This window comes from Rhinolophus sinicus, chromosome 14 (assembly GCF_057876585.1).
Source record: "Rhinolophus sinicus isolate RSI-liver-muscle chromosome 14, RSI-T2T, whole genome shotgun sequence".
Taxonomy (NCBI): domain Eukaryota; kingdom Metazoa; phylum Chordata; class Mammalia; order Chiroptera; family Rhinolophidae; genus Rhinolophus; species Rhinolophus sinicus.
Genome location: NC_142514.1, coordinates 184,998,148 through 185,050,226, shown reverse-complemented (window position 1 = coordinate 185,050,226; position 52,079 = coordinate 184,998,148). Strand labels below are relative to the sequence as shown.

Here is a 52,079-nt window from a genome sequence, read left to right as displayed (position 1 = left end):
CACTGAGCCTAACCTTCTGTGGCACGTCCAAGAACGTGACTGACCATATGTGCTGTCAACAGAAGCACTGCCCGGGCAACCGCAGGATGGACTGAGAACGAATCGCGGAAACCAGGACGTCACATTGCTCAACTACCGACACGAGTGGAAGAGCCGCTGACTGTTGACTCAGAGCAGGACGGGGGCTACAGCTGTCACTTTAATTCGATATAAACAGAGCTGGAAACCCACCAGGGCTCTGTAACCACTTGGCCGCCTCCCTGCGGCCGGGGCTGTGTGTGGTGGTGATGGTTGCTCAGTGATGAGTCACTAGTTCTGTATTTATAAAAGGGTGTGTCCCTTTGGGTCTTGATTTCTATTTCTCCAGCAGGGCTTACCTGCTGTGCCCTGTACCCAGAGCACAGCTGAGGGGACAGATGGCTCTTGCAGTTGGGATAACATCCAGCTTCTCAGGTGGAAGGTGTGCATTGGGGGCATTTTCCCAGGTCAGGTGGCAGGACTCTGGCCTTTGCTGGAACTTCGGCTGGAAGCAGGGGGTTCATTGCTCCCTACAACTCAGGTCACTTGACTCAACCCCTTGAACTGAAACCCTGGGCAAGAAGGACCTCTCTCTGCAGTTTCATTATCCCTGTTTTCAGATGATTCAGCTTCCAGGGGCAGGACCTTACTGAAGACCCCCCGGAGCCTCTGAAATGCTGACCTTTTTATTCATTCTTCTAAGGCTCTGTTATTGGCTGAACCAGCCCCCCCCCCCCCCAAAGTCCTATGTTGAAGCCCTAGTCCCCAGCACTTCAGAATGTGACTATATTTGGAGACAGGTCCTTCTAAAAGGTGACTAAGGTAAAACGAAGTCATTAGGGTGGGGCCCTCATCCACTGTGACTGCGGTCCTTATAACAAGAGATCAGGACACGACTGTGTGGGGACACAGGGAGGAGACGGCCGTCTACACGCTGAGGAGAGAGGCCTCAGAGCCGGCCCTGCCGACACCTGGCTCTCGGAGCCCAGCCTCCAGAGCTGGGGAGAATCAATCCTGCAGCCCCCACGCTGTGGCATTTGTTATGGCCGCCGGAGCCAAGTCATGCAGGCACTTTCCTCAGTAAACACACAGTATGAGAGTAACACTCAAATAGTTTGTGCAAAATAGTTTGCACAGTGACTCACTGCCTTGCAGCCAGGACGGCTGATGTCTGCTGGGCGCTGGGAGAGCTCCCTGCCCACGCCCCACGCAAACCCCTCTCCAACCCCACACACTAGGTCTGCCACAGGCAGCATCCATACCCAGGGGGCAGTTTCCGCATCAGCTAGGAACCTCTCAGTCGCAAGCAACAGAAAACACGGAAACCAGAGGAAGCACAGTCCTTCCCAGAGGCTTACTGACGCCCTCGATTAAAACGTGCAAGGCAGGTCTTGCTTCAGGCACAGCTAAATCGGGGTGTGGTCTGGGATCCTTTCTCCTCCGCTCTCATCTTTGACTTCCTTCGTCAACTACTTTTCAGGCTGACTCCAGGCCCCTGAGGACAAGCGTGCCACCAGCACCTCTAGTCCTTTAATATCTGGCGGAAAATCGAACACTTGCCAATGTCCCAGAAAAAGATGGGCCAGGATTGACACAAGGCTGCCTAGAGCCACATGCCCTTTCCTGAAGCAATGACCTTGGGCAGGAGGCGGAATGTTCTGTGGCTGGCCTGGAACAAACATCAACCCATGAACCCACCTAAAGCACAGAGATAAGGGGAATCCCAGGTGGTCTTCTGGGAAGAAGAGGAAAGTAGTGCTGAGCTGGGAAAAGAAACAGATTTCCCTACAGTGACTGGGGTTAACTGGAGCACCTCCCAGGATCCTCTGGGTCCCCAGGATCCATATTACTGGTACCTCATTATCTGCAGTCCTGGCTTCTCCAGCTCCACACACATTCTCTTTAACGCTCACCACTAGCCTTTACTGACACCTGACGGGACTGCCAGGAGCACCAGGAGGCCCCACCCCCACCCCCAAGCTGGCCCTGCCCAGGGGGAAGCAGCAGTGGGCAAGGGCCACGGCTGGGACCCTCCCCCAGAGGACAGGACGCGGCGGCCAGCAGCAGTGAGAGGACTCGCAGTGTGGGCGGCAGGAGTGTGCAGTAGTTAGGAACATGCCCCAGGCCTGGGTTTGAGTCCTGCACTCGGCCACTCACTCACCACCGGGGGACACTCGGATGCTCCTCTGACCTTTGTCAGTGTCCCCTTTCTCTTCTGCCCACGCAGACAACCAGACACCGACCGCGCCCCTGGGGACCAGATGACAGGCCCACCGCTGCCTTACGAAGGCCTCTTCCACCTGTCTGTGTCCATCCTGGGGACACAACAATCTTCTATTCATTCAAAAAATAAAAAGAAAGAAAGCAAAATTGAAAGAGTGGAATATTTTTCTTCATCTGCTTTAATGGGGAAAAAGTAAGTGGGAAAAAAATACTGATTTGTGAATAATGAAAACCAAAGGCTGATTTTGGGCAATTTTTGTTCCCCTTCCAGCTGGTACTACTTCACCAGCACAAACAACAGACACAAAATTCCTTCCATGCCTCGGGCTTTCCTGAGGTGGTTGTTTATGTTGGAAAGCAAGGGAGAGGCCTGAAGCCAGCTTCCTGGGTCCCCGCCTGGGTGGGGGGCTGAGAACATTCCTTCAAAGCCAATGGTGAGGCCCAGAGCAGGAGGGGGTTCTCCTGGCAGGTGACCCACAATCTGTGCTCCTCTAGTTCCTTCACTGCACACCCACCGTGAGCCTGTGCGTGAGGCGCTGTGCCATGCTGACAACGCTCTCGCAGGGGCGGCAGCCACCGCACGACACATTACACGGTTAATTACTGGGCCATCGTTGTGGAAAGTACAGGGGTGAGGACAGCACATAGGGTCTGAGTGGGGCCTGGACTATGACTCCGCCAGCAGTGGGGTCTGCTACCAGCAGGAGGTGCCTCTGCCCCATCCGCCCTCACATCATGGGTCAGAGGTAACCACGGCCCCTACTTCATCAGGGCTGAGGCTCAATGTAGTCGACTGGATGGTGGCCCCACAGAAATATGTCCACGTTCCAACCCCCAGTACCTGTGAACACAACCTATTCAGAAAAAGGGTTGTTGCAAGAGGCAATCAAATGAATCACGATGAGGTCATCCCGGGTTACCTGGATGGGTCCTAAATCCAATGACAGGTACCCTTTTAAGAGACACACAGAGGAGACACAGGCAAGAGAGGCAAAGGTCATGGGACCATAAAGGCAGATGTTGCAGTGATGCGGCCACAAACCAAGGAAGGCCTGGACCCCCAGAGCTGGTGAGAGGGATCCGCCCGGAGAGCCTTGCGAGCGGGCATGACCCTGCTGACACGTTGATTTTAGACTTATAGCCCCCAGAACCAAGAGAGAATCAATTTCTCTCCAGTGTGTGGTTTGTTACGGAAGCTACAGGACACTCACGCACTTCATCTCCATCTCATTTCTATTTCATTCCACATGTTGTTTGTCCGTGGTTTTCAAAGGAGGCAGCAGTGGGATGGAGATAGGAGATGGAGATGGAGACAGTGACGGAGATGGAGATGGAGACGGAGGCAGAGAGGGAGACGGGGAGATAGAGACGGAGATGGAGACAGTGACGGAGATGGAGATGGAGATGGGGACGGAGGCGGAGAGGGAGACGGGGAGATAGAGATGGAGATGGAGACAGTGACGGAGATGATGGAGATGGGGACGGAGGCGGAGAGGGAGATGGGGAGATAGAGATGGAGATGGAGACAGTGACGGAGATGATGGAGCTGGAGACAGGAAGATGGAGACATGGAGATGGGAGACGGAGATGGGGAGCATGGAGAAGGCTTTCAAGGAGTTCGCTGGAATGGAAGACATGGAAAAGAGATGAGGTAACGAACGAAGGTCAGGGTGAAGTGAGGACTGTTTTGCCCCCAGTTACTGCGTCCTGCCTTCTGCATCAGACGGGAAACGGGGGGGGGGGGGGGGCTGACGGCAGGAGCACTGTCGGGGGTGGGGGGCAGTGCTCATTGGGCAGGTGGGGTTGGCAGGGGTTGGTCCACTTCTGGAACAAGTGGAAAATGGCTCAGGGCTCCAGGGGCAGGACAGTGAGTAGATTTCAGGTGGGAAGAGGCTCTAGTGCAATCGTCACTGTCACATCTTCAGTGACATTTCTCGGTGGTAACTGGGGTGTCAGAAGGGGGTGGGGTGGTGAAGGTTTGAAACAAGAGGAGCGGTGTGAAACAGCACACAGGAGAAAACTGACAGGGAATGTGGGCCTGCTGGGTGGGCAGGGGGCACACCTGAGAGACAGTGGCCAGGGCTGGCTTTGGGGCTCCCACACAGAAGGGCGCAGGCTTGGTTAGCGTCCCGCTGGCTCAGTCTTGACCTTCCTAATCCCTCTGAACAAGCGCATCTTTCATCATCACAGGGCTCTACAAGCTACGTCGCTATTCCTGTCTGTGAATCTCACCGCAGCAGGACGAGATGTTCACACATCTCTCCTCCCTCTCCAGCTGCCGGGGCAGGTGGGGATGAGTTGGGCTTCACCGGGGTTGGGTTTCACCAAACCCCGAAAACAGACAAGGTGGAGCTGGCCCGGGGAACACAGGCCAGTGGGCTACGGTGGGCCTGGTGGGGGTGGGGGGACAGCAAGCAGCAGGAGCCTGGTTGAAATCCATGGATTGGCAGTTCTGAGAGCAAAGAGTTTCTAGAGTGGGGGGTGCTGGGTGAAATGAGCTGGTAGGATGCCCGCCTGGAAAGGGGGGCTCCATCCTTCAAGCCGCCCCACACCCCCCTCACCTGAGGCCAGCAGAAATCCCTGGGCCCCTTGTGTGGTCGGCTGAATAATGGTCCCCGGAGACGTCCCGAAGCCCGGCCTCCAGCCGAGGCAGGTGTGTGTCACCCTGGGGCTGGGCCAAGGGGCACATGCCAACTGCCTCCGAGACTTTCCTAAGTGGACGACCACTGTCCAGGACTCCTTCCTCACCTCCAGCCGCCTTCTGCTGAGGTGGCCCTACTGGATGGAGCCAAGGAGACCCCACACTGGCCACTTCCCCTGCCACGGCCACATCTGGGCGACAGGAGACACTAGCCCAAGGCAGCAGCCTCCCCTGACGCACTGCCAAAACAGCGGGCAGCCTTTTTCTCGACTTCTGGCTTCCCCAGCTGAGTCACACCCAGGCCACGGTCCCTCTGGATTCCATGGTGTGAGGCACACCCCGGGCCTCTTCTGGGACCACATTCCAAAACCCTTCCAACCTCTCCCCTCGAGCCCCTCACCAGCTTAGGAGCAGGCTTGTCCCTCAAAGGGGGACATATCCCCAAAGGGGCCAGGTACGAATGAGCACAGGTGAGATGCCATGACCAGCACATCACACAACCATGCCCACCGAGTCTTCCCCCAATGAACATGTACCGCCACCTCCCGCGAGACAGACCCTGGGTGAGCCACAGGAAGAGCTGGGGCCCTGCCCAGGGACTGGGGAAGGGCTGGCTAGCTTCCACCTCTCTCCGTGAGGACAAAGGGCTCCCGGGAAGCCCCACTGCCACCTGGGGGGCCGCCGCCTTCCCCACTTCTGCCCCCAAGCCCACGCTGCCCCTGGCGAGGGTCCCAAGGACGTTTGGTGTCACCGGCAGATGCCAATCGGCCTGACAGGGCCGGAAAGTCCCGAATCCTCATGCACATACATTTCCAGGCTGCAGAGCTTCTGGGCAGCGTGTGTAAATTAAAACTGAGCCGAGCACAATTATTACTAGGAACATCTGGGGGGGACTTCCTGAGCTGTAAGTCTCCCGTCACCCACCCTGTCACTCACCCCCCCCACCACTGGGCCAGGCAACAAGTTAAGCCGTGAGCAGACAGCACATGTGCCTGTCCACTGCCCTCCACCTGGTCACGTCCCCAGACTATTGGGGACGCCCCCCACTCCCCCGTGGCCCTTCCTACAGGATTGCTATCCACCTCAGACACCTTCTCTGACCATCAGCTCTTCTAGAACACAGGTCGGGCCTATCTCCCCCTCCTCCCACTTGTGTGAGACCCAGGCTCACCCCACAGGCATCCGGGACCACACGAGGCCGAAGGTGGAGCAGGGCATGGAAGACCCCAGACCCAACGGGATCTGGCCTTTCTTGGCTGTGACCCACTCTACTGACCAACCAGAAACCCAGCCAACAGGAATTGTTCTGTTCTGATTACAAAACCAATGATCACAGAGGACTTCCGGGTAAGATGGCGGATTGAATACACACACAGATTGAAGCTCACTAAAGAGTCTCACACCATAGAATCGCCAAAGACTCCAAAACTGGCCCTGGGTGCTCAGGAAGTAGTGCAAGGGGGGCTAAAATAGGAGCACGGATTAGTGTTTCAGAGAAGGAACCGGTCATAGAGACAGGAAGCAGACGGTGGGTGCCAGGGGCTGGGGAGGGGGAGGTGGGTTAGGGTTTAATGGGGACGGTTTCCATCTGGGAAGATGAAAAGCTCTGCAGCTGGATGGTGGGGGCTGGACAACACTGTGAATGCACCTATTGCCAGCCACTGAGCTGAATGCTTAAAAACGCTTACATGGTAAATTTTTATGTTACGTGTATTTTACCGCAGTTTATAAAAATAAAAAAGCACATCCTTAAAGCCCACCTGCTACTCAGTGGAGTCTCCTTTCAGGTCTGGGAGACTAAACACAGGACTAGTCTGTGCCGTGGATGAAACAGGCAACTCTGCCCTGGGGTCCAAGGGAACAGCAGGGCAGCAGGTGAGGGGGGTCCCCACAGAGACGAAGCAGTAAGTGGGGGGTCCCCACAGAGAAAAGGCCATAAGTGGGGGGAGGCACAGAGAAAAGGCAGTAAGTGGAGGTATGAACGGCGGATGCTGAGACACTGCCCCACCCCACTCAGCTCCCAGAGCCCCGGGGAGCTGACAAGTCCAAGAGAAAAGACAGACTCCGACCTCTGACCTTCCCGAGTTCCACAGTTGGAGCCAACTCTCCAGCAGAGCCCACAGTGGACAAGGCCCGTGCATGGCTGAGAGTCAGCCCCTCACTGGATATGAGCAGACGACGGCCAGCAATCTGAAGACAGCTTAATGCACAAGGCAGGCAAAAGCAGTTAGGGATAAAAATGCTGCAGAAAGAAGAAAAGAGGGAAAAAGACACCAACCACAGCCTGAGAGGGAGAGAAGATGAGAGCCGCAGACAGTGCAATCCAAACGACACAACGACTTCTTACACAGTAAAATGTGATTGCGTGGATTTCTAAATAGAATGGTTGGAAAATAGGGTGAGACACAGCTCATAAAAAGAAAGCAAAAGATCCAGAGAGGGAAAACGGGAGAGAAGGTAAGATTAGCAAATGCATCCGGATTGGCCCTGCAAATGACAGGAGCTGCAGGAGAAAGGGAGAGAAACCCCCGGGGAGAAAATAACCAACAGTGTGATTTAAGAAAGTTCCCCTGGACAGAATCACGCAAGAGCAGTGTAGGGGGATGGACCCTAGACAGGCACTCAACACATGTGGACCAGACAGCTCCGCGACAGGCCAGGGGTCGGGGGTGAGAGGCAGACCTAGCCCCCTGCAGCTTACAAACAATTTTAACTAGACTCACAGAAAGAAATGCGTTTACATCACATCCAGCACACATGCAGACGGGGAACAAGAGTCACCAAACAGCGCTCGCTTTGACTGCATTTGTGGCACTGCAGTGGTTCCTATTCTAGCTTGTTGTTTCATTTCACTTTTGTTAAAACACTGGTCACAGTTCAGCATACAGATGTCACAGCCCACCACCAGGACAGGACCTGCAGTTACAATAAAACGCTCAAGCTAGAGGGGCAGGCAGGCAAGGTAACAGTGGTTAAAATGAAGTTTCCCCACTTTGCTAACCTTGGTGATCTCCCTATCTCCCTCTGGAGCCTGCCGCTGGCACAGCAGGAGTGTGAGGCTGTGCTTTGCTAAGCACAGCACAGCACAGACAGGGGCTTGGGAGCAGAAAGTTGCGATGTCAACAGCCAGCGATCCCGAGGTCCGAGCAGGGTGACCAGTGGGGACCCGGGGGAGACCACCGCTGTCTGGACCAGCCAGCTGAGCAGGATGAAGAGACACAGTCAGATTCCGAGTGTGTCTTAAAGGCAGGGCTGAGAGGGGTTGCCAGCAGATGGTGTGAGGTGTGAGGGGGGTGAGAAGCGGGCACAGGATGATGGTAAGCATGTCGGGATGGGCCGCCCGGAAGGTGTGTCAGTGTCCTGGGGCGGCTGTAACAAATGACCACCAACTGGGCTGCTTCAAACAACAGAGACTTATTCTCTCATGTTCTGGAGCCTGGAAGTCGGAAATCAAGGTGTCGCAGGGCTGAGCGCCCTCCAGAGGCCCCAGGGGAGGCTCCTTCCTGCCTCTTATGGCTTCTGGGGGCCCCAGGCGCCCTTTGGCTTCTGGCTCCATCGCTCCTATCTCTGCCTCATGGTCACATGGCCTTTTCTCATGTGTGTGTCCTCTTCTGTCTAAGGACACCTGTCATGGGACTGAGGACCCACCTGGATAACTCAGGATGATCTCATCTCGAGATCCTTAATTATATCTGCAAAGACCCTTTACCCAAACAAGGTCATGTTCACAGGTTCTGGGTTGTAGGACACAGACCTATGCTTGGGGGCCACCACACAGCCCACCACCAAGGGGCAGACCAGGCGCTCAGACTTGGACATGAAAAGTCTGAGATGCCTCTTAGATCCAAGTGGAGGTGTGAGTAGGCTTTCATTGGAGTGGGGGTTGGGGGGAGCGGAAGACGGCAATTTAAAGCCATGAGGCTGGGGAAGTAGCAGGGCCCGGTTTCCCGAAAGCAGACCCCAGCGGGGACCCAGCTGCATGGTTCATGGGGAGAGGCCACTGAGGGGGAAAGTGAGGGAAGGAGGGCAGGCTCAGTGAGACAAGCGATGGGGTCAGCGCTAGGGGACACATGTCACCAGGGTCATCCGCCTCAAGGCAAGGGGCCACCTTTTGAACTTCTGAGTCCCGCTGTGCTCTGTCCCAATTCCTGAGCGCCAGAACCCATGAGCAAACCAGAGTTTTGGGTAAATCTGTTATGCAGCCATAGAAACGGGAACAGCCGTTTTTTCCTCTGATGAATCGGAAAGCGGGCCCGGCCCGCGTCTCGTGTCAGAGTGTGAACCTGGCTCCAATCCCACCGCTGAACCGCCCTCCTCACCCATTACCCACGGGAAAAGCAGCCCCATGTCGTGCCAGACCAGGGGCCTCGCAGCCCACAGCTTCCCCGCCTCTGACCGCCCCATCCCTGTCTGTTTTCTGGAATATGGGGGTGTTTACCTTCTTTCTAGTGAGGTTCTAAGCTTTTAAACCTCTTTCCCTATTTCTCATATTGCTGTGCAGTGGTGGGCAAGGCAGAGATGGGGGTGCTGTGCCTCTAAGCAAAACTCGCAGTGTCTGTCCTGTGCCTCCTGCAACAAGGGCTGCCCTCCCTGATGGGGGCGGGGGCTTCCCAGTGGGGCCTGCACCTCCCGCTGTTCTCAAGCCAGCTGTGGGGGCAGCAGACAGGCCCACTCCCGGCCCAGCCCCCTATCATCGACCTGCTGTCTCCCCATGAAGGCGTGTCCCCGTGCATTCAGAGCCAGCACTCTGGGTGGGATCCGCTAGGGGACAGGGAGGAGGCAACACCAGCAAGCTCAAGCTCTGTCCTCTCGACTCAAGAACAGGTTGTCCACGGGACCAGGGCAGCAAGCCACGCCTTCATTCACTAAACGGGATGGATCAGAAAGTTCCAGCACTGGCTGGGCAGTGTGACTACCCGTCACCCCACCCTCCATCCAGGGCCACCGCAGCCTCCACCGCATCTCAGTGCAAATTAGGAGCTGCTCGCCCTCCCTGAGTGGCCGCAGCCCGTGTGTGTGACTCCACGGGCAGAGCACACGGCGGCCTGCAGCCCCGACTCACCACCAAAAAGCCCAACTGCACAGCCTTACGCAGGGGCCTGCTTCCGTCCACCCCGAGGTCAGGCCCACCTGCGGCTGAAGTTTTCCGCCTCGGGGCTGAGACTAAAAGAAGTGGCATTTCAGTCTCAGAATGGTGCTGCATTGTGTTTAATAGGAAATAAAGGGGTGTGAGAAATCCTTTGGGGCGGGTCTGTTTCTCTGGGACCTGAAACCTGTACCTCACCTCATGAAAAGAATCCAAGCATGGCTGCCCCATAAAGAGACTCACTTTGGATTTGGAGCAGACCCCAAAAGAGTGGTGCGCAGATGTTTCTGATCATATACCCCATCAGCAGCATCTGTAAAGATGATACACAGAAACCACGTGAGATTTATCCCAGGAATTCAAGGTTGGTTTAACATTCAAAACTCAATTAATACAATTGAGACACGTGGTCATCCCAACGGGCACAGGGAAAGCATTTGACAAAGTCCAAAACCTAGTCATGATTTAAAGAAATAAAAGCTCTAATAAAAAATGTATACATACTCTCAACAAAAAAAAGGATGGAAGGGCATTTCCTCAACCTCGTGCTGCAAATGGGCAGGGAGGGCTTTGTGGGGTGAAGGGCTGCACAACCCTACGCCTTCAGTACAGTTCCCTGAGAGGTACGTACACTGGCCGCGGCTGCATGTTATGGCAGGATAACCACACTCAGTGAAGCTGCACGAGACAACTCATTGGCAGCTGAGGGTGGAGGAGAGCGTGCTGAGCAGCGGCTCCGGTGGGAAAGGCAGGACCACTGCTGAAAAGGGCAGGCAGCCAGTCACAAAAGGGAAGTGACAGGTCAAAACAATTCACGGACTCGACGATCCATCCTGGCATAATTAAAACTCTGCCCGCCCCGATGAGAAGTCTGCTTACTCCCTCCGCTTGTTCCCCAAGCAAAAAGAAGTTTCCAGACCAAATAAGGCTGCAGCCTTTGCAATGCTCCTGGCACACAACTCCTTTTAAGTGCCAGGTTATAACTCGGGCCCAAAACATCCCAGAGCAGCACGATGCCCATCAGCCCCGATCCCTCTGGGTAACGCTCCAAACAAACCCAGGTAAACAGAGCAGGGCTGGCCCAGCGGGTCCTCCGCCCACTGGCGGGCGGCAAGGGTCAGCCTGCTGCTCAGAAGGCAGCCCGGTGCCCACGTGGAGGAGCAGGGCTCTACATCCAGCAACTTGCGCTCGCAGCCAACTGGCTCCTGGGGCCCTGGGCAGCGTGGCCTTGGCTTCAAGCAGCAAAGACCATCTGCTGAACTTGCGCGAGGAGCCACATGTACGTCTTTATTACGTTGCTGCAGCTTCGCATGATGACAAGGACAGCAGACGCTTCTGAGCACTGAAGGGCCAGGCTCTGTTTCAATGGCCTTGCGATGTTGAACACATTCCATGTTTATAGCAACCCTGTGAGATAGGACCTATTACTTCCCCATTTGAGGGGAAATCAATTTTAGAGGAAACCAAGGCACGAGGCCACGCAGCCCGCACACGATAAATCGGGGGATGAACACGCTGCAAAGCCAGGGCTTGTCCCGTGCTGCATGCCGCCCACCCCCCCCCCCCGGCCCGAAAGAAGAACTGGCAGGGCTCCCTCCCTGGCGCCTCCACTGCAAAAAGGAGGCACGCCCACCCGGACAGGGCTGCCCCACTCCCGGCTGCTCCTGCAGGGAGGGCTGCAGCCTGGCTCGGCATGTTCCTTTTTTTGGCTCCCCAGCCAGGCCAAACTGGAGGACATTTTTCAAGCGCCCAGCTACAAACATTTTCCTAACAAGGCCTCTCTGGATGAGAAATGGAAACTTCTGGTGTTGCAGTGGTCAGCGCTGACATTTTAATAATGCATCAAAACTGGCTGAAGCAGAGGTCAGAGATGGAGGGCTGGACGCTCCCGTGCGGGGGCAGGTGGGCAACACGGCGCCCGGCATTGCCTGGAGCCCCCAACCCGGACCCAGGCCTTGCCGACACACGATGCTCACCCCCTTGACGTCTCAGCACAGCTGGCCGGGTGGACGACAGGTTCAGAGGGGAAGGGACTTGCTGAAGTCACATTCAGTGCAGCCGGCATTCAGACCCAGGGCCCTCCAGCTCTGGGTGCTTCCACCGCCCCAGCCAGGCTGTCGCCTTCCTTCCTCTCTTCAAGCCCTTCCGGTCAGAATGGCCCAGGGAAGAGCACGTGGATAAAGTGACAGGGCCCACTTGCTCCATCGAGGAGGGGTGTACTGACTGGGCACTGCCTTCCTGCTGGGACTATACACACGGAGACACACAGACATGGGCACAAGTGGACCAGCAAAGACTCTTCTAGTTCCAAGTGACAGAAACCCCAGGCAGACTGTCCTCAGCTAACAAAAGGGGATTAGCTCAGGACACTGGGACCGCGGTAGGGGTCAGGTGTGGCTGGATCCAGGTGCTCAGACAATGTGATCAGCTGATCCCCCCAGGCCCATTTCTGGCTGTTTCTGTGCTGGCCTCCTCCTCTCCTGCAGACAGGCGGGGAGGCTGGCTATTGTCCCCCCACGCCCCCCACCCCAGGTGGAAGAGTCAACATTCTTCTTTCAGCATCTACATGTGGACCCCAGGTGGAACCGACGGGCCATTTGGGTTCTGGCCCATCCCTGAACCTGACCTTGCTGTGCCCAGGCGAGTGAGGTTCTCTGACTGACCCAGCCGAGGACACACAGCCTCCCAGTGGCCAGGGGGTCGGGGCTCGTTACCACAAAGACAGGGAGATAAAGAAAGTACCCTCAGCAGGTTAACAGCTGCCACTGTGCCCACAACAACCGTGAAACAATGTCTCACACACAGACAGGTCACTGCCCTGCTATCATCTGTCTACACGCTGCCCACCAGCCATGGGTCCCTGGGAGCAGAACGGCAGCTGACCGACCACCGGCGACACTCTGACCACTCCTGCACGTGCTTCCACACCTCACTGGACGGTGGCACTTACAGACACGATGAGATGGGGTCCCCACCCCTCCCCCTGAGCAATTCAGTCCTAAGTCACTTGATAAAACCAAGCCAGGAAGGCGTCCAGGCAAGAGGAAGGAGGAGGGTCCACGGTGGCACACGTGGGCATCAGGCCTGGGCAGGGGGAACGTGTGTCCCCACGAGAGGGTAGCGCGGCACTGGCAAAGCGGGGCGGTCAACACACGCGGCCTTGCATGGCGAGCACGAGTGTGCTGACTACACGGCATTTGGGGGCCAGTGGCTGAACGACAGAACAAACACACGGACACCCACCCTGAATGCCCGGTCAGGGAGCACGAGCTTCCTTCTGAGGCCACGGGGACACGAGTGGCATTTAAGGAGAGTGGGCACAGGGCCACGTGAGGAGGGTCTGCAGGGGTGATGGCAGACGAAGCACGTCTGCCAAGAGCGGCTGGGTCAGACCTCAGGCCCTGAAGGCGAGGAAAGAGCCTGGGCTGAGCTGCAGGGCAGACGGCAGACCCGGGCCCCTGACGGGCACCCATCTCCACCCTGCTGTTGTCAGCACAGTCTCAGGGTGAAACGCCCCCTCAGCCCCCTCCCTCCAGGGGGGTGACCCGCCCCCTCGTCTTCCCACCAGCCTGCCTCGTTTCTCTCCTCAGGTTACAACTCTGAACCTTCCCATAAACATTCATTCCAAGTGGTGGAGAAGTCAAGCTAAACAGGAAGTGTTTTCTCCGGCTCATCATCTGTTAATAGGACAAGATGCCCCCGCAGCGGCCTGAGCCCCCTCTCGCTCTGGGCCCCAGCAGCGCCTCTGGTCGGCTGAGTATTCAGAGCAAACATCGCTCATCCTGCGTCTTCCACCACCTCAGGAAAGTGAGCGAAACGGGAAAGAATGCTTACGTTAGACGTACTGTGGGGCAGTGTGCACGCACTTTAATTTTAAATAACTTACATCCCTTTGAAACAAATAAAACCCTGAGGCTCAAAGAATGCATCCAAACGAGGGCTCTTGAATAAACAGCCAGCAAAGGACACGGGGACGCCTGGGAGGGGCCTCGGCCTGTGCAGGCATTTGGGACAACTTTTCCAAGCCTGACCCCAGGAGCAGCGCCCGGGAGGGGCCAGGGCGCCTTCGTGAATCACACCCAAGCAGTGACCTCCAGGCTTCAGGGGAGCAGGGAGCGGCCAGCGCCACTCTACTCCCCTGTAGGGGGTGCGGGTATGGCCACTGCAGCCACCAGGGACAGAAGACAGACTGAAATGGCCTCGGTGAAGTCACAGCTCCAACAAAGGGTGAGCCAGCCACATGGGGACACACAGAGAAATGCCCAGCATTCTCAGACACTGTCTCCAGGCACATTAATGGGGTTTTCAAGTGCCCCCCCCATCCTGAAGGGCTGAAAGCTGGCCAGCGCCAGACGTGGGCGGGGGAGGAAGGGTGCCCGGGCACGTGTCCAAAGGAACAGAGCCTTCCTGTCCCTCGTGGCAGCACCCCAGGATTCGGTTTGACTGGGAGGGAAGGAAGAGCCTAGGGACCAATCCAGGGCAGGAGGAAGGGGACGCGGCAATCTGGGCCACCCCACCCCTCACCGTGAGAAAGGGCCAGCAGGCAGTGACTGGGCCCCGGGGCTCTCCTCCATCTGTCATCTTAGCAAAGCTCCTGGCCAGGTCGAGAGCCCGCCCTTCTTCCCAAAGGCCCTGTGCCCCGTGCGGCTGGCAGACATAGCGTGGGTCTGGTGGCACACTGACACCCGGAGCACCTACAAGCAACAGAAAGCAGCCAGGGGACAGCCCTGCTCGCCCCTCACCCGCATTTTCACACACGCTCTGGAGGCCACGTGTCACGCCCGGCGTCACTTTTCCTTCTCCCGTTTGCCCTTCCTCTGGCCGGCCAGCTCATCCAGCTTCTTATCCAGCCTCCTCTGGAGCTGGGCCCGCTTGGCTGGGGCCAGGGACCTGTCCTTGGTCCCACTGCCGGCATACAGGACTCCTTCCCGGCTGATTCTCTGCCGGGCGTGGGCGCGAGCCCTCTCCCCACAGCCATGGATCTGGGGGGGACACAGCAGTCAGTGCGGGGCCCAGTGGGAACAAGACCCTGCAATCCTGCCCATCACAGCTCCGAGGGGCTCCCTCCTCTTCCCGCACACGGACACTTCACCTGCAGGCTCCCTGGGGGGAGGAGGGGTGGACTCCACACCCTGGCAAGGCTGGGGCCCCCCCACCCTTCCCTCCACCCCGCCTTCGCCTCAGCCCAAACCCCACAGCCTGACAGGGTGATGCAGTTTCGCACGTGTGACACACATGTTCGCAGGCCCCCCAGCGGCAGTGCTGATACAGCAAAATGTACCCAAAGCAGGATTATAATCTCTAGTCAAAAAAGCTATTTATCTCCTCTGACCCAAATGCTAGGCCCGATGGAGGCGCTCCAGGGTGCGCGCCTGCAGACACATGCCCGGCGGGAGGGAATCTGCCCTGAGTTGTGTGAGACTCTGGCATAACCACTTCTGCAGGTAGGAGGCCGGCCGGGAGGGGGAGAACACAGAGCACCTGCCAGGCGCTACACAAGGAAGGGGGGGTATTTCCTTGGGGACGCCAGGTGGGACGCAAGTTTGGACCCAGTGAGATCCCAGAACAGACAGCAGGAGACCGGCGGCCGCACCCGCACCAGGACTTGTCGTCCCACAGGACGCTGTGCTGGCCTTCCGGCAATGACACTGACCGATGGCACGAGGCACGGAGCCCGCTGCCCTCACTGTCCCAGGGACCGCCCAGGCGCTCGGCCACTCCACATGGCCACCAGACCAGCAGGAGCTGTGCGACAGACACACCCTGGCCACCCGAACCTTTGGTATGACAACTGGTAAACACTCTAACCCTCCCCCACACCCACCCCTCCCCCCGCCTCCGAGAGCCCCACCACCATCCTGGGCCGCCCAGGGGACCACTCGGGGTCCTCCCTCCTCTTCTCACCTTGACCTACAACTAGTTCAAGGGCCTCAAATCTACCCCTCCACCTTCTCTGTTCCCCACCCCCAGGGTGGACCCTCAAGGTCTCTGGTTTATATACCCGCAGCCATTTCACCTGCCTCCTGGCCTTGCCCTTGGCCTTCTGCACTGCAGCCAAGTCTCCTGGTGTCACGGCCCTGCTGAAACCCTCCAGCGTCCCCCGCTGCCTTGAGAACCAGGTCGGAATTCCTCGAGGCGGCTCACTGGGCCCTTCTCAGCCTCGACTCCCACCATCCTGCCTCACACTCTACTCCCAGCTGCCTAAGCGCCCCAAACTTCTCCTCCCACCTTTCATCTGCGAGGTCTCAGCCAGAGCGTTACCTCCTATGGGAAGCCCACTCTGAAGGGCTTCCAGCCCCGGTCACCTGGGCTGTGGCCCACCCCTTCCTGCGTGCCAAGAGCATTCATCCTGGCCTCATGCATGGGGGAGGGAGCGCAGTGGAATGCAGGTAACTCACAGGTAGAGGGATGTGGGCAGGTAGGTGAGAGCTGTACATGAGAAAAGGAAAGCTGCGCGGCCGCTCGCCTGCTGCCATGGGCCCCTGGGGCCCCCCGGGAGCGCGCAGTACACGGCCACATGCTGGCCTCCTATCACAATCCCCACTGGGCCCACTGCCCCCCAAAGCGGAGAGGAAGTCTGCTCTGGCCGCCGATGCCCCCAGCTCCCCACACCTGGCAGAGGAGGTGCCCATCCACATTTGCTCAAGGAATGAATGAAAAAGCCGCCAGCTGCCGGTCCGTTTCCGATGGTGAGCCATTGGCCCGCCCCCCTCTGGTCCTATGCTAACCCAGGACAGAACCGAAGGACGCCGAACAAATTCTCTCTGCCCAGAATTCCCACACTGACTTGGCTGTAACTTAGCAAATGTGGCATTTCACTCACTCGTGCCCCGATATGCTAAGAAAAAAAACAAACCCACGAGTCAATGTCTGTTTTAAGAGCTCATGACCAGCTAGTGTTTCTGTTTGGAGCCCATCTGCCCAGGATCCAAGCCCTGGAAACAGAGGCCCGCGGCCGCTCCCCGTGCCCCGGCAGGGGCCGGCGTACCTCGGGCAGGTGGTGGCTGAGGCAATAGAGGTGGCCGCAGTGCCGGCAGAGCTGGCCCAGAGTCACGACGCTGGCTGTGCACTTGGAAAAGCCACAGGTGTTATCGGCCTCCATGACAGCCGAGACCAGAGCGTCCAGGTCCTCCTTGGCGGGCAGGTCTACGGCCGCAGGTCCTAGGGGAGAAAGTGACACTCAAATAGGGAAGAACAAAGAAGCAGCACAAGAAGTCCCCCACTGAGCCTGGCCTGCCCCCCGCTTCCTGCTTCTGAGGTGACAGGGCGAGTGGGCAAATGCAACTCAGTGGGGCTCAGTGTCCGCCCTTCTCAGCGCTAACAACCAGTCACCACTGGGAAGTGTGAGCACAGGGACCTCCTAGAGGGCGCTGGCGGTGCGCGGACACTGCCTCTGAACAGCCTTTAAGCCAGAAAAACATTGAATTACCAGCGTGTTCCCTAAGACGTCAACTATAAAAGCAGAAACCCAAGATAAACCAAGCGCCCCCCCCCCCCCCCCCCCGGTAACAGTCAGATGAACTAAAGCACGTTCACGGCACGAGGCCAGAAGACCCGACCGTTTTCACCCAGATGCATGGCAACCTTTGAAAGTTCTAGGAAAATGTTCATGAGTGGGAAGGAAACACAAAACTAAGTATGATTGCAATCCTGTAAAATACACAAGTATGAATGACACTACATATACGGTGACACAGATGCACAGAACTAGTGGGGAGCGTGACCCAGGAAGCTGGTAGGATTGCCTGGGTGCCCGAGGAGATGAGTCCCCATCTCCCTGCATTGTTCCCTACAATGGGCACGCTCAGTGCCGGGCACACAGGTCAGCATGGTCAGCCTCCGGGGGGAGCGTGGGGACAACAGTGACACCGCCCAGTCTTGCAGAGCCCCTGTTCACCTGCACGTGCCTCGGTTCACAGAAGCCATTTCAAACCTCCTAGGCAGGCACACCTTTGCCTGCCCCATACCCCACGCCTCGCCGACAGGCTGCGTCAAGGGGAAGCTCTAGGCACTCACACACCAGCCTGGGGCCACCTGCAGTCAGGGGAGGGCCAGAAGCGCTGATGCTCCAAGAGCAGTCCCGGGAGGCTCGCGGAAGGCCCGGGATGTGCTCACGACTACGGGAGCCCACTCTCTCGACAGCGGCAAGTGTCCTCGGGAGACACAGCAATCGCGAAGTGTGTTCAGGCCTTAACGCAACATGAAATCTCATAAACGCCAGTACTGGCCACCTTCCCACAGGACCCGGCACCCGTTACTCTCCTGAACCCTCACGCATGACGAGCAGGCGGGGACATTCCCTGTGTGGGCCTCCAGCTGTGCCCCAGGGACCTGCTCACGCTGGCCTCTGCTTCTCGGCTGCGGGACCTCGGCACAGAGCTTGGAGACCAACTGGGCAGGTCACGTTCAGAGTCTGAGTGGTGATGGATTCTGAGGTGGTTGTTTGAAGAACCGCTTCACACACTGAGTGGCGCCAGCATCCGTGAAATGGGGCGCAGTCTCCCCAGGACACTGTCCTGAAATGGCCAGGCCACATGCCCTCTCTCGGAAGGATATCGAGGTACCTGGCCCTTTCTGGCACTTACCATATTCTCAGCATGATTTAAAATGTAATCTCTTTCCTCTGCCAGAACGTCAATTCCGCAGACATCTGTCTTGCTCACCCGCAGAAAGACTGGCCAGAGCAGCTGCTCACTAAATGCCGCAGAGGAATTCGGCTGAAGCCTGACACACTCACCGAGAGGCTCATTTCAAAAACCACGAGTTACATCTGTGCAGCTTAGCTCACAAGAATTCAATGAATAAAGGGGAACGGGAACAGCCTCATGGTCCTGCTGTAGTAAGAGGTCACACAGACATCTCCAGAACACCTAGGCTGTGACAGCCAGGTCTTCAAGCTCTAAGCCTGGGGCATCTGGTCACAGTACAGGATGGGGACAGAGCACACAGCCCCGCAGGGCACCCCAGGGGATAACCAGCGTGGCCCTTCCCGGGTCTCTGAGTCAGAAAGGGCACTGTCACCACAGGAGGTCCCCAACAGGTCCGTGAATGCCCCTCCCACCCCCAGAGGACAGCCACACCATCCCTGTGTGCTCCCCCAGGCTCTCCCTGCTGTAAGCGCACTCACTCCCTCCCCATCGGCCAGACTCTGGGGACTGGGGGGTCACCACGACCAGTCACTGCTCTCAGGGGCCTCAGCCCCAGCCGATCAGACATAAGGCACAGAATCAGGGCAGTGGCCCCAGCAGCAGGTCCTCGTTCTTTTCGAGGGTGGCAGGGGGTTCGAGTGGGATAAACATCCCAGTTGAGGGGACACCAAGCCTGTGTTCTCATGAGTTGACCAGACTCACCTTTGGCTTCTTTTTTCTTTTTCTTTCCTGGTAGCTTGCGCATCCCCGAGCCCGTGGCCGGCTGGAGCTCCCTGCTTGGCTGCTGCTGCCCCGCCCGCCCCCTCTGCAGTCTCTCCAGGTGCAGGGCCTTCAGGTCTAGCTGGTCTGGGCCACTGGGCTCCCTGACGGGAGGCTCAGGACAGGGTGGAGGCGGCGGGGCCGGCGGGACAGGTGGGGCCGCTGGTGCTGGTGGGGCCAGCAGGGCAGGTGGTGCTGGTGGGGCCGCTGGTGCTGGTGGGGCCAGTGGTGCTGGTGGGGCCCGTGGTGCTGGTGGGGCCCGTGGTGCTGGTGGGGCCAGCGGGGCAGGTGGTGCTGGCGGGGCAGGTGGTGCCGGCGGCACCCTCTTGCTCACAGTGATGAACCTCTCTTTCCCTTGTCCGGCACTGTCATGCCTCAGCCCGTGCTCCTCAGCGATCTGGTGGACGCGCATCCTGTCATGTGAGTTCAGGGAAGCAGGAAACTCCAGCCGCGTCTGCTCACTCGCCACAAACTCTGCTATGACAGCCCGTAAGTGGGCTGCACTGTCTCTGCTCTCCACTCCCTCTGGGCTGACTCCGTTGAGACCGAGCTGAGTGTGGCCCTCAGGGCCCAGAGGCTTCCCGCGCGGTGTCTTCTGGGCCAGCCTGGCAGCCGCTCTGGACCCCCGGGCTCCCTCCTGCTGCCTACTTCCAGGCTTCCTGGCACACGCAGAAGAGCCTGGAGGCTTTGCACCAGCTCGGCCGTGACCCTGGGAACTCTCATAGGAATAGTTTTCAGGGACGATGTCATCGAGATACTCAAAGGCCGTGCGCACCTCCCCGTGCTCTGTGAAATAATCCACCAGGTTCTTCAAGAAAGTGTGGTTGCTGACAGTGTGAGAATCGCAGACAACCGCCACGTGGCGCCGAGCGCGGGTGACGGCGACATTGATCCTCCGGTCCTCGGCAAGGAAACCAACTTCACCTAGAAACAAGGTAGGGGTGAGTAGAGCGCAGATGTAAGACCGGGGAGCAGGAAGCCAGGCTCTCCTGCCCTAGTCGGCAGCAATGACAAACAAGGAGCAGCTGCACCGCTCGCAGCCTCCTGCACCACGGATGTCCCCCCAACCTTCGCAGCCTCCTGTGAGGCCCTGTTGTGAGGCCACGGCTGCTCAGACACCCGCTGCTGACCGCTGCTTATCAGTCCGGCTCCACGTACCCAAAGTGCACTTGACAGTTGCCAGACTTGTTCATTCCCTGAGCCCAGACCTAGAGGCAGCTCGGGCGGCACGGATGTGGCTGCAGCTGACACACAGGGAAAGCGTAAGGGCCATCTTCTTTTTCCCACCACAGCGTATCCCCACTCTGTTTTCAACCGCCTCCTGAAACTGCTTTATAAAGCCCAGTAACTAAAAATTCTTTCTGAGCACAATTTTCTTACCAAATGGCCCATCCGCAAGCCCCAGGGGCATAAAAACCATGCACTGAGGCTGAATCCACCCTGAGGCCACAGACGAGCTGTGGGCTTTAGGGGACTCCACGTCCTCGGCAGGGGCTCCAGGCCTTCCCAGCCCACACCCCGGCCGCACATGTGCCTCACCCTCCGGCTCTGCTCCCTCTGCCGGGAACACCTTTCTGCACCCCACTGCCACCGGCCCACCTGCAACACTCGCTGAGCCCCCGCACGTTCCCGTTAGAGCCCGCCTCACACACTCACTGCGGCACCGTCCTCTGTGCTTTCGCTTGGCGGTGAGATCGTGGAGGACAGAGTGTGTGCTCCATCCACGGCCACCCCCCAGTGCCTGGCGGGCGCGGCCCCTAGCAGGAATCTAGCTTGTTCTCCGCATAAGTATTTGACCTCTAGGACTCTGGCGAGAGCTCCATACCTTTCCTATTGGATCTGACGAAGGACAGTACCACAGCCTCCTTCTCGCGGCCTTGGAAGCCATCGACTGACTTAATTTCAAGCTTGGGGTGCTTGTGAGAGAGGCTCTGTCTGAGCAGGTCCACCTGAAACACCAAGCAAAGCCCTGGCCTCAGCACAGGCCGGGTACAGGCAGCTGACACCCTGCCCTGCAGCTCAGCAGGGGGCCTTGAGTGGCAGGGCCCCCACGACCCCAGGAAACCCTCAGGAGCCTCATGGGAAATGGTTTCCACAGCCGCCCTCTCACAGGCATGCAAATGAACAAGTAACACGCCCCGTGCCAGACACGACCCCACGGCCAGCACACATCTCATCATGTCTTTTGGCTCGTGACAGCCCTAAGTGCGATGCCTGCAGACCAGGCAGGGTGGCAGCTGATCTTCAGACCTCACAAGACTCTGAAGCAAGAGTTTTTTCCTACCAAAGGGGACAGGCTTTGCTTCATAAGCACACAGACACTAAGAGAAAATGTGAGGAACACAGAAGGGAAGGGAACAGTCGTCTGTTGCTTCTGCTGGTCCAGCACCTACACCTTCTCCAGGAACAGCCGGCACCCTGCATTTTCCTTCAAGAAACCACCCACTCCCACACTCCGATCTACTGTGTTCCATGAAGCCGAACGGCCCAGCCCGAGATGGGCGAGGATGCCAGCTCCCGGCCACAACGACTGACTGGCTCAGGGGTGGGGACAGACCAATAAGGTTCAAAGCTGAGATCCTTGTGGGAAATGCCGTACAACGGCCAGCCGTTCCCTGGGGCTGCCTGTGTAAGGACAACGGCAGCCTGAGGTTGCCGGGGCCACCAGGAAAGCTGGCCTAAGATTGAAGCCAACACAGGGAGCCAGGCCGAGAGACCAGCATGGGGTGGATGGACAGACAGACAGATGCTCTGTGTGATGTCATCTAAGCCCCGGAACCAGTCGTGACATGGTCGCCTCTGCCCTGCAGTTTTTGGTCACAAGAACCAATAAACTGCCTTTTTTCTTTCAGCCACTCGGGTGGTTGAGTCCCACGGATACACATGGAGACAGAGGGGCCCTCTCACACCTGCAGGTTGTACGGTGTGATGACGGCAATGTCACTCGCTTGGACGCCAGCATCCAGCAGAGCCTGGATGTGCAGACTGACGAGGAGCACCTCACCTGGAAGGAAACAAAGAGCGAGTCTCCAGGACAAGGGACAGTGTGAGCTGACACCTGTCATCAGCACAGGTGTCAACCCCCTGACAAAGAGCTGACCTTACATTTTGTGCCTGAGGCTGCGTCTTGGAGCTCCGAACCTGAGTCCAAGGGCTGCCAGATTTAGCGGGCAAAAGGACAGGACACCCAGCCAACATGAACTTCCATCAACAAACACCTGTTTCGTCTAAGCATGGCCAAGTGTCGTCCGTGAGTGGCAGCCCTGTGACTGGCGCTGAGCAAGGACCTCTCCCGGAGGCTAAGCCAGCCCACGTGGGGCCACTCTGTTCAGAACAGGACACAGAACGCTCGCTGCCCAGGCCACCAGCTCCCTCGCTTGGTGCTGCCTGCCTGTTGCGAACGCCGCCGAGTTCAGCCTTTAGACCGTTGTGTCACGACCTCCCCCAGCTCCTGGGCACTGGGCCCGGCCCTCCCCGCACCTTGCGCTCAGCTCCGCTCCGAAGCCGGCAACTCAGAGGGACGTGTGTGTTTACAGGGGAGCTCGGGGTCTGTTCACATAGAAAAGCCGACCCCTCTAGGCATGCTCACCGGGGTTTCCTTTAGACTCATCCTCCTCTTCCAGTTCAAACAGCCCGCAGCCGGCCGTGTCCACCAGCAGCAGGGGAATGCCCGTGTCCTCTGTGGCAGCCACTCCCGGGAGGTCCCTGCACCCAGGCGGACACCAGATGCGTGAGGCCGCACGTTTCCCTTCTCCCCTCAGGAAAACGGTACCACCCACGGGCAACACAGTGAGCAGGAAGGACACAGACGGGAGCACCCCGCATGCAGATCCCCGGGGCAAGGCCCACTGGCCCTCCCAGAAAACTAGTCCTAGAGATGACGCTTCCTCTAAGAGCTTTACAGACCACTCAGTGACATGGGGGACTGTCAGGACAGAAGGGCCAAGAGGGGAGGCCGGGCAGGGATGCAGCCGCCACTCACCGCAGGAGGTGCCCGGCCACGGAAGGGTGTGCCGTGAGCTGCCCGTGGTACAGGGCGTCCGAGGCCCACTGCATGATGGCGCGGTGCATCCGATACTGCACAGTCAGCGTCCGTACCACCCCGGCACCGTGCTCCTGGGCCAGACGCTCCATCAGGCTGAGCGACAGCCCGGCCCGCGCAGCCCTGCACCGGGAGAGATGAGAGGAGCCAGGGAGGAGGGCCTGTCAGCGCGGGAACAGCCCTCCCCTCAGAACCTGACTCACCCCCACTTCTGACCTAAGGTTAAGGGAGTGGTCGGCTGAACAATGGCCGCCAACATTGCCCACGTCCTAACCCTGGGACCTGCGAGTATGTGACCACAGGGATCTTGCAGAGGTGGTGACGTGAAGGGTCTGAGATGGGGGGCTGATCCTGGACTATCCAGGGCACAGCGTCATCATGAGAGTCCTTACAGAAGGGAGGCCCAGGGTCAGAGTCAGAACTGCTGACTTGATGGGGGAGAGGCCACCGGTAAGGAGCTGGCTCCTCGGGAAGCTGGAAAAGGCACAGGCCACTCTCCCCTGGAGCCTGCCGAGCGAATGCAGCCCTGTAACCCACAGAGGCTGCCTCTGGACGTCTGACTTCGAAACTGGAAGCTGATAAATCTGTGCTGTTTAAGTGTGTGGTCATTTGTTACAGCAGCAGTAGGAAACCCACCCAGATACGCTTTGGAAAGGCCAGTGTACTCCAGCCGTGAGCAGTCCACTGCTAACGACAAATACTTCTAGTCGCTGACACCTCCTGGGTGCTTCTCACGTACCAGGCACTTGATCCGTATTTACTCACTCCCCGCAATGACCTTAATTCAAGGTGCCTGTTGGGACTGCACGTTACTATGAGCAGCGTGAGACACAGAGGCTCAGTCCCGGCCCAAGATCACCCAGAGGCAGCTGCAGGGCCGGGCGCCAGCTCCAGAGCCTCTTAGCCACTAGGGCCCGCCGTCCCCCCAGGGTGATGACATGAAATCTGTGGGGAAGGACCTAACTATCTCAGGGATGCCCCCTCTGCAAACCTGTAAGACCCCTGTGGTTACCCTCTTGACATAACGATCTCTGCTAAGAACAGCTCGTGGCAAAGAAGGAAGGCGGTGACGTGCTGGCCAGTCCCAATGCAAACCTGCACATGCCCAGCACGACCCCACCCAACACCTCCCCAACCACCCTCCTTTCTCCAGGGACACCACAAGCTCCCCACTCCCCCAGGGCAGTTCTAAACTTACTCCTTTCTGGAGGACACAGCCCTCTTTTAAGGACCCCCTGGGGCCTCCTCCTGGAACAAGTCTCTGAATAAATGCCCACTGAGCCCCTTCTTCGCCTGCAGTTTCCACGCAGGGTCCCACCCCAGACGCGATTCTCCCACCAGGACAACCCTTCAAAAGACATTTCCCCCACTGCCCCCTTTACCCACCCGTCTCCCTGCCGAAGCCTCACTCCAAGTACCAGGTTCGATGCCCTTGTCTGTGGTGCCCTGACCTACGCTCCCCCAGGCGCCACGGTCCCCGCTCCCCCGGGGTGAAGGTCCCGCACCCTCTTTCTCCTGGTCCTCAGGAATAGCTAGCGTTCCGACGTCAGCTGTGATCTACACACACGGTGAGGTAGAGACCTATCTGAAACAGCAGCAGGATTAAGGAGCAAGTGACTTCTTCGAGTGGAAGGCAGCGCCCTGATGCAGGAGCCTTCGAGGCTTTCCCTCTCTGGGGTGCCTGCCTGGCCATGACCTTGGATCCACCTTGTAAACGGCCGCCTTGTGCCAGGCCCTTTCCCTAGGCTGCATTCCAGTTGGGAAGATAAACGGACACACCGATCAACAGACACCACTGCCAGGGAGCCACAGCAAGGAACCCGGCGGTGACAGGGCAGTCACGGGAGACCACACGGAGGGGTCACCTGAGTAGAGAACTAAATGAAGGGCATGACCACCCAGTATTGGGGAAGGAGTGGTCCAGACCGGGGACAGTGAGGACACAGAAGTCCACTGTGGCAGAGCAGTGAACGCGGGCAGGTATGGGACATAAGGCGAGGGGCCGGGTGGTGGCAGCACGTGCCTCCACCCGGATGGAGGCAGTGCTCGGTCACAACTCACAGCGCTAGGAGACACTGCGTCCCTAAGGCCACAGGACTGTCTCTGCTGAATCACTTGTGTCCTCAGTGAAGGGTGTGCCTACAGAGCAGGACTCAGGGGACCCGTGCTGGGCTGGGAGCCCATCAGCCCAGAGCCATGGCTCTCCCGTGGGACAGCACCCAGCGAATGTGTGCATCATGCTTGCTGCCTGACTCACCACGGGACATTCCCCCCAACAAGCACCGACGGAGCATGGTGCCAGGGCCTGAGGCTATGAAGACAAACGCCGGCCTCAAGGAGCAGAGTCTGAGACCGGATGGCTACATGAGTAAAGGCAGTGGCGTGGGTGGGAGCTGTACTCACACCCATGCAGAGGGTGGCAAAGCCAGGGCCGCCTGGGGAGCCGGGGACTTCCAGGCTGGCGCCCGAGGGACCACACGCGGGCACAGAAAGGCACTCGAGCGGAGGGGTCTTACTTGTGAGAGACCGTGGTGGGGGGCAGCTGTTTGTGGTCTCCAGCCAGGATGCACCTTCTGGCCCTCAGCAGCGGGACCCAGCAGCTGGCTTCCAGGGCCTGGGCACACTCGTCGATGACCACCACATCGAAGTAGCCATCGGGCAGCAGCTTGAGGGGGCCGTCGGAAGAAGCACCTGGTCAAAATCAGAGCCCTCAGTCTCTACAGGCAGCACTGGCTGTGTCATAACAGCTGCAACGGCGCCAGCAAGCCGGCGGGTTCATAACCGAGTCCTGCATTACGACTGTGTGCAACACGCTCGCATCTTGGAATAAAGATTCATGGTTCCTGCCCACCTGTGTGTTTAAGTGAGACAGTGTGTCCCCAGCCCTGGGCCACTCCCATGCGCCAGTCACCAAAATCCATCACCCCCTTGGGCTGCGACCCAAGTCCTTAGAAGGCTGTCTTATTTCTAAATACTGTTCCTGGGTCATTTTCTGAAAGGAGAACTTAATTACTCCTCCTCTAAGGTGTTTCCTTGGACGCACAGAATAGTAACTGCCGAGTGTTCACTCAGCGACAAAACCTCCACGTCTGACAGCACGAGGCCACGGCACCAGCTCCTCCGTCTGGAGCACAGACTGGGGCAGTAACAGAGGTCAAGGGCAGGAAGACCTGGCCCCACAAGGCTGCAAACCAGCCGAGCCTGTCCCTGAGCTTTAAAATAATAAGAGGGTATTATGAACACCTTTCTGCCTATAAATTCAACAACTCGGATTAACCGGATCAATTCCTTCAAAGATACAAGTTCGCTTAAGAAGAGGTAACGTGAATAGCACCATACCAATTAAAGAGATTGAATTTATAGTTAAAACCCTCCCTACAAAGAGAACTCCGAGCCCGGGCGGCTTCACTGGTGAATTCTGCCGCATGGTGAGGACCGTTCCAGAAAACTGAAGATGGGGGACAGCGCAGAGCCGACGGGACGGATGGAGACGCCCTCTTCTCACCTGCGTTTGTGGCCAGGACCACGTCTGCCGACCTCAGGCCTTCCAGCATCGCTGCTTCCTCCCTCTCCTTCAGCTCTTTCCTTAACAGCTTGATTTCACTTCGAAAGTTACTTTTCTCTCTCTTATCCTGGGTCTTTCTGTTTTTCACCTGTAAAGGAAAGCAAAGAAAATGTAATTCTTTTGACCCAGCTTTGCACTCACTTAGCTCTTTTCAATTCACCAAGTGCTTTTACTTCTAATCAGTTGGTCCACTTCAGTAATTTCCTTAAAAGGCAATAAACGGTCAAAACCTGTCTTGAAGGAGCAGCAGGTGCACACAGGTGACTAAGCAGCTGACACCCTGCCTGTCCTTGGAGTCACTGTCACCTGCCGAGGGAGAGGCAGAGAGGGAAAGTTTGGGTTCACCAAGCAGTTGGTGTTTTAACTGCAAACTCGGGGAGCCCAGAACGTGGGTCCAGCCCCGCCCTGCAGCCACCAGACAGGCTCGAGGGGAGACAAAGCAGCTGGCCGACTCAGGAGCTGGCTTTTAGTAACTCATACGCGGAGAGGCTGAGCTTCGCTTGGTACACCAGTTGTCAAGACGTTAAGACAGTTTCCTTTGGCCCATAAAATGCTGACCTAAACCCCAACTTACGTGAATACTCAGAAAGACGTGCAACCCCTTCCTTACTCGTGATTTCTGCTCTGGAGGATGGGGACCTGGCCCAAATGACAGGGGAGGTGTCACTGTGCCTGACTTAGAGAAGACGGCCCTGAAAGGCTGACTTAAACGGCAATGAGACCATGAAACCACCCACGTCTGGGACGGGGACGGGGCATCACGACGGACGCCTGCGCCTGTGACCTGGAGTGACGCGTGTCTATCCTGCTCCCACCCACTACTCCCACGAGGGCATCGAGTGTGTGATCCCACTATTCCACGGGCCCATGAGGAAGGCTGACGCACAGCACCGGCCTCGGGGGCCAGGACACCGAGGAATGCCAGCGTGAGGCCGTGGGACCAGCTGGCGGGGCGTGCACCCAGGGCAGGGCACGTGAGGAAATTAGGGCTCACACAGAAACTGGGGAACCAAAGAGCTCGAAAGTGCTGCCTGCAAGAGAAAACGCCATCTCAGATGGCGCTGCCGCCTACCTAGCTCTCTTTCACAAGGGTAATGAAAGATGGACCAAAAATTGGGGAGGGTGAGTCTTCTGAATTTTTATTTTCAGGTTGTTTTTTTTTTGCTCACCAATATTACCCAGACCACATGGGCAGCTCTAAGGGGCAGGTAGAGCAGTGTTTTCTTTAAGACAAATCCTCGCCTGCCCACGACACTACCCTGGAGACAGCCGAGTCCCTGTTACACACTGAGTGCAGGTCTCTATCAGAAATGGGCGTCCCCACGTCTGAGGTTATTAAAGGAACCGACGGAGGCCGAGCACGAGGAACTGAGGCAGGCATGACGCACTCCCTGCAAAGACGGCAAGTCAGCAAACCACCCAGGAAGCGGAAGTGGCGGGGGACACGTACGGAGGCCAGGTCGATGTCCTTCCTGATGTCCGCGATGACCTGGGCACTGTCGCCGCGTGCTAGAACCGCGTCCAGGGAATGCTGCTGGATGGAGCCCAGGAGCCGGGCGGGGTGCCCGAGACGCAGGACCTTTCGCTTCCACTGCGCCAGGCGCTCCACCAGGTTGTCCACGGCGACATTGGAGGGCGCGCAGCACAGGACCTGGGGGGCATTCGGGTTTGGTGACTTCCTCCTGAATGAAACCACTTTACACTAAAACAAACAGGAACCTTCCAGGTACAGGGAGGTGGGTGGGGTGTGCACAGCTGAAGAGGCGAAGGTGCAAACCCAGCGCCGTCGGGACGGGCGAGCAGCCCCCAGGACACAAGCTGCCATATCTGCACAACCGGAACTTAGGCCTTAAGAACCTACTGGTCTCCAAAGCACCAGGAACGCTGTGTGACTTACACTTGGCAGGGAAAGGACTCCAGGTGCCCTGAACTAATCGGGCTGAGACACCCATCAAGTCACTTCATCATCTGACAACGTGGAACGGGGACAACCCCTGAAAGGGCGCCCTCCTGCAGTTCCATTAGAAGCAGGTGGCAGCTGGCAGGGGAAGGGAGTCCCCAGAAGTGCCAGTGTCAAGAACTGGTGCCAAGGCTGGGCCTCGAGGTCCTGGCTTCGCCTCCACCCCCATCGAGGTGGCCAAGGGCACACCTAGAGCCAAGTGTGAACATCCTGTTTCAGCTTCCTGCCAATAAGTCATGTTTTTATCAAGTTTTCAAGTGTCCGTGCCAAACCATTTACTTGTAGGAAACCCCAGGACGCAGTTTCATAACTGAGTGACAGGTCACCCTGCAGCTCTCAGAGCAGAGGCTGTGAGGCGTCTGCTTCAGCTCCAATCGGGCTCTGCACTCACTGCTGGGTGACTGCGGCACGTGACCGTAAACTGGGGCTGCTAACAGTCCCAGCACCAGGGTTTCTATGAGGATGAAACGAGGCAATATATGCAAAGCACTAGGCAGGGTGCAGGGTTTGTAAAAAGCACCCACTAAATGGAGACCTACAGATGCTGGCCATTATTATTCCAATTCTTATCATTACCCAACATTTATAAACCAGAAAGATTTTTTTAAAAAGCTTCCCACATGCTCAGAATCCACAATGACTCGTGTTGATGCAGACGAGGATAAAAGAATCCTTCCTCAACCATTAAAAACACAAGTGAACAACATTACACAATATTACGCCCCACGTCTCAGAAATCGGTAATCTGTCTGCTGCATGTGTGGGTCGTATCAATTAACCATAAACGTAACTGACTAACCGTGACACAACTGACTAACCGTGACACGTCTGTCTCCCTGAACCAGCCGCAGGCTCCTGAAGCGCCCGGTCACCTCCCGTCCCCAGCCCAGGGCTGAACAGGGCGCAAGCACAGCGCATGTGCTGACCGATGGATGCTGGTCTGTGGCATGCTCCCAGGCTTCCGGCCTCTGAGGGCTCAGGGAGCCTTTCTCAGTAGCCCAGCCCCATGTTCCTGAGCAAGTTCCCACATCCCACGAGGCTGTCAGAACTCAGAAAGCACCCCCCAATGCTCAATCGGCAAATGTCAGTCCCAGCAGAGCCCAAGCTGCGGCCTGCCGAGCGCCGGCAAGCCTGGCAGCTGGGAGCTGACCAGTGCTGACGGGGGATGCAGCGGCCCTGCCCACCTTACAGCCCTGCCTCACAGCTTGAAGGATGATTTCAACCACAGTGGTAGTTTTCCCAGTGCCAGGAGGCCCGTGGATGATAGCGAGTTCCTTCTGGGACAGTGCAAACAAAACCGCTTCCTTCTGGGAGGTGTCCAGGGAGGTGTTGTAGAAAACCAGCGGCTCTGCGGGAGAAGGCATGTGTTAGGTCTGGCTCCCTGCAGAGCACACTGGGAAATGACGGGTGTGACAGGAGGGAGCTGGGCCTCCCCAGGAGTCACCCAATCAACACAAAACCAACCAGCTTTGTTTTCAAAAGATTTCTTGAGAACAGGACTGGCAGGCTACGGGCCACAGGCCACCCCCAGCTGCTGCCGATTCCTGGGGGGCAGTCACGCCACTCCCTTACAGTTAGTCTCTGGCTGCGTGCTGCCACACCAGCCTGCAAAGCCTAAAATATTTACAGTCTGTCCTTTCACTGAAACAGTTTGCCAGCTCAGGCTCCAGAATAACCGGTATTTCTGAGGCAAATGTCTCCTGGAGCATGTTTGTTTCTACCATATTGTCCCTTTTTTAAGTGCCCACAGAACGACAAAAACAAATGATAAAAAAGTACCAGCACATTCCAGGATTGTGTTTTGACTCTGAATCTTTCACAACAGAGACCAATTATCTGCGTTGGATACTCTGTGCTCCCAGAGCAGGTACCACTGGGCCCGGCTGTCCCACCAGGAACGGCCACTCCACGGTGCCTGCTGCATGGGGACGCTCAGTAGGGGAGCGTGCTGAGCTCACGGGCACACGCTACTGGTCGGGGCTCGGAGACCGAGCAGAACCTGGAAGGCAGTCACGCCCTCTGACCCGAGAGTCCGTACACACCCCACCACTCCACATCAAGTCCCTTTTTCCTTAGATAGCAGCCAGAATCAAGGCATGTCGGTTCCTTAAAACAAAGTAAGTTCAGCTTCCAGCAGAGTAGCCTCTTACCACATGTCTGGGAAATATCCTCGAAACGTGAGTGCTTTTAGCATTTGAAAAAGTGCTACGATGTCCCCATGTTTAAAGCCCACATGACATTGGGTACACTGGCTCAGGGGTGACGCAGAATGGTTGTGGGACAGTCCCTGTGAGAACTGACTGAAGCTTGGCTGGAAAAACTGGCAGTGTCCAGTGTCCAGAAGCTTCATAAAGCCTCTGTGAGCAGCTTCGTGAGGAGATGACAGACTCCTCCGGAAAATGAGTTTCTGCAAGAACACCGAAGGGTATAAGAAAGTACACAGACTGGTGTAGTGAAAGGAGAGAGCGTGTGTGCGTGTGCGTGCGTGTGTGTGTGTGTGTATCTCTGCACATAAAACAGACACACTGTCCGATGTGGAAAAGCCTAGAATACTCACAAATACTAATCAGGGGAACTAAATGGCAGCTTTCTGAGAGATTGTTTCCTTTGTTTACCTGCTTCTTTATTTCCAGATTTTCTATGATTTCTACGCACATCACTCTTACAATCAGAAATAAGCTGTCTTCAATTTGAAGGCTGCTGAGAAAATAACCAGGTGAGACTTTTAAAACCAAAAAAAAAAAGAAAGGGCTCTGAAGCATACCGTATGATCAGCTAGCCTGTTTTTACAGAGCACTGAGCTGGAAGAAATCCCCCTACATCTCAAAATAAATCTGTGTATATATAACAGAAAGAACATTATATAAAAAATAAATAAATAAACAATGGCAGGAGCTACTTCTTTGATACTAAGTATAAGAAAGAGAGCCTAGTTCATGCAACTCATTCAAAGAAACCTCTAAGAGATGAAGGTGGATCTCTTCTAATCGTACATCCTCTAACTCTTGCCAAAATGGCCCAAGGTCACACTGTCCTCGATACGTTTTTGTAGTGATTTCAATCAAATAAGAAAAGGCAAACTTTCTTACGTATTTCGCTGGCAGGACTGGGGGCGGAGTCGCCGAAGAGGACCTCGATGAGGGAGCATGCGGGTCCAGAGTGATACTTCTTTAGGGTGGTTAGAGCTCTGCCCCGGGAGAAAAGGAAAATGAGGATCACGGTGAAAACCAGCAATGGATGCAGTGCCGGAGGACCACCCAGGGCTGCCGCCTGCAGCCCCGGCTGTGCATCTGCTGGCTGTGCCCAGGACGGCGGGCAGGCTGAGTGAGCTGTGCTTAAGGAAAACGATACACATGACTTCCAGTCACACACTCACTTTTTCAGTCGCTTGTAAGTGATGTCATTGGCCAGTTTTAACAGCCGGTAGGAACTCTCTTGGTCCAAGCTCAGCTGGAAATCATGGGCTTCATCGAAGGCCACCGTGACCGATTTCTGGGTGACACGGGTCAGGATCCCAGTGGCCAGTTGACTTCCTTCATCATATAGACCCACTATATCACCTGCAGAAGCAAAGACTCAGTTACACAAACACCGAACAAAGTTAAATGTGGGTTATTTTATACGACAAATTCCAGCATGTTTCAAATATCATGTTACCTTCTTTAGTCAGTAGCAGTAAAAAAACCAAAAAAAAAAAATCAAGTAACAATAAAACATCTAAATCATACATGAAAATTGACTTGAGATAAATGAACTGTTTAAAACAAACATAACAGTCAATAAAATATTTAAGGTGCCTACTCTGTGCCAGGCACTATTCTAGGTGCTGGTCTGATTAGGAATAAAGCACAGTTCTTAACCTCCCGTTAGGGAGGCGAGAGATAAATGCAGCAATCTATCAGATGTCAGTGCCAAGGGCTCTAAGGAAAGGTGAACACCAAGGAGGGGACAGAGAAAGAGGAGGGCACCATCTTAAAAGGAGTGTGCGTTAAGGGCCCGTGCTAGGGGCAACAGGTGAGCAGGGGGGCCCTGGATGAAGGGCGGGCCACGAGCACACCTGGGGGAGAACATTCCAGGCGGAAACGGCACACGGATGAAAGAGGGGCAGTGGTTGTCTGCTGTCTACTCCACACGGATCTCCTCACTTCCTGAGATAACTGTCCAGTGACTTATCCCTCTGCCAGGCCACTCTGAGGGGCTTCCCCTGACGCCAGGGATGGAGCACATGACCCACGCTTGAGCCAATCAGTGCTTCACACCTGGCCACAGGGACTGTTCAGGGATGGGCATGTGACCTAATCAGATCAGAGCCCCTGAGACACAGTGAGTCTTTTGCTTGAGCACCTGGGAGAAAGGCCCTCACTCTAGCTGGGCCAGAACCCTGAGACTGGAGGAGCCAGAACTGCTACCACGTGGCACCTGAGAAGGAAGCCAACCCAGAGAAGGACAAGGCCAAGAAACAGGGAGAGGCTCAGGCTGTGCGACAGCCCTCGAGCCCGGAAGCCGACCTTGCCATTATCACAACCAATACCATCCCTTATCCCAGCCCCTTTGGCTTGGGCTTCCTGTCACTTGAACACAGACAGTTCTGACTGAAACAGAATCCGCTCTGAGAGAAAGCCAGGGCCACCCACATAGCTGCATCCCACTTATTCCGTGTCTACGACTGCCCACGCGTCAGCCAGGCAGATTTTCAGCCAGAGCTGTTTTTATTCTAGACAGTGAGTTTCAGCTCCACCTTGAATCGTTCCTCTGCCTCCTTCCCCAACTTTTAAAGACACATCAGGTATGAACAATGCTCCCGGGACAGGTCAGGTTCTGGTCGCAGGGTGCGCCCTGGCGACCTGGAATAGGATCCCTCGTTTCAGAATGTACATCTCAAAGCTACGGAGCCTTCAAACTGCTCTTCAGAAGATGAAAAATAAGAACTCTGCCTGAATTTGATCAATAGCTGTAGCAACATATGAAATTTCCTGCTGGCGACTTTTCCACATAAACGCCACTTTCTCTGACTTCCTGTTTCTCAATCAGTCATCCATCTCTTATTAACTGAATATACATTTTCACCGTTGCATTTTCAGAGTTTACAAAGCCACCTGCATGAACACTCAATTCTGCTCGTTTAATCCTGATGATGAGGTTGAAAGACACTATTGTGGCCCCTTAGCCCTGCTCGTGTCAACCCATGTCAACTGGTCACATGTAACTGGGTCTTTACAAGAGTGAAAGTGGGGAGGCCGGATGGCTCCGTTGGTTAGAGCGCGAGCTCTTAACAACAAGGTTGCCAGTTCAATTCCCACATGGGATGGTGGGCTGTGCCCCGTGCAACTAAAGATTGAAAATGGCCACTGGACTTGGAGCTGAGCTGCGCCCTCCACAACTAGATTGAAGGACAACGACTTGGAGCTGATGGGCCCTGGAAACACACACTGTTCCCCAATATTCCCCCCCCCAAAAAAAAAGGAAAGGTCAGTTTGAAGCCAGCAATATTCAGTATGTGCTAACGTCAGAAACGCACAGACCGGAAGTAAAGCTGTTACTGGGAAGCACTCCTGCAGACACGCCTCTCCGGGGCTCAAAGGTGACCAGGAGCCGTCCGTACAGCCCAGTCTGCTGGCTGGATACCTGTAGCTTCAGCAAACAGACACCTCGGCTCTGGAGCTCTTTCAGAGAGATGTTTTCCTGCCAGGACCTGGAAGATACCCAACGTGAGACATCAATATTTGTACTTTCCCAGTTTTCACTTCCACCCAGGCAGGAGAAAGGGAGAGAAAAACAAAGATGTGGGCATAGGCACTGAATAGGACCCAGCGAAATCCTGGGTCTGCCCCTCTAAGCCCTGCTCCTAATACTTCCCCAAGTGCATGTCACGCCACAGCCCTGCTCCCAGTCACCCGGGACAGAACCTTCCGTCAGCTTCACCTTCTGCACGCTCTCCCCACATGCTGGTTCCCCTGTCACTAAGTCCTGTCAGGCCCCTCCCATTTTTACCCAGAATCCACCTTTGCCTCTCATCCTCCCCTTCAGAGCCCTGATCAAGCCCCCATCACTGAGTCTGGACTAAACAGAACTTCCCGACTACCCTACCTCTGGGGTCCACCCCTCCAGTCGCCAGCAGGAGCCCCCAGGTGATGCTCCTAAAATGCAAATCTGTCCCCCCCCCTTCACCTGCTTCGCTGCATGGAGGGCCACCCTCCGCACAAAAGTGTAACACAAGCTCCTTCTCAAGCTGATGCCCATGTATCTTGCCAGGGGTGCTTACTCTGTACTGGGTACCATGCTGAGCGCGTGACCTTGAGTAGGTCACTTCATTCTCCCATCAAACCTCTGAGGTGGGAATGACCCCTCGTTCACAGAGGAGGTAACTACGGCTGGGAGCCGGATCCTGCAAAGTCTCGCAGCCCTAAGTGAAGGAGCTGGGATTCTACTCCGGTCGGCGTGACTGCGAAAGTTCGTAACTGTCGCGATCCAAACCCCTCAAGCAAATGCTATCAACGTATGTATGCAGCATGATGGCTGAGGGCAAACTCTGGCATCAGGCTGCCTGACCTCAGGTCCGACTCTGTGTTACCCTGAGCAAGTCACTTGACCTCTGTGTCTCAGCCTCCTTAGACGTAAAATGACAACAGTAACACACTTCGTAGAAACGGCGTGAGGTTTCCAGGAACCAACGTATGTGAAGCGCTTTTCCCGTCCTCGACAAGCGTCAGCTCTCAGTGCTCCGGCCAAACGAACGTTCCCGCTCAGAAACGAGCCGCCGGTCTCCTGCCCCCGCCGCCTCCCAGGCAGGGCGGCCCTTCCTCCCCCTAAGGCTCCTTCCACACCCACCTTAACTCCGGTTTTCTGCGCGCTGTGCTCAGGCACCACCTCCTCCCAGAAGCCTTCCTTGCCTTAACCCTCCTCCCCAGGTTCAGCTGCTCCCCGTGACTGTCCCCAACCACCTTTCCCGCACAACCGCGTTTGCCACGCTCCCATCCACCCCTCCTGTCATACCCAGGCCCCAGGCGACCGTCACAACCACGGTGTCTTCCTCGGGCCCGGCACAGATCGGTGCAAACGTTTACAGAGGGGACGAACGAGGAAAAGGGCTGCGAACGTGCTGGGGACAGAAGTGGGGGCAGAGCAGGGCCGAGGCGGGCAAGTCGGGGAGGGGGCTTCAGGTCGAGGAAAGAAAGGGACTCCTAAGGGCCCGAGACCCGCGCGGGCCGCCCCGGAAGCTGACGAGGCAGCCTGGAGGCAGCCAAGCCCCTCTAGAGCCGCGGTCCGGACTCGAGGGGTCAGGAGAGCAAATGTCTCGCGAAGACAGTCAGGTCGACCCTCACCCCTCCAACCCGCGCCCCTCTCCCGAGCCTCCGCCCGGGTCTGCGCGGAGCAAGGCTGTGGGCACAGCCGGACAGACCCCGAGAGAACACGCCGGCGTCCGTACCTGCGCTCCTCGATCTCCGCGTCTCTCTCGAGCTCCAGGAGGTCCAACTGCTTGGTCACGAAGTTCTCCACGGCCGATGAAGCCATCGCTGCAGCCCGGCCCGGACCAGGAGCTGCCGAGGTCCGGCTGCCGTGCAGGTAGGTGTTGCTCGCCGGGCCCCGTGCGTCGACGCACCAGGTTCGCGCCGCTTCTGTTTCCGTTTCCGGCCGAGGCTGCAGGAAGATGGCGGCGGCCGTGGCGGCTTTGGCCCTGCCGGTCACATTTGGGCGGCTGGTGTCCGCGTGCAGCCGCAACATCCTGAGGCCATCGGAGCCCGGAGCGGGTGAGACCCGAGCCGCGGAGTGAAAGGAGGAAGCGGGGCGAGCGGTACTCCCGGCCCTCCCGCTTCGTGTGTGTCTGTGTCCGACTCGATGCCTTTGGTGCTGATTGCCTTTTTTGATGCGGTGATCAGAGCACTGGCTTTGGAGTCGGGGAAACCTGGGTTCAGATCCCGCATCTTTTAGTTAGTAGCTTAAATACTGACGATAGCTCTTCAACTTCATTATAGGGCCTGTGTTACTGGGGGAGTAAACTGAGGCTCAGAGAGGTTAGGTAACTTGCCCGGGGTCACACAGCAGGGACATGGGACAGGAGTGCATCAAACAGCTCTGTCCCGCGTCAAAACCTGTGCTTTCCCATCGCTCGGAGACTTCCAGCCACTCCCTGAGCCTCACTGTCCTCATCTGGAAGATGGTGATGAATGTCCTTACCTAATCTTAACCCATTCAGCAAAAGCTACAGCTGTATCTTCAGCACTGGGTTGTTTTGAGGTTCAAAAAAGGTTATGTTCATTAAAAACACTGTAAATTTCTGCCTGAAAATGGTTAGAGTGTATGTTTGTGTGCACGAGTGTTTATGTATGTTTTCAAGTTGGGCTAAATGGACAGTTGACGATATTAAGAATTTTCCCTATTTTAGATGCAATAATGGTGTCATGGTTATGTTGTTGTTGTCTTTAATGAATCCTTTTACAGAAATACACTGACATTTTTACTGATTAAACAACTTCTGCTTTGCTTTAAAATAATTGCAGAATTGAGCCAGAGGCTGTGTAAATCAAACAAAATGGGTCATGAGTTGATATCTTTGAGGGCTCAGGGCTCACTGTGCTATTCTCTTTTGTATGCTTGACATTGTCCATAACAAAATGTGGGTATATGTAGGCAGGGAAGTTTTTACAAAAGGAGTGGGACTTCCTCTACCCTACTGATATAAAACCACCTCTAGAATCCTGTGTTCAATTCCAGAGAAGCACAGGGAAACTCCCTGTACTCTGTGTAATGAGTACAGAGGAGGTGACTAAAATGGTGAGCAGGTGGGACCTTGGAGAGTGAGTGAAGGAAATAGGATGGAAGGACAGCCACAGTCCTCAGAGATAGAAAGGACGATCCTGTGGGACCGCAGGGAGCACCACTGTCCCTGTCATGTCCACAAGACAGAGTTGCAGGAAAGCCGGTCAAATGCAGAAACTTTCTAACTGAGTTTTTAATGGTGGGATGGCTCCCATGAGTGGTGCTGAGTTCCTAGTCATTTAGACTTCCATCAGGGGCTTCGTCTGATGGCTGAACAGAGGAGGTTGCCTTCATTCATGCACCGTGTATTGAGTACCTGTTACATGTCAAACACTGGTCCAGGGTGGGCATACATCAATAATAAACATACGACCATAACCCCTGCTTTTAATGGAGCTAGCATTCTGATGGGAGAGGGGGCAAAGCAGAGAGAAAGGCAGTTTTTTAAAATAAGCAAATGATGTATGTTAGAAACTGATACGTCTTGTGGAGAAAAATAAAGCATGAGTTGGAAGACGGGTTCAATTTTAAATAGGACGGTCAGGAAAGACCTCTCTACTGAGATGGTGTTTGAGTGGAGACCCAGAAGAAATGAGGGAATTAGCCTTGCAGAGACCCGAGGGGGCAGAAGGGTTTCAGGGGAAGAGCAACCAAGGCACAGGCTCCAGGGCAGGTGCTTGCCTGGCGTGTTCCAGGAATAGCAAGGAAGCCAGAGTCGCGGGTCAGAGTGAACAAAGGGAAGCATGTGAGATGGGCTCAGAGAAATGGGATCGTACTGCCCAGTGCCATGTAGGCCTTGTAAGGACTTTTGCGTTGTCTCTGAATGAAACAGGAAGTTCTTGGAGACTTTCAGCAAAATACTGACATGATCTGACCTAAGTTTTAACAGGATCCTTCTAGGTGCTGTGCAGAGAAGGGAGGCGAGAGGGAGAGCAAGGTGTAGGTGACCATCCAGGCAGGGGGGTCGTAGCTTGCATGATTTAAGTGCTCAGAGCCTGGATCTCTAAGAGAGAGCCGAGAGGACCTGCTGATAGGTTGGCTGAGGGGTGTGAGAGAGAAGGTCAAAGATTTTTGGCCTGAGCAACTGGAAGGATGACGTAACCGTTATGTGAGATGGGAAGAGTATGGAAAAAGCAGGCCTGAGAGGAGATCAGGAGCCTTCGTTAGGTTTGGGGCTGCCTACTAGACACGCAGGTGGCGATGGCTCACAGACATGGATATCCAAGGGCAGGCTGCAGGTGTAAGCTTGGGAGTCACCAGTGTACAGATGGTGTTTAAATCCATTCGATTGGATGCAATCACTAGAGGAATGGCCTTAGATGAAAAGGTAAGGTTCAAGGTCTAAACTTCAGGCACACCAAGATGATAGAAGAAAAACAACAGCCAAGGAGACTAAGAATAGGGAACAACTGCTACTGGGTGAGCTTTAAAAGGATGAGTTTTATGGTGTATAAATTATAGCTCAATTTTTTAAATAACCGACAATAGTTGCTGAGAAATCTGTCCTCTGCTTTTCCACCTAAACACTGTGCCTTTTGTTTCGCTCCCTTCTCTCCTCAGGACTGTGAGTGCCTTTGTCCCTTGGTGTATTCGTGTCTACCGCTGCGTAACAAAGTGCCCCAAACTTAGCAGCTTAAGAGAACTGACATTATCTCACACTGTGTCTGATAGTCAGGAGCACAGGAGCCGCCTCGCTGGGTGGTTCTGGCTGCAGATCTCATTAGGTCGCGGTGAAGCCGACCGCTGGGGCTGCAGTTACCACAGGAATCCACTGAGGCTGAGGACCTGCCTCCAAGCTCACTGCTTGCTGTCAGCAGGAGGCCCCAGTTCTTCCCACACAGGCTTCTCCATAGGGTTCTGGCAGCATGGCAGCCCCGACAGCCAGACACGAGAGAGAATGTCCAAGACAGAAGTTTCCATCTTTCATACCCCAATCTCAGAAGTGCTGTTCCATCACTTCTGTCACACGCCATTGATCACAGAAAACCACTCCATGTGGGGGGACAAGGCTGTGGTGAGAATAGCAGGAGGGGGGTTCATCGGGGCCATCTTGGAAGCTATTCTCGCACAAGGGCCTGAACCCGCTGGGCGCTTGGTGGTGGAGGACTGAGTGGTGGGTGATTCGGTTGTAGGCCCGTTTAAATGGTGTGGTGAATGAGTCTCGATGCTTGTTGTAATAACCAACGACTCTAAATGATGTCCTTTTAGCTTTGTTGATCTAGATTTTCTGTAGACAAGTTGCAATGTGGTTTAAACTGATACCAGTAACAATTGTGCATTTAGGGTTGTAAAGGGCGGTTTGCATTTCACACCAGTAACTATACCTGTGTTTCTCTTATTCCCTCAGCTTCCCTGTGGTCTGTTTCTCGAAGGTTCAGTTCCCAGAGCACCTCGTTTCCACAAGGGTAATATCAAAATGTGGGTTTTGGTGGCTCTTCCTTTCATGTGTAGGACTGTGTTTCTAAAGTCCCAACTTCAGACGTTTGGGTTTTCAGGAATATTTTCGATTTCCTCCTAACTTTTTTAACAGTATTTTTCTCAGACCCTCAACACAAATAAAAATAGACAGAATTTCAAGAGTCCAAATAGCAAGGTGTGCCTTGGCCTTACATAGCTGTGCTTTATTAAGGAAACGGTTTAGTCCCATTGGAGATTTCTAACTGGGAAGGTGGGACCAGAATCTCTAGGAGGAATCTGTAGAATTTGAAAGCGCATATATCTTGTTAAAATGTCATACTTCGGGGAAAGCTTTACTGTAAACTACACAGGGTCAATTTGACGGAGTCCCACTGGCTGGTGGGAGACACAGGAGCTGTACAGGACGGTGGTTACGAGTAGGGAAGCCCTCCAGGGTCCCGTGCCCACCCTGCACCAGCAGCGGGACCTGGGCAAGGCAGGGCCCAGCTCTGCTTCCTCCTCCTTCAGGATGGAGTCTGAGTATCTACCTTGGTGAAGTTTTGTGAGAAGAAGTAAATTTCTACATTTAAAGAGCCCAGAACAGTGCCTGGCGTATGTTAAAACGCACAAGCTCTGCCGCTTCTGCACCAGAGCCTCGGCAGTGGGAAGAGACACGGGTTTTTTTGTTTCTCAAAAGGAGAAGTTGAAAAACTTTGAGAAATCGTAACTGGGCATTTTAGTTAATTTGGCCCGTTTTTACCTGATTCCTCTGTGAAACCCACTGGGTTCCAGTTTTCCCGTTTTTGTCCTTTTCACAGGTTCAGCTGGGTCCTGCCCGGGTTCACATTTCTAGGCGCTCTGAGAGCAGCACGCTGGGAAAGCTCAGTTTGCTTCTTTGGCCAATGACACCAGCATGGCCAGTGAACTCCAACATGGAAAGTGTTTGTACGTTTCACAGATGTCTGTGAGCACATTCCGAGAAAATTTCACTTTCTGGTGGCAAACAGCAACCAAAGCTTAAAAACGGGTCTGAATATTTCGACTTGGGCTCTACCGATCTCTCCCCTGCTTGTGGAATTGAGGACTTGGAGGCAAAAATAGGTCGGGAAGTTAGGAAGGACCCTCCCCCTCCTTTCAAGCCCAGGCTCCCCTTCGTTGCTTCCCCCACCTACGCACCCTACTTACACCAGGCCAAGCAGGCGGGAGAGAGTTACTAAAATGAACTTGAGGCCCCCACGGAGCTTGGCGCCGGAGATGGGGAGGGGGACACATGGATGACTGCAGCACAGGACAGCATGGTGGCGATGGTGCCACTGCCCCAGGGCACCGAGCTGACCGTGTCCCCACTCTGCTGAGTGCTGCTGGCACGTGACCCCTGCCGACCCCCCACAGCCCTGAAGGCAGATGTTCTTCTTCCCATTTTTTCCGTGAAAGAAACCGGGACCCAGTGCGGTTAAATGCATGCCAGGGTCATCCCATTGTCCACGGCAGAGCTGGAGTTCAGACTCAGCACTGTAACCCGCCCCCGGGGTGGGCCAGCAGTCCAGGACCCGCAGGGCTATGCCAGGGATGGGCTCTTCTGGAACCCAGTGTTCAGAATTCCTGTTAGGATTAGCGATTGGCCGTTGTTCCTCGAAACACATGGCCGTGTTCTAAGAGGGTGAGTGGGGGCCTGTCCTCAGGGTCACCTCAAAGCGTGGTGTCTGTACCAGAGAGCCTGCACTGGTGTTGCCCTGAGCCCCGTGACACCCCACAGCCAGCATTCTGGTCCCCTCCCCGCATCCGGCCACCTGAGAACGTGGATGCACAGCCATTGCCCCAGCCAGTGAGCATCTGAGAGGCACACGGGTGACGGGGTAGATTCCTGTCCTTCCTGGCACAGCCATTTCTTATTATGCTTCTGAACTGCCTTTCCACACGTATGTGACACGCGTGTAAAATGACTTTTACAGATATGTCCCCAAAACATCCCTGAGTTCACCGCCTTGGCCAGAAGTCGTTCTGCCAGACCCGGCTGAGGAGACCAGACACCATGCAGGTGAGAGGCAGGGACAGGAGGGCAGCACCCACCCTCCCAGAAAGGCGCTCACCTGGCCCCAGAACGAGGAGTTCGCGGTGCCCCAGCCCTGGCGCAGCGTCAACGCTCAGGTTCATTTTGTTGCCACTGGACACCGGAATCGAAAGGCCCCGTTCATTTAACAGATACCCGCTCAGCCCCTGTGTTCCAGGCTGGTACTGGGGGTGCGCTTGGTCCATCCCTGCCTTCTTCCTTTGGTAGGAAGGCGGGTTCAGAGAGTGAACCCTCCCCACCCAGCGGGAGGAACCGGTCACATGATAACCAGTGAGGACAGGTGGTAGGAGGCGTGTAAACGTGGAGCGCGTGCCCTGAGGAGGGAGTGTGGCGGGTCACTGCAGCCACCGCTGTCCCAGGGGCCTGCAGGATCCTCAGTTTTCCCAAAAAAGCTGGAAATGCAGATTAACGCATGGAATTACCTAGTTTTAAACTACTGCTGGCGGGTGCCGTGCGAGCTAACTAAGCTGCGGGCTGAGTCCCGCCCCCCTAGACGGGTGCAGCTTCTGGTCTGGATGGTTCCCAGGGCAGGACCTGGATGTGTTCCTGGTAAGCGCTGTGCACACAGTAAACGGTGCAGGGTAGACGGGGCTGTGGCCTGAGTGGGGGTGGCGACCACACAGGCCTGTGGGGAGGCGTGCAGGCAAGCCAGCCCCGGGGGGTGTCGCTCAGGTTCCCTTCGTTTGCAAGAAGCTCTCCTCTCCCTTCTCAGAGCTTGCACATTGCCCATCTCTGGCTGTTTATTAATAATGACTGGGAACTGAACAGGGTGGGCTCAGGTTTCCACCCAGAGCCACAGAAACGGACCGGTCAGGTCACTGCAGGCCCCTGTGGGAGTGGAGCTGCTGCCTTTCCATCATGGGTGATTGACGGGCCCGCGACTTTGTCCGCCTTTTCTGCCCCGCAGAGGTCGTGGGCAAGGTGAACGAGCTGATCGCCACCGGCCAGTACGGCAGGCTCTTTGCCGTGGTGCACTTCGCCAGCCACCAGTGGAAGGTGACCTCCGAAGACCTGATTTTAATCGAAAATGAATTAGACATTGAGTGTGGAGAGAGGATTCGTTTGGAGAAGGTGAGACGGTCCGTTTCTTGGCATCGGGGACGCGGTCAGCAAATGTGCTATCCCTGGTTCGCGGGTCGTTGCTGGGGAGGTGTCCTCACGTCGGAGGTGACCACAGGCAGCGCGAGTGATGGAGCAGGCAGGCGGGGCGGGGGTGGGGTGGGGTGCGCAGAGCCGCTTCCCGAGGACCCCCCACCCCAGTACATTCACTCCTTACCCGGAGTCATCAGCAAGCTTCTCTAAGGAAAAATACATGTGTCTGTTGGCCGTCTCGTATCTCATTGATGGATTCCCACAGAAAAAATATTTGATCGCAGATTTAATAAAAGTCCCAGTTAAAGATGGAAAGGATTTTGAAGCCATATTTCTGCGGAAAATGTTACGTGTCAGCTAGGACACTGCTCTGACACTAGAGTTGGCGGCGGCTGCTGTTTTAAGCAGTAGGACCGGTTGGGAGGCATATCCCTGGGCACAGATGGTCCGTCTTGCCGGTCTACACCACACAGCTCTGCCCTTCGGCTGTGATTCTGTTTGCTGTCTTTGGGGTGCCTATTCTGTTTTTGCCAATTCTGTCTGTATTTTTAAAACTACAAAATAAAAGCCCTCTGTACCAGATCATTTTTCTAGGGTATGTGCAACTTAATGTGATGCAATGTGATATACACGAGTATGATTTGCTTTATTAAGTAGAACTCCTCCTTCCTTTGTGATTGTAGGTTTTGCCTATTTATACCAAGGAGAGCATTCAACTCTGTTCCTTAGATGGTCTTCTCACAGCCTGTGATCTGAGCACATCATTTTAAAACTTTTCACACTAACAAAAACATACAGAAAATCTCATTCATTAATGCAGATTGTTTTTCATGACTGGACAAGTCCAGGAATAGAAAGTGTTCGTGCTCAGCAGGAGTAACTCTGGAACAGTTTGTTTACTGTTTGCCATCATCTAATAGACATCATACATTGGTATTGTTATAACTGTGCTTTGTCTTTCGAGATTTAAGTTGAGTATGATTGGCTGTTTTTCTTGCCAATGAAATTTAAGACATTCTTCCAACATCTAATAAAAACATTGTTGCATTTGGAATACAAAGGTGTTTCCATCTGTGGCCACACTCAGTGTCACAATTTCCGCTAGACCAAGGATGGTGAGCTGGCTCTGCAGACTTTTGCAGTCATCAGACACACCTGAGCCTAAGTCTTCGCAGCCTTAGCAGGCCCGTGAGCTGCATCAGAAGACGCCATAGTCTGCTTTGTGCATTTCCCGCTGTGTATGTTATACTTCCCTAAGAATTTTTTTAAATTAAAAAGCCCCTGTTTTCATAGGACGTTAACACTTACCTTGATCTGCGGTCACCACATCCGATAGTCAGTTTTACCTGCCCTGCCTCTGACCGTGCAGGGCGTTTCCACAAGCGCTTACAGCCAGTGCTGTTTAAATGAGGCGATAATTCGTTACATAGCAGATCAAGTCCACATCACAATTTCTAACCAATACCTTTCTTGTTTTCTGGTATCTTTTTTTTTTTCTTAAGGAGGGCGCAGCTCACAGTGGCCCATGTGGGGATCCAACCGGCAACCTTGGTGCTGTTAGCACCATGCTCTAACCAACTAAGCTAACTGGCCACCCCAATACTACCTATTTTTAGTGACTTCTATATTACTTATTGGTAATGCACCGATTTCATTTTCCAGGTCCTGCTGGTTGGAGCTGACAACTTCACGTTACTTGGCAAGCCACTCCTTGGGTAATGTGCTGTCACGTGTGTAGCTCTGTGTAGGGCCCCGGCAGTGAGGCCTGGCTGGTGGGCGGAGGGGGCGACATACGGCACTCGTATCAACACTATAATGCCACCCACAACATGCTCACACTTCAGAAGAGTGGATATGGAGCGTCCCCATGTGGAGAACTTTCAGACCAAATCATTGTTCTATTACTAATTCATGGTCCTTTGAGATTTGTGGACACACTACAGTGTTCTTCATTATGCTTCTTTTTTAGCTTTTAACATGTCTACAGGGAGGGCACAGTACTTTTATAATCAGCCAAAAAGGAAGCAAAACTTCATTTTAGAAATTGTTACATGAAACATTAGTGAAACTGAAAAATAATCCAGAAGACTGCCATTATTTCTTTTCCTCCCTTCTAGAAAGGATCTTGTTCGAGTAGAAGCCACAGTCATTGAAAAGACAGAATCATGGCCAAAAGTCAATATGAAATTTAAGAAAAGGAAAAACTACAGGAAGAAACATAGTAAGTTAGAAAGTGGAGCTGGCACCCTGTGACCCCGCCCTGCTCTGGGTGTTACCCCGTGTCCTGCCTCTGGGCACAGAGGGACCCAGCGCCTGCTGTCTGCCCCAGTCCCCTGGGCCTGACAGGGCGGAGCAGGTGGGGTTGTGGAGGGAGAGAGCCCTGGGAGCCCTGTGACATTGCCACCAGGGCCGGGACCAGCCAGTCATCCCACTGCATGCACCACGAGACACAGACCGCGACATTAGCGGCCGCTCCCTTTGTGCTGGAAACCCCAGAACTAGCTGACATCTCCACCGCAGAAGGGGCGAGTGAGTGGAGAGAAACTCTAAGTGGAGCACCACCCAGCAGGGACTGCACCACGTTACACACAGCGGTGGGTCTTGGGTGGTGCACAGGGTGACACCGTTTCACGGAGCCTAAAGTGAGCGGCATTCAGCCCCTGCTGCTGGGCGCACAGACCTGTCCGCACACACATAGCACTTATGAAGGGGCGCAATGAGCAGAATCCACGCTGTTGCTCGCCTCTGGGGGGAGCGGGAGGAGGAAGGGGCCAGTGTGTCCTCAGGGTCAGGTGCCCGTGGCGGGCTCCTCGGGGCTGTGCGTCCCCGTTGTGCTGCAGAGCGCTCGTGGGTGCACCCTGTCCTCTCGTGTTGCCAGTGTCATGGTAAAATCCTCGTGAGAAAAAAGTGCAATCATACTCGACGTGGGACCTGCTGGGTGGCTGGTGCCACCTGGGGAAGGCCGGTGTGAGGCTGAGCCCCTCGTGGAAAGAGCGGGCGATGGGCGGCAGGGTCTCACGGTGACTCATTAAGGTTGGAATTTGTGGTCAAGCTGTGACTGAGTTCTCTCTCTCTCCCAGTTATTGTGAACCCACAGACAGTCCTCCGGATAAACACCATTGAGATTGCTCCGTGTCTGCGCTGACCTTCAAGCTGACAGTTCCAGAAATATAAAAATAAACTCGTGTTTTCCAGGAAGACTGAGTGTGTCCTGGAATAAACGCCCTGGGTGTCTGTTACGGAGCGTTCTGGCTGGAGCGTGCGTCTGTGAACACAGCCTCCCCAAGCCAGAGAAACCAGGAGTGGGGGAGAATCACAAACTTGGCCCTCCTAGGCCGAGGCCCACGCTTGTGTGAGAGACCGACAGGTTCTTGGCCGCCCCCCCACCACAGGTGGCAGGGCCAGAAGTGGAGTGGAGGACAGCAGGGTCCGGGGAGCTGACACCAAGAGAGACAGTCTAGATTCCACTTCTGGGTGAGATGGATGAAAACATGAGCAGATTCCATCTCTGAGCGAGCCAACGTACCTGTTTGTAGTGATTTGCTTTTCTGAAAAGCTGGGATTCAAACCAGGTAGTCTGGGTCCAGACAGGACGGCTTGGCTTTGCTTGGTCCAGCAGGAAAGGAGGGTCACAGTGCAGGGCTGTCGCTCTGACCACAGGAGGTGCTGACCTGGAGGGAGGAGGGACAGCAGGGAGCAGTGGGGCTTGAGATCCAGGCCTGCGAAGCAGCAGAGACCCGGGGGGCCCAGAGCAGTTTTGAACTTAGTCCTGAAAGCAGCCACTTGTCTGTAAAGGGTTTGGGGCTGCCCAGGTCTGTTTGGGGCGGTCAGGCAGGCAGCCAACCCAGGAAAGAAGGGATAGGTCCTCAGCCCAGAAAGGCCCAGGGACTGGAGGGAAGGGCTCGGGGGAGCTAGTGTGGGGAAGACGGGACTCGCCACCCAGGCCTGGTTCTGTGCCATCCACAGAGGCAGGCCCTCCCTCCAAGACAACAGTGCATTCAAGTGACAAGGGAATACTTTCTTCCCAAGGTGCCTTCAAAACTCCCTTGGGGGATCGTCCCTGTGATGTGGAAATCAAAATGAAGACAGCGCTGTCCCAGGAGGCCCTCCTCCTCTCTCTCCCTCTCTTTCTCTCCCTACCCTCCCCCCTCAGACACCCAGTCACCCTGGCAGGATGCTGCCCCCCACACACATGGGGACACTCCCTCCCCCTGTAGTGCCCTCTGTACAACACAGAGATCGTAGAGCTGGGCTGGTTGCTGGCTGGGGTGGAGGGGTGGTGGGACCCACCCTCAGAACGTGGGGTGCCCTCCCTCTGATGCTGCCCATTGGCACTTTGTAGTAACTTCCCACGTGCCCTAGCTCACACAGGCCTCTGAGAGTCCCGTGTCTGGAGCCCCAGGGCCCGGCATTCTCTCTGGGTTCTTGGCCAGCCTGGCACTGTCTCCTGTGGTCATTGTTCCACATGCAGGTTGTAAAATGTTCAGACAGGAATCGCCTTCCCTAGTGCTCGACAGCTACATCCATAGGCTTGAATACAGAACAGATTCTGAAAAGTGCTGCGGGAAGCAGTACTGCTTAGTGGGGGTTCTGGAGCCAAACAGACCTGGGTGTGAACTGCAGACACCCCCAGTGAGCATGTGTGATCCTAGGTTACCAAGCTCTGGGCCCCAACTTCCTCCTACGTCCAAGAGGGGTGAAGCTAGTAGCCACCCCACCAGACCACCTGCCGTGAAGATTCTGGGCCATAGTCAGTGCTTGGTCACTATTCATCCGTATTACCTAGAAAGGCAGAGGCTGTGTGCCCTGGGGACCTGTTACTATTGGTGTTGAGCTGGTGAAAGTTGACTCCTTTTAGAAAGTGGACCGGGCATCGTCCACAAAAAAGCCGACATAACTCAAATGTGCGTTGACAGATGGACTTCCGGTGAAATATTACTCAGCAATAAAAAGGAAGGGGGCGCCAACATGCTACCACACGAATGGACCTTGAAAACACGCTAAGTGAGAGAAGTCAGATACAAAAGCACAAGTACCGCAGGATTCTATTGTTGGGAAATGTCCACAACGGGCAAATCCATAGACAAAAGGAGGTCAGAGCTAGCCCTGGGCTGGGCAGGGGGGCCAGGAATGACTGTTTAGCAGGTGCGGGGTTCTGTTTCAGGTCATAGAAAAGTTAGGGAGCAGTGGTGCAGGTCACACGACATTGTGAATGTCCTTGCTGCCATGGAGCTGTCACAAATGGTTAAAATGGTATGTTTCGTGTTTTTGATGGGAAGTGGGACTTACTGGTGGGCGTGAGGAGGGGGCATTGCCGAGACTCTCCTGAGGGCAGGACCCACCTTTTGTCCAGGGACCACAATTAGGGATGCAGTTGACCCCATGGCCATCCTGGATGAGCCACTTTTCAGCTACCACGTCTTCAAATTCATCCACATTAAACAGGAAAGCCCACTCTTTGGAGATTGGGGCAGCCCGGAACTTGAACTTGGCCCTACAGTAGAGCCTCAGTCACGTGCTCCTTGTTCTGCAGCTTGGTGCCAATGGCCATGAGGACTTGCCATGTGGCCCCTGGCCACCGTGCCCTGGGGCTTTCCAAACGCACCCGCACACCTGCCTGGAGTCTGCCAGCCCCAGCATAGGACGGCTTGTTGACAAGGGTGACGTGAAAGGGGTGGAGCCACACGCGGATGTGAAACCGGCTCTGACACCGTGTGGCCACAGAGGGAGCTCACCACGCTGCCCTCTTCTGCCCGGGTCAAAGATGCGAACCTAGTGTCAGGACCTCGGCAGAAGCGAGACTTTGGGTACTGCCATTCTTACGGTGCCGGCAACACCGGGTGGGGTGGTGGCCCAGAGCGACACCGGGGTCGTCAGGGGAGTGCGGAAGGGAAAGAGAGTACAATGGTAAGTTTTATGGCACGTATATTTAGCCACAATTTTTTAAAAAGAGGGAAAATCTGGACTAGCTTAATGACGTCGCTTGACTGGCAGGGGAGGAGGGAGGAGCAAAATCAGATTCCCATCACTTTGCAGAGTATGAATGTCACCTCGCAGGTGACTGCAGACACGCTGTGGGTCACCTCGGGAACGGTAGGACGCTTGGCCACGCCAGCACGTGTGTTTGTTGTCCTGGGTTTCTCACTCGCCTCCCTCCCCCACCGGGCTGCCAGCTCGGGTGGGGAGGGTGTCATGCATCGGCCTCATTCATTAATACACGCATGTCCGCCGTTAACCGCCACACCCGCCCATGGCAGGCACGCAGTCAGCGCTCTGCATGAAGGAATGTCTCCGTCAGAATCTAACTCCTCGCTGCTGGTGACCAGGGTTGGTCCCCACGGAGGGCTAGAGTGCTCCTTCAATGCAGTGCAGACGCCTGGGGGAGGTCTGGGGAGCCTGCCCAGTGGTGTCGGGCGAGGCGGATGGTCCAGGGGTTTTGTGGAAGAGAGGGACCCTGTTCCTTGTGCCTTCGCGAACCACAGGATAGCGTAGCTCCAGAAGCATTAAACATGGAAATCTTCGTACCTCCGTGCAGGCGGGGCTCAGTCTTATCTACAAAGTCACAGAAAGGGCTGCCCTGGTTCCCCCCCTTCCCCCCCCTGCTGAGCCCAGCGGCCAGGACCGCAGCTGTGGGTGGCATTTCCTGCCAGCATCTCTACCCCCCAGGGCCGCAGACTCCTGGGGCCACAGACACCTCCGCTGGGGCGGGGCACCACCACCCGAGTCCGTGGGAGATAAGCGCGCGCACTTGGGAGGCGGGTGCCCTTTGACCCACAGACACCTCCGCTGGGGCGGGGCACCGCCACCGGAGTCCGTGGGAGATAAGCGCGCGCACTTGTGAAGCGGGTGCCCTTTGACCCACAGACACTTCCGCTGGGGCGGGGCACCACCCCCACAGTCGCTGGGAGATTATCGCGCACACCTGGGAGGCGGGTGCCCTTTGACCCACTTTCTGTGCAGGCAACAGGGCAGAGATTGGAGGAGATGCAGAACCCAGGCTGCGTGGCGTCCGCGAAAGACACCATCTGGTTTTCTTTCTTTCCGCCTGTTGATGGCTACCAGGTGACACACACGTCCCCTCGGGAACCTTACTAACCGTTCCAGGCCTGTATGGGCAGAACAGAATTGCGAGGGGAGGGTCTAACCCAACCCCCAGGCTCCTAATAAAAGTCCAGGGCTGGCGGAGTCTTTATTAGACTGTCAGGACTGATACTGGAAATTACACTGCGTGGGGGCTGCCAGGGAACCAGCACATGGAAAAGGACACTGAAAGAGGGAGACGCCACAGCCTCTGCCCTGAGCTGCCACATAAGCTCAGAGTGTCGGGGTCCTGGTCCAGGGGACCGGGACCTCAGGCCTGGGAAGGCCCACGTGTGCCACTGGGTCACGACAGTGACAGTGGGTAGTCACGCCCCAGGCACACAACTTCCTTGTGAAAGGATTATCTCGGCCTTAAGCTGCCCGTCCATTGTTTCTGTGCATCCAGGTTAACACACCTTTGAAAAACCTGAAGTGATACCCCTTGAAGAGAGCACATAATCTTAACTGTCCTGCAATCTTCCTTCCTTACCTCAGAACCCACAGGTGAAGGGCTCAGTCCCACAAGACTGCCCCCACTCCAGACCCCAATGGCAAGTCCAAGTTGTTACCTGTGCTTCGGAGCAACCAGTTATAAATTCAAGTCCCCAAGATCCCTTCCTCAGGGTCGGTCATTTCCTGGAAGGGCTCACAGAATGCAGAAAAGCAGTTTTCTTACCCGATAACTCATTACAAAGGATAGTAAAGGAAATGAATGCTCAGCGAAGAGGTACATGGGACAAAGTGTGGAAAAGTGCGAAGCACAGGAGTAACTGTCCCCATGCAGTCTGGGGTGGGACACTCTCCAAGAATGTGTGGCTGCATTCTTGTTCACCAAACCTGGAGCTCTCCAAACCCCATACTTTAGGGATTTTTAAGGAGGCCTTGTTACATAGGCATGATTTCTTTTCATGGGGAAAATACTTCTTTCCAGCTTCGTTAGGATATAACTGACATATCACAGTTTAACGTGTTGATTTGATACACACACATATTGCAAACTTATTATCACTGTAGCTTTAGCTAAAACCACCATCACTTCATCTAATTACTAAGTGGGCATGGTTGATTGAGTCATTGGTCTTCTATCTAACTCCAACTCCAGCCCCTCTCCCCTCCTCAGCCGCCTAATGGGACCCAAAGTTCCAACCCTCTAATCATGTGGTTGGTTCCCCTGGCAACCAGCCCAGCTCCCAAGGCTGTCTAGGGACTTCCACACATCACCTCATGAGCATAAACTCAGGTGTGGCTGAAATAGGCCAGTTATAGCAAGATGCCCATTTCACCTGGCGGGCTCTTAGCACTTAGGAAATCCTAAGAGTTTTAGGACCAGGGATACATTTCTTATTATAAATCGCAGTGTCACAGCTTGGAACTGGTGGGACACGGTGGCGTGTAGCATGGGGAAATTAGAGCGGATTAGTCAAGTGTCTAGGGGCGGTTGACAAGAAAAGCCGGCAGGAAAGAATGAATAGGGAAGGTCACCAGCGTGAGCAGGTCTGACCTGACGTGTGCTGACAGCTGCACGCAGGCAGTGGGAGGCCTGAGGCAAGGCCCAGAGCTCCTACTGGCCAGGGAGGTCAGAGGGGGTGGCCTTGCTCTGGGACAGTGGAGCAAGGGACAACACATCCTTCTGGTGTTGTCCCAGCAGGACAGGGACTCGTGGTTGTGTCCTGCCAAGACAAAGCAGGCCAAGGCTGACCCAACTGGACCTGGGGGGCAGAGCACCTGGGAGCCTCCAAA

The 52,079-nt window shown here is 55.5% G+C and overlaps 2 protein-coding genes, 1 long non-coding RNA gene and 1 pseudogene across 6 annotated transcripts; 2 read left to right on the top strand and 2 right to left on the bottom strand.

Annotated features, from left to right (window-relative positions):
- Positions 1 to 2,402: 2,402 nt before the first annotated feature.
- IGHMBP2 (immunoglobulin mu DNA binding protein 2) lies at positions 2,403 to 36,534 on the bottom strand. Of its 4 annotated transcripts, XR_016018422.1 has the most exons (18): positions 36,369 to 36,534; positions 34,465 to 34,634; positions 32,319 to 32,502; positions 32,032 to 32,129; positions 30,127 to 30,290; positions 28,433 to 28,633; positions 26,923 to 27,070; positions 25,934 to 26,108; positions 23,358 to 23,540; positions 22,965 to 23,080; positions 22,285 to 22,379; positions 21,201 to 21,324; positions 19,319 to 20,299; positions 16,957 to 17,129; positions 14,711 to 14,950; positions 11,945 to 13,766; positions 10,600 to 11,375; positions 2,403 to 10,281 (listed from the first exon to the last, which is right to left on the bottom strand). XR_016018422.1 is itself a non-coding variant. In XM_074336848.2 (16 exons), the coding sequence occupies exons 1-15, from the start codon at positions 36,452 to 36,454 to the stop codon at positions 14,756 to 14,758; spliced, it is 3,093 nt and encodes a 1,030-aa protein (XP_074192949.2). In that variant the 5' UTR covers positions 36,455 to 36,534; the 3' UTR covers positions 11,825 to 13,766; positions 14,711 to 14,755. The 4 variants fall into 4 exon arrangements, 2 of the variants coding, with proteins under 2 accessions (XP_074192949.2, XP_019611192.3); XR_016018421.1 differs by having other exon boundaries at positions 2,403 to 11,375; XM_074336848.2 differs by lacking the exons at positions 2,403 to 10,281; positions 10,600 to 11,375 and having other exon boundaries at positions 11,825 to 13,766.
- Positions 14,914 to 16,170, top strand: LOC141572297 (uncharacterized). The gene is made up of 3 exons (XR_012497660.2): positions 14,914 to 15,412; positions 15,588 to 15,750; positions 15,976 to 16,170. It is a non-coding gene; the product is annotated as an uncharacterized LOC141572297 (long non-coding RNA).
- Positions 36,535 to 36,544: 10 nt separating the features above from the next.
- Positions 36,545 to 46,457, top strand: MRPL21 (mitochondrial ribosomal protein L21). Its single transcript, XM_019755671.3, has 7 exons — positions 36,545 to 36,690; positions 40,047 to 40,104; positions 42,049 to 42,134; positions 43,075 to 43,238; positions 44,922 to 44,974; positions 45,377 to 45,480; positions 46,340 to 46,457. The coding sequence occupies exons 1-7, from the start codon at positions 36,591 to 36,593 to the stop codon at positions 46,402 to 46,404; spliced, it is 630 nt and encodes a 209-aa protein (XP_019611230.2). The 5' UTR covers positions 36,545 to 36,590; the 3' UTR covers positions 46,405 to 46,457.
- Positions 46,458 to 46,888: 431 nt separating this feature from the next.
- LOC141572349 (large ribosomal subunit protein uL16-like) lies at positions 46,889 to 49,137 on the bottom strand (annotated as a pseudogene).
- Positions 49,138 to 52,079: the final 2,942 nt, after the last annotated feature.

What these genes read in the sequence shown, in the direction of transcription:
- MRPL21 (XM_019755671.3), top strand. Translation starts at nt 36,591, where the DNA reads ATGGCGGCGGCCGTGGCGGCTTTGGCCCTGCCGGTCACATTTGGGCGG. An exon ending in CTTGGCAAGCCACTCCTTGG is followed by an intron (nt 44,975 to 45,376) that starts GTAATGTGCTGT and finishes CCTCCCTTCTAG; the next exon opens with AAAGGATCTTGTTCGAGTAG. An exon ending in AAACTACAGGAAGAAACATA is followed by an intron (nt 45,481 to 46,339) that starts GTAAGTTAGAAA and finishes TCTCTCTCCCAG; the next exon opens with TTATTGTGAACCCACAGACA.
- IGHMBP2 (XM_074336848.2), bottom strand. Translation starts at nt 36,454, where the DNA reads ATGGCTTCATCGGCCGTGGAGAACTTCGTGACCAAGCAGTTGGACCTC. An exon ending in GTGGCCGGGCACCTCCTGCG is followed by an intron (nt 23,081 to 23,357) that starts GTGAGTGGCGGC and finishes GCCTGGGTGCAG; the next exon opens with GGACCTCCCGGGAGTGGCTG. An exon ending in CGTCAGATCCAATAGGAAAG is followed by an intron (nt 20,300 to 21,200) that starts GTATGGAGCTCT and finishes CCTTGTTTCTAG; the next exon opens with GTGAAGTTGGTTTCCTTGCC.